This window comes from Phyllostomus hastatus, unplaced genomic scaffold, assembly GCF_019186645.2.
Source record: "Phyllostomus hastatus isolate PE091 unplaced genomic scaffold, TTU_PhHast_1.1 phas_contig_40, whole genome shotgun sequence".
Taxonomy (NCBI): Eukaryota; Metazoa; Chordata; class Mammalia; order Chiroptera; family Phyllostomidae; genus Phyllostomus; species Phyllostomus hastatus.
The window spans coordinates 91,125,602-91,186,549 of NW_025333872.1; the positions used below are offsets into that span (position 1 = coordinate 91,125,602).

Here is a 60,948-nt window from a genome sequence, read left to right on the forward strand (position 1 = left end):
GTACCTGTCATGCAGAACTGGGCCTATTCCTGCGGGTGCACCTGGAGGAAGTCCCCCTGCTCCTCAGAACTTTGGACCATACCAGTGTCAAGGACAAGAATGACTTAGTCCTACCTCGGCTTAGTTCTGACCCTCTTGGTGTTGGGGGAGATGCAGCACACCACACTCCCTACAGTAAGTTCTCCCCAGGTTTCTACTTCCAGAGCTCACCCCAGAACTTCAGGCACTGTGCTTCTCTGCACAGAGCCCAAGATAACTTTCCTGGTATCTAATTGCCTATCGACCCATTGTTGTAGCTTTTATTTTATTTTTTTTTTGCTTTATTTTCAACAACTTGTTTCTCATACAGCTATTTATGAGAGCAAGAAAAATATGTTGATAGTTGGACTTATTTAACCATCTAAAAATGCCATTTGTTTTCTAGAAGTAGGTTTTTGTTATTGCTGTTGTTCTTTTTCTCTACAAAACTTTTCCCATGGCCCTCAGGATTAGATTAATTTTATTGCCCCCGTCCTCTAGATACTGCTTCTCTAAGCACTATGAGTGAGGAGAGTTACTACAATTGCCAGGGCTACCAGTAAATATCTGTGGCTTTTATGGTTTTCTGTACATTAAACAGTGTTAAGTTTTCCAAATCTTGGGAAATTTCTATTTATTTGCTGTGGCAGGCAGAATGGAATTAGAACTAGACTCCCCCTATCTCCTGAATAAAGCACACATACAGGGAGGAAAGATATTTCCCTCTTGCTACAAACACGGCCTTGGCATGGTACCAGCAGACATGCATTCTGAGAGCCTTCTCCCCGTGGCTCCTCCTGAGCATTACACATCGGGGAGCAGCTGGGCCGGCACAGTGAAATCTTTGCTACCACTGCTACACAGTGCCTGCATTCCTCATCCACGTAGATCAGAAACATACCCAAAAGCACATCCATCGTATGTATCAAGAGAAAGGTGCAATATTTGAAGATAACTAAAATGCAAGTTAATATCATGCGGCTTTGTTTCATAGGTAAGGAAATACACATTAGGTCCTGATGTTGCTTGATTCAGCTGCAGGAATAATTCTCATTCTCAGTGTTGATACTGAAAGACAGAATATCTCTCTCTAATTCTATTCCGCCACAGGCAGACGTTCTCAGAGCCCTCCAGGCCTTTCTGTCCAGTGCATGGAAAACTTCCACACGCTCCCTCAGCTGCCCTAGCCATGTCTCGCAGCAGCTGGTGTACAGCCGTGACCTGCTACACCAGCTCCTTACAGGCCCGAGTAACTTCTTGCCAGGCTCTGCCTTGAGTTGAACCCCAGCCTGGGAGCATTTACCAGTCCCATTTCCAAAAGTTCAATTTATTGTACCAGGTAGTTTCTCTAGAGACATAGGGCTGGGAAAATTCTGGCCGCTATCACTGTTACTTGGAAAGGTCGTTCTCATTCCACAGAATGAAATGCAGTATTTGTTCCCTGGAGAAGCTAGCGAAGCTAAAGAGTGTATTTCAATTGTATGCCCATTATCACTCCTAAATGCTTCTACTGCTTATTCCATTAGGCAATTAAATGACTCAAAGTCAGGTGTTTTGAACCCCAATTGCAAAGTCCTCTATTTCCTCTAAAATTATAACAACGCTGCAGTGCATAAAATGCAGAAAATAACATCCTGAAATTAGCCAAAGGGTTTTATTTAACATTCAAACACATAGAGATTTCTGAACTAGCTCCCAGAATATATCTTTTATAAATATATTCTCTGTATCAGTATGTGTTTTATGACATATCACTACTTATTGTTCTGACAAGTAAGATTTTGTTTTCCTATAGCTCTACTTTTTATATAAGTTATGGCTCAAAATTAGATTGTCATAATTTTTATTTTTGGCCCCTGGGGAAGACAAACCTTCTTTCCTTCTTATTTCTTCTTGGGTCCCATCAGTAAGGCACCCCTACTTGTTTCTTCCACAGTGTTGGATGGTTCTATTTATGAAAAAATACAGTAACTAGTCTATTTTTGAAACTTAGATTTCTACTAGCATTTTTTTATTTACCACTGTATGAGTAATTGAATGATTATATTTTAAAAACCAGTGATGCAGGGATAGATATATAGATAGATAGATACACAAATAGATAGGGATATTTAGTCTGTCCAGAAAAAGTTCAGCCATTGTTAATATAGTGAGAACGGTAACCTGGAAGTCAAGCAGAGTGGACAGGAGGACTGGAATGCACATACGTGAATAATGACAACTTCATAGTACTAGTCAATGGGAGTGGTAGACTCTGTTGAATGAGCATGTGTACTGTGTGGCCATCGCATTCAAAATGACTGAATGAGTAGAGCAATGAATCTACATCAAATTTTGCATTAAGCTTAAACATTCCTCCATGGAAACTATGCAGATGATTCAGAAGGCCACAGCTATGGTAACTGGTGACTGGCAGCTTCACCTCGACAATGCACCCACTGATGCATCATGTCTCATGCAGAGTATTTTGGTGAAACATCAAATCACCCAGGTGACTCAGCCCCCTTATAGCTCACATTTGGTGCCCTGTGACTTCTGGCTTTTCCCAAAACTAAAATCACCTTTGAAAGAGAAGAGATCTCAGACCGTCAATGAGATTCAGGAAAATACAATGGGGCAGCTGATGGTGACTGGGAGAACTGTGTGAGGTCCTGAGGTGCCTGCTTTGAAGGGGACTGAGACATCATTGTCTTATGTACAATGTTTCTTGTATCTTGTACCTTCTTCAATAAATGTCTCTATTTTTCTTATTACATGGCTGAATATCTCTTGCTGTATACATATATATTCCTTTGTCTATATACACACACAGAGTTCTCACCTAATGTTGATAGATTATGCAACTTTAAATGAAACAAGCTACAATGAAACCAGTTTTATCATAGGCATAAAATATGTATGAGTTAAGTTCCTACAGCATCTCAGCTATATTATAACAAAGTACCTTTGAACAAAATGATGTTATTTGAGAACCTGCTGTGTGTATGTGTGTGTATCTCCAGGCTTTTTTGGATATCTCTAACCAATGGCATTCAAGATCTTAAAATCTCTCTGTAAGTTTGTGGTTTTTCCTTGATAAATACAGAGTCAACCATTAAAAAATCACCTTTGTTGATGGATGAAAGTGGGTTGGCGAGAATTCTAGAGCAGCAAGGCAGAATAACACACTAATAATAATTCAGAGTTATCCAAACAAGAACCATCCTGAGGCCAGCTGATGGGCTGCAATGACTCTGCAAATGCATAGCAAAAACATCTACATTTCTACCTCCAAAATCAAATGCCGTGAAATAAGTTTTCCATATTGCGTCACGGAAACTTTCACAATGATAGGCATAGGAACTTCCACAGCCTGTCTATATAGACTCTTATAAAGTGTCCTGACCAATATCTCATACAATGGTACCCACCCTGAATCTGTCACCATCGGGTATGGCATTTGAGGCAATTCTCTCAGCTTACAGAAATAAGCTTTATGGAAACACTAATTTAGAACAATTCCAAACAGAACTTTTGCAGAAAATCTCCCTTGCCCGCAGTTTTCTCTGTTCACTGAATTATTCCCATGACCTGGCAAAAGTGGGGCAGCTTCCTTTTCTTAGAAATTCTCTCGCAACTCCATATACCTCCAGCTTTGAACACACTTCTCTGCTACCTTTAGTAGAAAAAAGGAATGGAACCATTGCTGTCCCTATTGCTTCCAATTGTTCATTCCCACTCTCTCTTGACCTCACCTTTTCAGGCTTTCATCTTCACCACTCTGCTGAAACTAATCTTGCTCTCGGTCAACGATGACAATCACGTCACATCCGTGGTCATGGCTGGCCTTCTTCTTACATGATCTCTCAGGAGCATTTGACCCTTCCGCCTATACTTTTTTCTTTCAAATACCTCTTCACTTGGATTTAGGAACATCCTATTTTTCTGATTTCCTCCTCTCTCCCTGGGGTCATTTCCATTTGGCCTCCTTTTTTTTTTTTTTTTTTTTGGATTTACACATCTCCCTGACTTTTAAATATCAGCATAAATACCAGAGCTTCATCCTGGACCATTGCTGTTCTCTAACTAGACTTCATCTCAAGATGACGTCATCTGATACCACAGGTTAGAGTTACCTATGCATAATGATGCCATTATTATCCCTTAGTTTCAACATATCTGCTGGCATCCAACTATTTATATGACATCTCTACTTGACATATGATAGTCATATTAATAGTGATAGCTGATGAAAGATGTGGAACTAAAGTCTCAAGACATTAGACAAATGGTAAAAAAAAATTAAAAAAATTAAAAAAAACAGTGATTCCTTAGAAATGAAAAAGACTTGAGCCCTACAATCATCCCAGCTTACTATCTGGAAAGAATTTCCAGGCCATCATACAGGAAAGAAAACCTAGGCAAAGAGTCCAAGCTTTGATAAGAGATGAGATAAGAGTCTGGCTAAAGTAAGGCAGCTGGAGTTCACCGAGCACACTCGTAATTCCAGAGAGGAGGTAACTGACCCACAGAGAAAGAACCCTGAACGCTGCAGAAGACCCTCTTGAGAATGACGTGGTACTGTTGGGTGCATGTGTGTGAGGAAAGCTCAGAGGCTGGGGAAGAAACCACCCAACAGGCTTAGAGGTAACAGTAACTGGCAGTCACCCAAGACTGGAAACAACGCTCATTCCTACCAGTCAAATGGCACAATGTAACTACCAGCCAAATTGCAAATATATAACATGGGGTATCAGATAGAGTATTATGAAGTTCCTCTTACCTAATGTTCAGAAACCCACAGAGTTACATGGGTTTGGAAGGGGAAAGACTTTCCTGTTTTTTCTTCTCAAAAACCAGCCTTTGTTTTTACTCATTTTTCTCTATTGTTTTTCCTGTTTTCTATTTCAATGATTTTCCCCCCTACATGTATAATTTTCTTTCTTTTGCTTGCTTTGGATTTAATTTACTTTTTCCTAGTATCTTGAAGTGAAAGCTGAAGGTCATTGCTTTGAGGTTCCTTTTTTTCCCTAATGTAGAAACTTAATGCTATAAATTTTTCTCCAAGTACTGCTTTAATCTGTGCAATTTAGTTCGAGGGAATGTTCTATAAATATCAGTCACCTCAAATTGGTCAAGCATATTATTAAAGTTCTCTGCATACTTACTGGTTTCCTGTCTAATTTCTATTAATATTGAGATGTGATGTTGAAATATTCATCTATAATTGTAGATTTTTCTTTGCAGTTCTTTATTTTTTTTGTTTTTGCTTGATATACACTGAGGCTCTATTATTGAATGCATTAATAATTAGAATTGTTGTCTTCTTAAAGAATTGATTCTTGAGCATCATGAAATTGTTTTCTTCATTGCTAGTAATATTTATTCTAAAACCTACATATATTGTATGATATTAATATAGCCACCCCAATTTTTTTCATTAGTATTATCATGGTATATTTTCTTATTATTTTACTTTTAATTTATTTCTACCATTTCTATATATCTTCATGCTTTTTTCTTGTTACCTTATTGTCTGATGGCTTCATTATATAAAAACATAGCATATAATATATATGTATGTGTATGCATATATACATTTATAAAAATACACACACACACACACACACATATATATATATGCTTGAAGTTTTCCCACAACTCTCTAATGTTAACTTCACTTAGTTCATTCTTTTCCCCAATTTTGTTTTGAGTATTTTTATTGATAATCTCTACAAATCCTTGATTTCTTTGTTTGGCAATATCTAATCTATTTTTAATCTCATTTGGTGTATTTATCATATTGGACATTATAATTTTCATCTTGAGAAGTTTGATATGGAGAGATATATATTTTTCAATGTCTTTATATATTCAATCTTTCCCCAGGTTCTTGAACACATGAATTATAATGGCAATAGCTATCTTAACTTCCTGATCCACTAACTGTCACGTGAAGTTGTTTTAGTTGACTCTTAGTTTTATTCCTCATGATGGATCCTAGTACCTGCTCTTTGGTATGCCAGATAATTTTCTACTCTATGCCAACATTATGAATTTCACCTCATTGTATGTTGGACATATTTGTATTTCTATAAGCATTCTTCACCTTTATTCTGGCAGAGATAAGTTACTTGGAAACAATATAATTCTTTTGGGTCTTGCTTTCAAACATTGTTTGACAAGACCAGAGCAATATTTAGTCTATAGTGAATTTCCCCCACTGCTGAGATTAAAGTCTTTCGAGTACTTTTCTTGGTGCTCCATGCATTAAGAGGTATTTCCCTCTAGCTGGTGGGGATAGGACCTATTCTTAACCTTAGTCCAAGTACTATTTTCTCTAATCCTTTCAAGTGGTTCTTCCCGTGGTTTCAGATAGTTCCCTGGCATGAATGTACTGATCAGTATGTTCCTAAAGACTTGAGTGGGAACTCTGCAGCTCTCTCTTCTGATACTCTGCTCTGCCAACTCAAGTTGCCTCAGCCTCCATGGACTCCAAGCCCTCCCTTCTTAGGTGAAGGTGACCACCAAGTGTCATCTGGGTTTTCTCTCCATGCAACCTTGGAAATGTCTCCCGATGGAACTATGTCAAAATGTTGGGGCAACATTCAAGTTCACTTTGTTTGTTTCCCATTTCCCAGGCATCACTGTCCTCTGTTGACTTATGTCCAATATTTTGAAAACCACTTTCATATATTTATAGTTATTTCAGAGGTTAGCTTTAGTTCTTTTTATTGCATCTCTACTGGGAGCAGAAGTCCCAGAATTGGGAATGTCCATTTACAAAATACTGATTACCAACAAGAAAAGGATGCAAGTATGATACATTATGCCCTGGCTCTGCACAAGTATTTAACTATTGGAGAAAGAGTATGGATGGCTATTAAGAATAGTAAGGATTGATATTTTCTTAGTATTTTTTTCATTTCATACATGAAAAAAGGAAAGAAGAAGTATTTCTTCCATTAAAAGTCATCTGAGTCAGTCCCGTCCTTTATTTTCTCAACTGCTATGGTCTACTAATTCTCTGAGCAGCTACCTTCAAGGAAGAACGCTTCACAAAATGGAGTGACTGGATAACTTTCATTTGTTATGGACACATTTTTCTGCAGTGAGAGAAATATTAAGAGTGATTCTCTGATCACTCTGGGAATGATTTAGGGAAGCAGAGACTATAAAGAGTGCTCAGTTGTGTTTCCCTTTTACTGCTGCTTTATGGACTTCATATTGTATGTGGGTTGAAGTTCATAAAGGTTTTAATAAATGTAAACCCAAGAAGCTCATAAATCATACCCCACATTCTATAACTGTAATTGTTTTTTTTATTTTTCTTTGTTCTGAGGAATGCTGGCACACGCTCATATCTCAAAGTAGTTTTCTACTTTATTTAACTTACATAGTTACTTAGGATATATATATTGAGTTAAGGCACTGTGTGAGACACTAAGTTTATAATGCACAAAACAAAAAAATAGTCTCTGTACTAATGAAGTGTATACTCTAGTGAACAAATGCATGCCACACAAACAAATAAATAAATAATTATTTAAATACAAATTTGGCATTTGGTGCTATGTACGGAAAGAACAAGGGGCAGGAGAGGGGAGTGGGTAGGCATGTAACCAACAATCATACTGCCTAAGTGAGACACCTCCTTCCACTCCATGCTAAATCTGTGAGCTTGAGCAATTTCAACAACCCCATCTCAGTTTTCCCACCTATACAATGGGGATAATAATACTGATTTCATAGGACTGTGGTGAGAATTAAATGAGTTTAAAAAGTGCTTGGACCATAGACCTCAGTGATCAACAGCCATTATGATGCAGCCTTCTCTTAAGAAGAATGGGTCTTCTCTACTTGGTAAGGTCACCCTTTTAATTCAGTGTTCCTCGTGACTTTAGTGAGCAAAGATGCTGCACAGTCACATCACTCTAAACCACTTTTGATCTCTATCTGAGCATATAGACCACCAGGATTTTAATTTTAAAAATCCTAACAAAAAATAACCCACGTATTTGGCCCTTCACTGCTTATATATTTGTTTGTTGTTCAAACTTTCTCCACCCACATCCCAGCAAGTTTTTCTCTCCCTGTAAAGAGAAGGATGATGACTAACGCCATCAGCACCAAAGCTGGGAAGGGTTCCCAGTTCACTTGGAGAATGCCCCACGGAGCTTGGGGGAAGTGTGATCTGTCACACTACTGTAAGGTTGCACTGAGTCTGCGTTCCGAAAACTCACTGGGAAAGGGGAAAGCAAACCAGAAGGAGCAGCTGGGCCAGGCAGTGTACAGTAATGACTTTAACCTGCACAAATTGTCCTTTCTCCTGTGAACACGACAAGCCAGTCAGGTAGATGTGGCAGTACTGGGTCACTCTAAGATGATAGCAAGGAGCTCCTGACTTTTATATAATTGCAGCCTTTGTTCTTGTGTCTGTTATATGCAATAAATGTCATTCTATGACAAGAAGTGGCCCTTGATATCCTGTTGAACTCTTTCCCGAATCCTGGCACGTAGAGCTTTCATATCCTCTCACTTTGTGGCGGAAACGCAGCAGCACAAGACGCATCGCTGAAATCGCGTGGTCCAGGAGAGACGGGGTTCGCTCGTTTTATTGTAGCAGTCTTTTTTATTGAATTGTTGAAAAAGCAGGAGTAAGAGCTACTTGACAGTAATCTTTTGAACTTAAGCATTCTGCCCTATTCTTTTGATGAAAGAGCTGAGAGAAGACAGATGAGGGACAGCAAACATAGAGCAATTGACAACTTTGAGAATTAAATGATAAGGCATGTATTGTGTGCAAGTCTGCATTTTTCCATGGTGGCCATGGAATAAATGATATTTATGCCAAAGGATGGTTTTTTAAAAATCATTTTAAAGTACCTATGGTTACTTCTTAACTTTATTATGCATTTGGAAGCTTGCAAAACACACGGAAACCTAGGCCTTCTGGCTACGGGAATTAAATATTTAGAAAAAATCAGCTAAAGGCAAAAGGGAAGAGCTTCAACAGATGAAAAGTTTCACAAAAGTGTTGTTTTTCAATGTAGATATAAACTACTTTATGAGTATATGTTTGTATGTGTGCATGTACATGCATTCATTAACATGTGGTCGCACACAAAAAGTTTAAGGCCAAGAAATTTGAATTTAAATAACACATGTCCCAATCATCTGGATACTATAAGAAAAAGTAGAAAAAAATATTCTGACTGCAAAAACTTTTGTAATTGTTTTAGTTTTCCACTTTAATCATGTGTAGATTATTTGAGAACTTTTTTTCAAAAAAAATATCTTTAGTAACTTTAAGTAAATAGGCTCTGAGAATAATTCAAAGATGAAAAAATGTTCATTCAGAACTAAAATGAGTGATATTTTGACACTCAAGATGAGGCATCCTTCTAAATAACGTAAGCCATATTTCAACTGTTGACAAGATAATTTCAGTGATTGGACTTCCACTTCCAAATGTAAAAACTTGTACATCTGCTTCAATTTTTTTCTGTATGCCATGGAGTCACCTCAAGAACACAGGTGAAGGGGAAAACTAATTGCATATTCAGCACTTACATGATGAGAACAACTCAATAACACCAGTGGAACTATTTACAATGATTACTTCAACAAATGGCTTGATGTGGGTCTAAATAATAAAAATATAACAGGCTAGGATTTTTATAAAGGTAAAGTTTGAATATTTGACAAACCTCTTAAATAGTCTCAAGCAAGTAAAACTGAACAGAAATAAACAATTGTCTACTAATTACTGTCAGGGTGGACAGTTTTTACCACTTATAAATTATTGAATTACACTGCTCAGATGGGAGCTGTGGGTATGTTACCAACCTTTGGTCTGGTTCATCATTAGACACGCCTCTTTCCTTTCTCTGACAGCTGTGGGGCAAACTGAAGCTGCAAATACAAATCTGTGGAGCCCACTGTTGGCACAGCAGTGGCATTTATAATGACGTCCAATCTACAGAGCGCTTCGTAAGCATCATGCTTCCAAGGAGTTGAAGTGGCAAATAATGCCACGTTCTAGCCCCTGGAAATCTAGCCAGGAGTCTCAAAGGCAGAGTTTTGGTCAAGATTGGTCTGTTTTCCATCATACTTCAATAAATTAAAAACATTTATTCTGTCTTTAAATTAATTCATCCTCCACAATGTACACCCTCAACAAAATAAAATAGGCTCTATGAAATATTTCCCCAAAACACATGAAATATGAGTGAATTTGGTTAGTAATATTTATTCCTTGATATTCTTAATCACTTAGGCCTGCAAGTGAGAGGACGAGACTTTCAAGTGGGTATTATCCTTGAGCCCCAAACATTCTGATTCCTGCCCTTTTAAGGCAGCTGATAATCCGGAGAAAACAAGAACAATAAAGAGAGTTTTATATAGAGTATCAACCAGTTTTGACCAGGACACTTCCAAAGAATAACATATGCAATTCTAAGAGGAGTTGAGAAACAGTTATGTGTGTTTAATTCAGATCACCAGTGTAAGTGTGTGAGAGAGAAAAATTAAATAGTTTGAGAAAGTCTATTCACAATATCATTCAAGTGCTTGAAATCATCAATGTATGTTGGCAAATTTTATGAAAATATGTTTTGGGTATATTCATCTAACAACCGTTTTTTGAGAACCTACTTCACGTGAGAAAAAATCCCTGACTTCATGGAATTAATATTGAATAGTAGAAAACAATAAACACACAAGAAAATATATATAATAGATTGGCTAATGATACGTAGTCAAGTTTAGTGCTATGGAGCAAAATAAAGTGTCAAGGGTATGTGTATTAAGTTTTACCTCCAAATGGTGGCATTCGGTGGGGAGTATGAATTGCATGTGTGTCGAATATGCTCATCTCAGCTGGGGGAGGCCAGCTGTGGGATGATCAAGGTGGATCTCCTGAGGTAGCTGGGGCAACTCAGCTCTAAGTCATGTGTTTCTCAGCCTTCAGCGGGCCAGTCCACGCAGGCTCTCAGGGTCTTGGAAAAGATGTGGGAGTACAAATGGAAATAGGCAAGCCTTTTTTCTCCTTAGTCTTTATGGGCACTTTATTCAGATGGCCAGTGATCTGAGAAGATAGTGCGTTCACACCCTAACAGACGTTTTTTTTTTCTGGACCAATGTTTTAAAACAGGGAATGATGTACAAGGTGCTGCAAGGGGGCTTGAAATTCAGGGAGAATCAGGTGAAAGAGACTTCAGCATTCTTGTCCAGGGCAGTTAGCTGTTCCCAGGGACTGGGTCGTCTGTCTCTCCCTGGAACACAATGGCCCGGATGCCTCCACTTGTCCCCAGGTGGTAATCTTTAGCAGCGCCCCAGGAGGTCAGCTGTTCCTCCCAGGAGCCAGGATGGGCCTTATCTGTAGTTTCTGAAAACAAAGTTTTAACATATGCATTGCTTATTAGGCTTATAATTATTTGCCTTAAACTAAAATTTTCCAGCTCTTCAGTCTGCTATCACTCGCCACCGTCAGTTTTAAAATATCTTATATCTATAAGGTCGGCTTCATATGGAAGTACTCATTTTGTTGTTGGGCATGTAACTTAAGTCAAGGCTCTTCAGACCTAGGTTTGGAATTGGCATACTGCCACTTCTAAGTCATTCAACTGGTAAAAAAAAGAGTCATATTACCAAACCTAGACTCAAAGAACATGTAGGTTACCCCACCTGCTGGGAGAGAGAACTGCAGAGGAATCATAAAGAGTGAAAACACAGGGAGGGGTGAAAAATAGGGCCAAGGATCCATCCAGCATGGTATGAAGGCTACTGGAAAAGAGTGGTCAGGAAAGGAGTTATTGATCTACTTGATCCAATTAATCAGACTCCTTGAGGAGAAGGGTTGAGCCATTGGGATATCTGGGAGTAATATTTGAAGTGCAATGATCACGAGACAACACGGAGGGAATAAGGGGAGGTTAGTAGAAAATGAGATGGCAGAGGCGGTGGGGGATGGAATGGGACACAGATCTAACAGGTCCTTGTAGGCCCTTGAAACAATTTCGATTTTATTCTAAGTAAGATGAGAAATCACTTAAGGTTATACAAAAAGACAAAATATATCTTAATGTTTAAGGGATTTACTACAACTAATAAAATGTTGAGTGAACTCATGATTGTCATGAAGAGTGGAAGATTAATTGAAAACCATGGAGAAATATGTACTTACTTACAGTAAATAAGAGGAATTGGTCAATTCTACACATTGGACTAGATATACAAAACAATATGTATAACACCTTAAGGAAAATCTAATAGCTATTCAAGGTGAAGAAGTTTACAACCTGCTTATGCTGAATTTAGAAAACGGTCCAGCTAAGCAAAACGTTACTCTGAGCTATCGCCTTTGATGTATTATAGCTAGGCTCACTGAGCACAGATGTCTCTTCCTTTGTGCCGCATATGCATTTCTGAAGTTTTCTGGAGTTTTGCATTTTAAAGTGAAGCAAGTTTACCATTACAATGATATAAAGTAGGTACCTCCATACAAACATGAATTGAAGGTCCCTAAAATAAAATATTCCATTAAAAATAAGGGAATTGAATAAAATACAGCAAGTTAAAAAAGTTAACATAAAGCAATATCATATGTATATATAAATATAATACAAAAACACCATATTATCAACAGCAAAACATAATAATAACAATAATAAAAATTCCTAGGCTAACCTTTACCAAGAAATATCCCCACCTCCATGGGGAAATCTATAAAACACTCTTAAAAGACACAAGAGTCAGCCTGGCTGGCATAGCTCAGTAGATTGAGCGTGGGCTGCAAACCAAAGTATTGTAGGTTCGATTCCCAGCCAGGGCACATGCCCCCAGTGACCGCACATTGATGTTGCAGGCCACGGCCCCCAGTGACCGCACATTGATGTTTCTCTTTCTCTCTCTTTCTCCCTCCCTTCCCTCTCTAGAAATAAATAAATAAATCTTAAAAAAAGACACAAGAGTCAATGTAAACAAATTAGAGGATGTATCATGCATGCACTTAGGAGGCATCAACATCATAAATGGATCAATAACTTTTGGAGTCTAACCAGAAACATGCTGGCAAAAGGTATGAAAAGCACAGGGCTATTCATTGCACTCATATTTAACAGCAAAAAGTAACTCAAATGTCAATGGAAAAAAGGACTGGTTGAATAAACTCTGGTACAGCCACACAAAGGGTTACTTACAGCTCTAACAATAGAGTGAATAATATCTCTACATTTCATTATGTGCTATCCCCAGTAAAACTTATTAAAGTAACAGATTATAAAATTAATATGCAAAAATATTTTTTAAAAAGAGGAGAAAAATGCATGATGTGGTAATAATTATCTAAGAATGAAAGAGGGGAAGTATTAATATATATATACATAGTTATAATAAAAAATTATGAAGAAAACATAATTTTTTAAATAACCATCTTTAAGTCAAAGAGAAAAAAAAGATGGTGGGTATAAGCAGCTAAGCTTTTTTTGAATGTACTCTGCTTTGTATACTTCACACTAATAATTTAAATTGTTTTTTTACTGGTAAAATATCTAGAATAAGTTTCAGGACTGAATTTGAAAAATTTATACTGAAAGTCATTTTCAAGTCCAGATTCCAATAACATTTGTAACATAACATTAAATTATTTTTTAGTTAGTCAAATGGAACAGATACTTTGGCATGTGTGAATACCCAATATATGTAGACTATATTTTTCACTGTGAAAGGTGCACTGTGATACAGTGGAGAAGACTGAGTCTGGTGGAGAGTTAAGCCATTGGGAATCAGCTTATCAACCAAAAGAAAGTTCTTTGGAAATGAAAACCCCAATAGTTGATAATTACGCAAAGAAAATACGGTTGGGTGTATTCTCTTAATGGCTATGATCTCATTTATATAGTAATCAAATACAAATATCTCAGTATACCTCTTAGTTTGGGTCCTCGTTGGACTATCAACCTTATTTTGACACCAGATTGACTTGTTCTTCTCCTATTACTTTACTGACCACCGTCTGACATTATTTCATAGAATCATTTGTGCGTCCTCTCTTTCTCTTCTACCTTCCCCAACTCCTTCAACTCCTCCCTCTGGAATGTAAGTTCCATTAAAGCAGGATTTGGTCACTCGTTTAACCTAGCACCTGATTCCAGTGCCTAGCAATAGGTGTCACCCAATAAATATCTGTTAAGTAAATGAATATGTTCATATTATTTATTGGCCTAGTGTCTACCCAACATGTGACATGGTCATAGTGTGTTCTGCCATGTGTATAAACCCAGCTGATTACAGCATCACCTCTAGGCTTTTACTGGCATGGGTGCACAGGTGCACATGAGCTCAGTGGCTGGAATGTAGCTGCTTAATAATCTCCAAAGTCACTCGCTGTACCTTCTCTCGGAGCCCAGTTTACTCACCTGCAGAGAAAAATTCATCATAGGGCCTATCTCATAGGGTTATTCTAACTAAAGCACCCAATGCTGTGCCTGGCATACAATGAGCTCCCAGAAAATATCTTATTCATACTCATATGTGATAAGGAGATGAGGAAAGAAGACCAAAGGAATCATAGTGTCTTCCTAACAAACTTCCTCAAGTCGCCATTCTACTATTTTCCATACAGATGACCATGGTTAAGTTGTTGAAATACTTTGAGCTTCGGTTTCTGAATTCCTATTCAACACACCACACCTGAGTTGTTTGGAAAATCAAATCAGACCACTTAAGTGGAAAGCTATGTCATGACACAGCTATGCTGTGTCCTTTGTCATGTATTCACTCACACCATTTAGTCAAATAAGTCAACTGCTCAATCAATCAATCAGTCAATTGAACAGTGCATATTTATGATCACACACCACGTGCAAAGCACTGAAGTAGTCATCATGTGGAATAACTCAGTTATTCATGCCATGACCGAAGGAAACCACAAAAAGACCCAGGTAATTTATTCTGATTTTTGTTTAACATTCAGCTGCTAGCACCCACATGGAAACATAGAAGAGAATTCTTCTCCATCAAGAACACAACCCCAGGTTCAGTGTCCTTTCTCATTTCCTATTGTTCTCCAACAGTTCCCTTTCCCATCTTTTCTGGTCCTTCTCACTGAAAATATGAGAGTTCAAAACCTATTATAATTCTGGTAAATAATAAAAATATATAAGGTCACTGACACTGTCCCAGAAGAAAGCATTACATTTTTCTTCTAAGCACAATATCATTTTCTTATCCAGTCTTCAGGCCCAGTAATGAGTACTTAAGTCCCCAAAAGACTACAATGCCTAAGATAACCCTTCTCTTCATGTTTCATACATCCTTAGGGAAAAAAGACGTTTCTATTTGAGTGCAAGGTCTTCTTCCTTCCTTAGATCCAACATAGAGCTGCTCTTCCCTGCACACCACCTCCACACCATTAGCAGCCCTTTTCTTTCTTTCTGAACACGGAATTTCTCTCCCCCAGTTTTTTTCATTATATCACCACCTATTTGACAATATTACCATATTATCTAGTCCAGTGTATAGCTTCCCTTTCTTTTTATATAGATCTCTATATCCCATCCATGGGGCTTCACTGAGCTCAAATATAAATTCACGCGTGTAGGGGCATAATGGGGAAAGAAGGGGAAGAGTCATCAAGGAACATGTATAAAGGACCCATGAACAAGGACAAAGGTGGGGGTAGGATTGAGAGAGGGAGGTGGGGGTGGGTGGGATGTGGGAGAGTTGTGTGGGGAAAATGGAGACTGAACTTGAACAACAATAAAAACATTAAAATTTAAAAAATAAAAAATAATTAAATAAAAATTCCCCTTTATGCTTTGATCTTGCCTTAAAGTATTTTAATGTATATAAGACAGATATTTTCTAAGTTAGTATGCATGCAATATGGCAGTAAACTAAATGTTTCTTTTTAAAAAATTAAACAATTTAGAACATGATAATATCAATGAAATTCGTTTTTCAAAATGGTAATTTTGTGCGACTATACACTTTTAGAAATACTTGCTTTTTAAGAACTAATCTTTAAATAGCTTCCAAAAATGTATAAACCAATTGTTTTTTAAGATCCCTATCTATACTCTAAAGCTATCTTTTTAAAACTTGAAATAAAATTATATAAGTACTCTTGGTTCTAAATTACTTCTTTTATTTCAGAAAATAAATTTTACCCTCAAATAATGGAGAATGTAACACTTGCAGCTATATCAAAGGATATGTCAATAATTACAAAGAAGCACAGTTTTAGAGAACATTTTGCTAGAAGTATTATGGGCTACCATTAATAATTCTGTGATTTCTAATCAGGAAATGTTTTAAGAAACACATTTCCATTTATATTCATGTTTAGGTAAATTTCCTTAAAATGTATAAAACACTTGATATATCGTACCCTGCTGAGAACTTTCTGGAGGTAGTCATGCATATATTTATATTTAAGAAGAAGATATTTTAACATGTATATGAAGAAGGGTAAATCCTGTTTTTTGCTTTTGAGGTTCTTACATCTGTTTAGGGAAATAAAATAGATAGGCATTATGGAGACCCTGATATATTAGAATTTTTAGGCTCAGAAAAATTTTTAAATTCAAAATAGGACTATCTGGTTCTTTTAAAATTAGTTTTTAATAGCATATTATCAAGAATGAGCTTGGAAGTTGTGGTTTTCTTGAGTCAAAAGTCTTACTATATGCCTAGAGAAATGGAAAGTAAAACTATAAGCCAAAACAAAAAGAAACTAAGTAATGTTAATCAAAGACATGAACTCAGCTTTCCCCCTAACAAATTTGTTTTTAGTAAAGAAAATTCAAGGATATTTTCCCCATAGGATTTGGAAAGTAAAGGGAGGTTGGAGGAACAAGTGGGGTGATAGATATTGCCCTATGTCCAAATGCATTCTATTCACTGAAAAGAGAAAAAAAAATATGAAGATAGGAATGATCCACAGTTAAAAGCAACTTTTAAAATATACATATTGCTTTCATTTTTGTTGCTGGTGTTGTTGTTTTAATATTTTTTCTTTCTTTTTTTTATTGTTCAGGTACAGTTGTCTCCATTTTCCCCCTACTACCCACCCCACCCCACCCATTCCCCACCTCCCACCCTCAATTCTTTTCCCCTTTGGCTTTGTCCATGTGTCCTTTCAACAGTGTCCTTGATGACACTTCCCCTTTTCTCCCCCATCACCCCCTTTCCCTCCCCTCTGGTTACTGTCAGTTTGTTCTTTATTTCAATGTCTCTGGTTATATTTTGCTTGCTTATTTGTTTTGTTGATTATGTTCCACTTATAGGTGAGATCATATGGTACATATTGCTTTTATTGTTCCTATAGACAAAAGAGTCACAGAAAAGAGAAAAATAAGGCAAGGCTATATTAATACATCTTTCTGAAACTGCAAATGGATGCAGTGGAAAGCTGGACTATGTAGTCCAATGTAATGGGTAAAATTTATACCCACACAGAGTCTAAATGTAAGTTACTGGTAAGTTTATCATAAATTTGTTTTAATTTTATGTTAAAATCAATCAGAGAAAAACAGCAAAAACAAAATTAAAGAAAAATACATGGAAGCTTAATCCTATCAAAAATTCTACAAGTAGGAGTTAATGTCTCTATTTTTAAAGATCTTTTTATTGTTATTCTATTACAGTTGTCCCATTTTTCCTCTTTGCCCTCCTCTACCCAGCCCATCCTCCATTCCCACAGTCAATTCCCACACTGTGGTCCATGTCCATGGGTCATTCATAGATGCTCTTTAACTAGTCCCTTCCCCTTCTTTCCACCATTATCCCCCTCTGCCTCCCTCTGGCCATTATCAGTCTCTTCCATGTTTCCATGCCTATATGGTTCTATTTTGTTTGTAAGTTTATTTTGTTCATTAGATTCCTCTTATAGCTGAGATCATATGGTATTTGTCTTTCACTGACTGGCTTGTCTTTAGAGATTTTATTTATTTTTAGACAGAGGAGAAGGGAGGGAGAAAGAGAGAGAAACATCAATGTGTAGTTGCCTCTCGAGTGCCCCCTACTGGGGACCTGGCCCACAATCCAGGCATGTTTCCTGATGGGAATCGAACTGGCAACCCTTTGGTTTGCAGGCTAGGGCTCAATCCACTGAGCCACACCAGCCAGGGCATTGTCTCTTCAATGTTTTGTCAAAAACACAGCTTCTTTTGTTTCCACGAGTCTGACTAACAGCTGTCAGAGGGGAGGGCATTGGGGACTGGGTAGAATGGTGAAGGAATTAAACAAAGGGAAAAAAGAAAGAAAGAATCATGGACACCGACAACAGTATGGCATTTGTCGGAGGAAAGTGGATGTGTGGGAAGGTAGAAGAGGGAGGGTAAAGGGGGAATAGATGGTGATGGAAGGAGACTTGACTTGGAGTAATAAAGACACAATATGATATACAGATGATGTATCGTAGAACTGTACACCTAAACCTACATAATTTTATTATCAACATTACCCCCAACAAATTCAATTTTTAAAAAATTATAAGTAAATAAAATAAAAATACAACCCCTTAATTTTAATATAAAATATTCAGTAAAATTATTTTTATTACTAAAGGTTCTTAAGGAAAACAATCATCTCACACAAGTGCATTAAGTTCTGAGATTCTTTGTTCTATATCTAGAGTGCATCTAACTATTTGGTCTTTGCTGCTTTCCTGGCAATCAGTTGCTACAAAAATGTTTACAAAAGATCTGCTATATTCCATTACTGTGCCAGTACACATTGTCAAACTAGACATTAAAATCAATTACATGATGGGAAACAATGCTAATCTCCTCACTAAATATTTTTCATTTGGGAAAATAAAGGTTATTTTCCCTTAAAAATATTATGTTTACATGCAATAAGTTTAATGTTGTTATTTGAAGTGAATTGATTAAAAATGTTTTTAATTTTTAATTTCTAACGTGATAAACTTATAAATGTAACCCTCATAAATAAAAGATTTTTTAATTCTCAATAATTTTTAAAAGTATTGTCTTAAAACCAAAAAATATGACAGCTCTTTGTCCAAAGAGAAAGTGATGAGACTAGATTAAAGTAATGGCAGTTATCTGAAGCTGAAATGGAAGAGAAAGGCTCGAATAGTAATGAGGTTCCAGATTTTAAGAAAATATTTAGCTCTGCGAATCACTTAAACTAGCCCTTGGATGAATTATTCAAAAAAGTTGAGTCAGAGTCATAAATACTAGCATCCAGCCCTTAAGAGAATCAAGCCCTTTAAGGTCCATTCTATACCAGTATGAAATACAATGTAAAAATTCCAATAATTCTTGTTAATCTCCAGGCCACATACAACAAGATGTACGAAGCTAAAGGCAAAGGATACATTCTTTCATATATAAGTAGTCCTGCCAAACTCCTTTGAAGTTAATTCCCTTATTTTTATTTTACAGAAGAGAAAACCAAGTATCAGGAAGCATTATAGATACATACATACATACATCTATATATCTCACACGGAAGCAAGTAGCAGGGTTTGGATTTTGAGTTGCTTTGTTATTTAAAGTTAAGGGCTTATACCCACTCTATCCCAGATGTCTTTCTTTTAGGTTTATCAGGTTGAGGTAGTTGTAAAATTTCTCTTTTTTTCTTTTTTGTTTTATTTTTACCTTATAAATAAGGGTAGCTGTTCCAATTCTCTGTATGTTTATGTGACAATACAGTGATCGAGGATAATTTTGTATCCTAATTTGTTTATGTTTTCACTAGTTCTATAAATTTAGATGTTAGATAACAGAAAATATTTGCAAACACATAATATATTATTTTAATAAAACATTGGATATCCCATTTTTTCCTGAACTTTGAACCATTGTAATAGTCTCATGCATAGTATTCATGTCGATGTTCTACATTAATACCTGTTAGTAATGTGTTCCATTAACAGGCAGTCTCAAAAACAAAATCAAGACTAAGCTATTGAAATAAGTGTGGGATGATGGCAATTACATGAATAACTAAAGTCAACATATTTTGAAATTCAAGGAAGAAGAGTAACTTTTAGCACTTGCCTAGATCCATGCTAGCTATTACTAAAAGCATTTCTTTGAAGCCAATATTATTTTGAAAAAAAATGTATGACGTGGACTTAATATCAACGTTAAATTTTGACTGACAGATAAGTTTTTCTTTTTCAAATAGAAAAGCTATGTTAAGCAAGGACTCTCTACATAAAGGCTGAAATTTCTATTATACAAATAATACATAAAGGAAATTAAATGTTATTTGATTAGAATCCATGTTACCTAAAATAGCTAGGCTTGTAGTAAACTGACTCAAGTACTTACAGTTAGTTCACCTCCTTTCACAAGAGACCTGAGATTTCACAGCAGACTTGAGATCACTCCAGTAGAAATTGTGCAATTATGGAAATAGAGAACATCCTATATGGCAGCTAAGATATAATGGAAGCTAGAATTTGAGGTCTTGTGTGCTATGTATTGAGTGGTATTAATTGTTTATTCTTTCACAGCTCTTCCCTGGGTTCCCTAAGGCTATCTTAAGATATTTGAAAGAGAAATTAAACTTGTTCTGCATTTTTCCAAATTGTATATTGAATAGATGTGAGATACAGCGATACAGATGTTAGTAAAATTTAATACTTTCAACAATGTCCAGGAAATCCTGCATTTAAAATAGAGAAATAGTTATCCTTAATGAAACTTAAGAAAGAATAATAGAAAAAGAAAATATCAAATTTCACTTAGAAATATACAGTTGAAGCACAAAGGTCAAATGCCTAGTCCAAACAATAATATTTTTTAAAAAAAATAGAATAAAAAAACAAATAATGTTTCCAGAGAAGTACAATAGGAATTGTGTTGCTTGTTGAGTAATTCCAGAAGAAAAGTCACAAGGCCAGTCTATACGTCTATATACATTTAAGTCCTGGCTGATTAGCAGAATATACAAAGTGTTTTTTTTAAGTATTATCATTAAAGTATTCATAGAAGTGTTTTGTTTTTTAAAACCACCCAGATTAATTTAGATGATGTTATTATCTTAGTCAGTCTGTGCTGCTACAACAAAATACCATAAACAGTGATTTATAAGCAACAGAAATGTATTCCTCATGGTCTGGAGGTTGGAAGTCTGACACCCTGGTGCCAGCACAGTGAGGTTCTGGTGAGGGTTCTCTTCTGGCTCGCGGTCTGCTGTCTTCTCATTGCACCTTCGGTGGAACGACAGCTAGGAGTTTTCTGGAGTTTCTTTTATAAGGGCAGTCATCTCACTCATGAAATCTCTACCGTTGTGACCTAACTACACCCCAAAGACCCCATCTCCTAATGCCATCACATTGGACATTAGGATTTCAACACATGTCTTTTGGGGAGACACAAATATTCAGCCCAATAGCTTTTGTGAAAACCACACTACTTATTTTTCAATTCAATTAAAATATTATATATGTGCATACATACAGAAAGCAAAAGGAAGGGAGTCCACATTGTATTAAGTGCTACGTTGTGAGCAGGCCAGCCCTCAAGAACCTCAGGTGATGTAAAGCTGGGCGGGTAGGACATATGAAGTAGGAAGCATGCCCATAAAAGAGGACACTCACTATGCCAAGAGATTTCTAGATTTGAACCAGGAACTGCATCTAACAAGATATAATATTAAAATTAAAAACCTATACTATTGTACTGAGATCCTTTTAAAACAACCATATGTTCATAGGACAAGAAAAATGTGACTCATCAGGCATAAGAAGCAAGCTCCTTTGTTCAAAAACAATTGCAGCTATGGTTTTTAACTCCACACCTGGTGCAGAGTAGATCTTTAATGAGTATTTGCCAAGCTGACTTGAGTCACGTTTAGGGGATTTTGTCAATACTAAGTCTAAAGAAGAGTCAAGAGACCAATGTAACTTTAAAGTGTGGGTGGGGGTTGGGGGTGATGCGACCTTCCAATAGCTATATTGGTAGAAAGAAGAAGTTTATAGTCTTGCTCAGTTTTTATGGGTCAGACCAAACAGCTATTTTTACCTCTGGAGTCATACTTTAGGAGCAGATAGACAAACTATAAAGTGAACAGATAAAAGACAAAAATATTAGAACAAAAACCCAAAACTATATCGTATAATAAACAACCAAAGGGCTCTGGTTGGTGTAGCTCAGTGGACTGAGTGAGGGCCTGTGAACCAAAGGGTCGCTGGTTCAATTCCTAGTCAGGGCACATGCCTGGGTTGCAGGCCAGGTCCCCAGTATGGGGTGTGCAAGAGGCAACCATACATTGGTGTTTCTCTCCCCCTCTTTTTCCTTCCCTTCCCCTCTCTCTAAAAATAAATAAATAAAATCTTAAAAAAAAAGAAACAGCCAAAGGAAGTAATGTTTAACTTGTAGAAGAAACTACTACATTATTTTCAAAGACATAAAATGTAACAATAATATTTATCATTTATTAAACAACTACTATTACATTATCTCATTTAATCCTAACAGACATGTGAGGTATTATAATTTTTTTTTTACTGTAAGAAAACTGTCACTCAGTGAGGTAATGTAACATATCCAAACTCATACACCTAAAAAGTTTCAAATCTAAGGTTCACAAAATGATTCAACTCCAAGGCCAGGTTTTGTTACATTGTACACATTTGTTGTGCACATGATGTAAATTCAGACTGCTGCTACATGCCCTCAAGAAACTGAACAATGGCAGACAGATTGCATGCAGCTCAGTGTGAGTGAACTGATACATTATTTCATAGGACAAAATATGGTAAGGTATTTTTACTTATGAGTTACCTGTTTTCAAGAAGATGATAAAAAATAATATTAGGATTAAATATTCCTTCCAAACTTCCTAACCCACCCCACTCTCTGCTCCCCAAGAGTATAACTTTCTACAACCAATTGGGGGTATTTAGTGCTTATTGTTAAAAAGTATATACATACACAAATGTACACATGTATAAAAATGAAAACTACCTCAGAATTAGTATTAATTTTACTTCCCCCACCCAAAAATAACCTAATTGGATTGATTTACACATTTATTTCTAAAATAGAAGTATTTATGTACCTGGAAATTAGGTATCATGTCTTAAAATATACAATATTCTTTAAATTTGTGTGGGCCACTACAGTTAAGATATCTAGGAGCTTCCTCCTGAAATTTCCGCACAAGAAAACAGCCTGAGTTAATGCAAACGCTGTTTGGTTTTCGACACCATTTTCCTGAGACTCACACTTGCACATGAGAAGTCTGCAGATAAAACGGGTCATCAATCACTTCAAATGAATCCATGAGATTTAAGATGTGGAGGTTACGCATCACTGTTGGCTGACTTCCCTGGATGCCACCACCAACCCCTGATTTCTGCAACTCGTTCCTGGTGCCTCTGGCCCACAGGACAGAAACCAGAGGCAGCGGGAGCGTCTACGCTAGGAGAAAGCTAGGGACTGGAGGGTAAAATTAATAGGTTCCACCCACGAAAGTTGATACGTTTCTCATTTCTTTTTCGGAGAAAAGGCCACTGTCATTTCAGGCAGGTTTGGAGGGTTGTAAATTCCCATTTGTGACATGCAAAACACAGTTCCCTTTTCCTGGATGTGCAGGGAGGAAAGCTAACGAACAGGGATTGATTGCCCTCTGCCTCAAGTGACTGCGGAAGGCAATAGGGACGGAAGTGGGTTGGGTTGCAGGGGTCGCTCGAGTTGCTTGAGGCCAATGCTCTATCACAGTATATACGGACAAATCTGCGCTGCAAACACAGAGTGATGTCAGCCGCCTTTCTCACGCGTTACTGCTGTCAAAAACTAACTCTCTGGTCGTCTCAGTCCCCACCCTTTCCTCCCAACTCCCTTCTCCATGCTGCTCCTCCTGAGAGGTGTTTGCACAGATGAGTGCCGAGGGCGGGGGAACAACTGGTTGGATCGCGTTGCGCAAAATCCACCCCTTCCCTCCCGTCCCTCCCCTCCAGCCTCCGCGTCCTGCACTGCCCTCCCTCCCCACCCCCTAGCGGTGTGGGTTTGGGGACCAGTCTCTGTCCTACTAGGGTGGGAGGGGGCTGCAAGCGGAGGATAACGTCAGATGCTCCGTGCTCCCCCTCTGCCTGGCGCTCCCATCTGGATCCGCCAGGGGTGGGCTCTGTCAGAGCCGCGGGAGCCCTGGCAGCCGCGGGAGGAAGCGGCTGAGGCGCGCGGAGCCCGAAAAGTCGGTGCGCTCGCGGCTACCTCCCAGCCCGGTCCGGACCGGCCGTCAGCACCATGGACAGCGGCCCCGGCCCCGGGAACGCCGGCAACTGCACGGATCCTTTCGTGCGCTCCGCCAGTTGCGCGGCCGCAGCCCCGAGCCCCGGCTCCTGGGTCAACTTGTCCCACTCGGAGGGTAACCTGTCCGACCCGTGCGGCCCAAACCGCACCGAGCTGGGCGGGGGCGACAGCCTGTGCCCTTCCAGCGGCAGCCCTTCGGTGATCACGGCCGTCACCATCATGGCCCTCTACTCCGTGGTGTGCGTTGTGGGTCTCTTCGGAAACTTCCTGGTCATGTACGTGATTGTCAGGTAAGAAAGGCGCCAGGGCTCCCCAGCGGAGGCTTCGGGGGCTAATAGCGGCGCAAAGGGGTACCTGAGCCTCCAGGCAGAGTGTTGGGCGAAATCCTACTTTTCTATTCCCTCCTTCCTCCCCCCGGTGAAGTAGAACCCAAAATTTCAGAGACGGAGAAGTTGCTCTGGTAAAAGCTCTGAAGCTCTGGCAAAAAAAAAAATGTTCTTAGAGCTCCCTTATACTGCTCCGAAATGGCCCCTGGGCACAATCCCACAGCCCTTTTAGCAGAAGCTGTGGAAACAGTAATTTGCGAATAAGGGGAAAATAGTTGATTTCCTCTACCTGGGGGACGAGGCCGAGTCTCCTTCTCAGTCCTTTTCGGAGATGAACCTTAACAACTTTTTGTGTTCCTGCTGGTTTCCATGCACTTTGCTGTCCGAGGTCGCCACCCTCCTCTTCCCTGGCCAAACCCCACTCCCACCGTCCTGTGGCCACACTCTAAAGGACGTGTGCCTGTGTGTCTCTCCACGGTGTTGCTTTGTTGTAACCAGTATGACGGTTGTGTTGCCTGGGCCGGTTTTCAGGGAGCAGCTGTGGATCAGCCAGGGGCGTCACACACTGAAATGGGTTCAGGGGAGGTGCAGGGTACACTGTTTCACCGCCTCCAAAGGGGGAACCAGGTAGACGCGTCTCTAAGCAGCATCAAACTATTATATAGGAAGTTGTAATGATTGTTCTTAAAAAAATAAAAAGTGTCTTTATCCTGGGAAATTCTTTCAAAGGAGTTTGTGGCCCATTTTCTGTTTCCCAGATGCCCCAGGTTTACTTGGCAAAGAGTGTGCCAGCTCTCAATATGAGTTGAGATGGCTGTAGATTGTGTTAGTATTAGTGTTACTGTTGATGGGTGTACTCAAAATCCACAGGTTAATATGGACGACCATACCATCAATCTTGTTAAAGTAAATAAAGAATTTAACACTTTCAAATGGTCCCTGAATTAAGATGTTCTTCCTACAAAGAGAGGTTCTATTTGTTCTATGTATGTAGTGAACATGGAATTTTCATGTTTAGCTCCAATATTTGCTTCATCTATTCAGCAAATATTGCAGATTTTAGGGGGCATTTTTAATCATTTAACAATTTCTTTTCTTCATTATGCTTTCATTATCTATGTACTGCATGTAGCTTGTGATCAATTCTTTATACTTATATATCTCATTTCTTTAATTATGATTATTAAACAGTAATACTAATATCCCTGATCTTTTGATGAAGAGTAAGATAAGTAGTGTCTCTGACAAAACAGCACCATCTATTGAGAAGAAAGCTAACAACAGAAGATAAGGCAGGAAGGCAATCAATGGAAGAATTCATTTTTACAAACATTTACTTTTTAAAAATTTGTTATAATAAACATTTTATTTACTTACATAGTCTAATACAAAGACTTGTGCCAAAGATAAAAACTGTGTCTCACTTTGAATTTATGATAATCAAATCATAATTAAAGGTCTGCCTTATGAAGAGAAAATATGTTTCTCATTTTCCTAAGAAAATTCATGGAATCAAAAGCTTATAGGACTGGAAGGGGCCCTAGAGATTATCTAGGCTGGGTGAGTCAACTGAGGCACAGAAAACATAAATGATTTCTCCAAGGACAGATAGTTTATTACTTCAATACCACTGAATCTCTCTGGCCAGTATAATTTTCTGTTCGTTAGAGCAGCAAAGCATGATTTTGGTTAATTATATAAAAGATTGACAGAGTAGGTTAAGTTACCAGTAATAATGTGGAAATAATAAATTTCTCCATATATATCTCTGGAATTCTGGAGAATAAAGGACAAAGAGAGATTACCAAGACCTCTAGAAATTCTGCCATCTAAAATATTATATTTATTCTCTCTTTTTTGGTGTTTTCCTCATCATTTTTCTTGCCCCCAGTTCATGCTTTTCAATAAATAGACAGCCAACAAAGCATCAGCTGGCTGTGAAATAAGCAAATTGGTCTTATTCTGGAGTTTAATAGATTTCTGATTTGGTGAGTTTATCTTAAAAGGATTACCTCTGACCTCTTAATGACTTGGAAAATGATGGTGACATTTTAGCTTACTGAGAACAAGATATTATGCTTTACTTCTCTGTACTGAAAGTTCTACCAAAAAATGCCAGTAGGATTTCAAAGGTCACCACAAACACCAACCTGTGGCAAGTCAAGTGTTTAATCCAAGGTTGGGTAGCCCCCTGAGAATATTACTGTGAAACAGAAAAGACATTTCAGAGACCGATGAAGTGATGAGGGAAGTAACTGGGAATTGCAGAAAGTATGTCTTGTTTAGCTGAGAATATTTAACTGGACTGTTTCCAGGCTGTGTTTTTTTCTCTACAAAATGATTAGTTCAGGGATAGTATTATGTCTTTTAAAAGGAAGATGAGGCTAAGGGACATCAACTATATGGTGATAGAAGACTAGACTTTCTGTGGTCCAATGAGCACGCAATGCAATACATAGATAATGTATTGTAGAATTGTACACTTGACACATAATCTTATTAACCAATGTCATTCCAATAAATTTAATGAAATTTTTTGAAAAATATAAGTATAATGCTGCATCTTTTAAAGTTGACATAAAATGCTCAGTTCCTGTTATTATTTAAAATTTAATAGGTACTTTTAAATGGTCAAGTAGTTACAGTTTTCTAACCCAATTAAGGAAATATTTATTAGAATATTTAGTACAAAAATAGCCCTGGCTGGCATAGCTCAGTGGATTGAGCGCGGGCTGCAAACCAAAGCATTGCAGGTTCGATTCCCAGTCAGGGCACATGCCTGAGTTGCAGGCCACATCCCCAGTGGGGGCCATGTGAGAGGCAACCACACATTGATGTTTCTTTCTCTCTCTTTCTCCCTCCCTTCCCCTTTCTAAAAATAAATAAAATCTTTAAAAAAAGAAAAAATAGCTGGAAATTCAGGTGCCATAATTAATGCTTTTCTGCTCTGTGTCTCAACTTCACCATCGTCATTTCATCAATACCTCAAAACAGTATAACAAGCAGGATTCTTAGTTGGTGCTCATCTAAGAAACATAAGGGAGGAAAAAAGATAGAAGCCAAAGAACATACATGGACAACCCATGGACAGGAACTAAAGGGAGGGTTGCGGGTGGGAGGGGGTGTGCAGGGAGGAGGGGAATAAAGGGGGGGGAATAGGAAAGCTGTAATAGCATAATCGATAATATACATTAAAAAATAAAAAAATGAAAAGAAAAAAAAAAGATAGTGTTATCTGACCTACAGATTTCAAATCAAAATGTTAAATGATGGAATACTATAACTGTTCATCACCTGAAGGCTTTTTGGTTTTTTTTTTGTTTGTTTTAAAGAAAAATTTTGCAGGATAATATTATAAAACTACCACAAAGATTCTGGGAAACATGGTGATAAAATATTATTAAATGTAGCAATCATTTACAATGGGATGATAGTATATTATTGTCGGGAATATTTAAAGAAAACAATCCAAATAATGCACAAAGTTATAGTTACGAGGAGTGTTTCACTTATTGAAAACATCTAATTAAAATGTAGAATTAACCATAACTGTAAAACTTATGTAGTCCTAAGTGTGCTTATTTTGTGAGACTTTTTTTCCAAAACGATTTGATCATGTAGTCATGGCCATGGTATGCAGACACTGTTGGGAAAAAAAGTAGGAGCTAGAAAGTCTTGTATCTCTCTGGAAGCTCTAATAAAGAGCACCACCTGAAATTGCCTTCATTTTTAAGATTGCTTCTCAATTTGACTAGATAAACTCTTAATATGACTAGTTATCAGAGAAGAGTACTTAAATGTATGCATGATGTTATTGTAATTTTTCTTTCACTAAAAGTATTTTTTACTTTAAATCAAGTTTTATGAGCTTACACTGGCTCTACATACTAAATCTTCTATTCAGGGTCAAGCTACAAAATGATCAGTCACACTTGATAGAAACAGAAGTACAAATTTTTCACTCAATTCAGATATAAGTAGCTTAGAAAATAAGAAATAATAATTTTATTTAGTTTAAGGATATATATGTATGTATTTATATATATACATATGAATTAATTTGAATGCATATGTCACTGAATATGGTCACTAGTGATTTTTATAAAATAAAAAAGGTTAATAGTTCATTTAGAGCCCTGGCTGGCATAGCTCAGTGGATTGAGTGCAGGCTGGGAACCAAAATGTCCCAGGTTTGATTCCCAGCCAGGGCACGTGCCTGGGTTGCAGGCCATAACCCCCAGCAACCGCACATTGATGTTTCTCTCTCTTTCTATCTCCCTCTCTTCCCTCTCTAAAAATAAATAAATAAAATCTTTTAAAAAAGTAGTTCATTTAGAAACTGAAATACTTATAAAACCCATTTTCTTTTTTTTAACAATAAAATATCCAAGTTAGGGTATTTCTAACTAAATGAAAAATAACTTCTAAATAAAATTCTGTTCTTAACATAATAGCTTACCATCAAAACATAAAAATTCAATGGGATGCCTACTACTTCTCAATAGAGAGCTTCTAGTATCAACTATTACAATTTAAACTTTAACCGCTCACTCCAACACAGTTGCTAATGCTGTTGGGAACAACTGTTCCTCAGCATGTCCTGAGAACACTAAATTGCTTTTAACTTTTTATATTGAAAAAAGTGTCTTTGTCATTTATATAGAGTTATCATTGAGTTTCTTTTCCTTCTCTCCTTTCTTTTCTGAAAGAATGAGGTATCTTAGATTTTATGAAGTATTCCCAACATAAAGGAATGTATAGAGAATAATAGAAGATTCTTCATCTTTAAAAATTGATATTTATAATTAGATATAATTATATCCTAATTTGTATATGTACACACAGACATGTCCTTTAGTAATATACAATATATTGGGTTGGCCAAAACATTTATTTAGTTTTTTCCATAAAATAAAGGACACATTTTTCATTTTCACCAATAACTTCATTGATTTGGATATTTTGAGTATGTTGGCTGTCTCCTGCATGGTAGAACATGGGTTGTTCCCAGCATCTCCGTTTGATCACTGTCAGTTTGACCAGTTTGATCGCTAGTCTACCAGACCACAGAGCGTCATCCACTGAGAAATCTCCAGCATGACGTCTCACAAACTACGTTTTTTAACTTATGTTTTATTGTTTTTTCTATTATAGTCATCCCAATTATTTCTCTTTTGTCTTCCTCTACCCAGTCCACTCCACTTGCCCACAGTCACGCCCCTCTCCATTGTGTGTGTCCATGAGTCATTTCGACATGTTCGACAAGACACAGCACCTTCTCCATACACTGCATAAATTGGTTTTTATTTTTCACTTCAGTTGCATTTTCACCCTGCTTGAAATAATAAAGCATAATATGCTGAATATGTTGTGTATTTTCTTCCATCTTCAACATTAAAATGGCTACACAAAATTCACCAGTTTTGATAAGTTTTTCTTTAAACGCATGCTGATATGACAGCTGTCACAATACAATCTAACAAAATTGTTTCAAATGAAGTTAAAGACATCTAAGTTCTACTAGAGCCACCTAACGAAAATATTTTTCTAAAAAAACAAACTTTTCTGCTAAAGCAATATATCGCATATTATACATAACAATATACAAGGTATGTCCTAAAAAAATCCAGCCGTTATTAATCTAATGAGAATGGTTTACATGTCATCGATGTAACCTGGCAGCCAAAGAGAGTGGACTGGAATGTACATGCATGAACAATGATGACTTCATTATACTAGTTGGTGGGGGTGGTAGATGCCATAGAGTGAGCATGTATACTGTGTGGCCAATGACTGAGCAAGGACAGCAATAAATCTGCATCAAATTTTGCATTAAGCTTGAACATTCCTCTGAGGACACTATTTGGATAATTCAGAAGGCCACGGCTATGAGCAACTGGTGACTGTCAGCTTCATCACAATGCACCTGCCCGTGCGCGACATCTTGTGCAGAGGTTTTTGGCAAAACTTCAAATCGTCCAGGTGACAGCCATCCTACAGCCCAGATCTGGTTTCCTGGAACTTCTGGCCTTTCCAAAACTGAAATCACCTTTGAAAGGAAAGAGATTTCAGGCTGTCAATGAGATTCAGAAAAATATGATAGGGCAGCTGATGGTGATTGGAAGAACTGTGTGAGGTCCCAAGGTGCCTACTTTGAAGAGGACTAAGGCATCATTGTCCTATGCATAATGTTTCTTGAATCTTATATCTTTGATAAGTGTCTCTATTTTTTATATTACATGGTTGGACACTTTCTAGAGAGACTTTGTATAATATTGTTTATATACACATATATAATATGTAACAGATAATTACATAATAATATATAAAATATATGATGCATAATATATAAGAAGCATTCTTTTTAATTATATTTTATTGATTATTCTATTAAGGTTTTCCCAATTTCCCTTCTATACCACTCTTGACCTGATAGCCCACCTTCCTCCAGCAATCTCCCCTTAGTTCATGTCCATGGGTTGTACATATAAGTTCTTTGGTTTCTCCATTTCTTATACTATTCTTAACATCTTCCTGTCTATTTTGTACCTACCAATCATGTTTCTTAATCCCTGCATTTTTCCCCCATTCTCCCTCTTCCCCCATCCAGCTAGTAATACTCCAAATGATCTATGATTCTGTTCTTGTTCTAGTTATTTGCTTAGTTTGTTCTTTTAGATTCAGTTGTTGATAGTTATGAATTTGTTGCCATTTTAATATTCATAGTTTTAATCTTATTTTCCTTAAGTAAGTCTCCCTAACATTTCATGTAATAGTGGCTTGGTGATGATGAGCTTCTTTAGCTTTACCTTGTCTGGAAAGCACTTTATCTGCCTTTCCGTTCTAAATGATAAATTTGCTGGATAGAGTAATCTAGGTTGTAGGTCCTTGCTTTTCATCACTTTGAATACTTCTTGCCTGCAAAATTTCTTTTGAGAAATCAGCTGATAGTCTTAAGGGAACTCCTTTATAGGTAACTCTCTGCTTTTCTCTTGCTGCTTTTAAGATTCTCTCTTTATCTTTAACCTTTAGCATATTAATTAAGATGTATCTTAGTGTGGTCCTCTTTGGGTCCAACTTGTTTGGGACTGTCTGTGCTTCCTGTACTTGTATGTCTGTTTTCTTCAGCAAATTAAGGAAGTTCTTTCATTATTTTTTTTCAAATAGGTTTTCAGTTTCTTGCTCTTCCTCTTCTCCTTCTGGCATCCTTATGATTCAGATGTTGGTATATTTGGAGATGTCCCAGGGGCTTCATCTACTATCCTTTTTTTTTCTGAATTCTTGTTTCTTCTTGCTGTTTTGGTTGAATGCTTATTTCTTCCTTGCGTTCCAAATCATTGCTTTGAATGCCACTTCCTCCCCTTCACTGTTGGGTCCTATAGATTTTTCTTTATTTCACTTAATGGAGTCTTCATTTCTTCCTTTATGTTGTTGCCATACTCGATGAGTTCTTTAAGCATCCTGATCACCAGTGTTTTGAACTCTGCATCTGTAAAGGTTGGTTATCTTTATTTTGTTTAGTTCTTTTTCTGGGATTTTGTTCTGCTCTTTCATTTGGGCCATATTTCTCTGTCTCTCCAATATGGCAGCCTCCTTCTGTTTGTGTCTGTGTACTAGGTAGAGTTGCTTTGACTCCCTGTCTTAGTAACATGGCCTATGTAGAAAACATACCTGTAAATTGTGTGGGGCAGAGCCTTAGGTAATCGCCAGGGCAGAACAACCTGTTTCACCACTTGTGGCTCTGTGTGGGAGGAGGGCTCAGAGAGGGGACAGTGTCACTACCTGGCTTTAGGAGGTTTTCCCAGCACTTGTCCCATTTCAGTCACTTTACCCACTTCTCATATGAGATGGGTGCCCCTCCAGCTGTTTCCCTGGTATTGAATCCCAGAGTGGGTGGGTTCGCATATGTTTTAAGACTGTTCTGGACCTCAAGTGGAGTCTCCTGAAAATTCAGCAGTTTTTTTTCCACTACCCCAACCCCCACTGGATTTTACAGGCAGCAGTTATGGGGATTTATTTGCCCAGAGCTGGAAAACTGGCCTGTGCAGTATGGCCTGGGGCTGGGATCACTCACTCTCAACATATCCTCCCTGATTTTTATCCACCACACGTGACTGTGGGACCACCTGTTCTGCCACTGCTGCTGCTCCACGCCATACCACGTCTGTTTCCTCGCCTCTCCACATGTCTCCACATCTCTGCCCCTCCTACACACCTGGGTGAATGAGGCTTCTTGAAATCCATGGCTGTTGGACTTCTACACAGTTCGATTTTCTGAAAATTCTGGGTGTTATTTGTTTTGACTATTTAGTTGTAATTCTCTCTGTGGTTGCACAAAGAGGTGAAGTGTGTCTACCTCTGCCTCCATCTTGACCAGCAGTCAAATAGAAGCCTTCTCTACTCTCACTTCATATTGCCTGCCCAAATACTGTCACTATTGTAAATGTGACAGTCATTATTCACATGCATTTTTTTGAACCTTTATTTCATATGTGTTTCCACAAACCAAATATAATCTTTGCCCTGACTGGCGTGGCTCAGTTGATTAGAGCACCATCACATAAACTGAAAGGTCACAGTTCTAGTTCCTGGTCCAGGCACATGCCTAGGTTGTGGGTGCAGCCCCCAGTTGACAGGCAACTGATCAATGAATGTTTCTCACATTGAGGTTTCTCTCCCTCTCTTTCTCCTTTCCTACTCCCCTCTCTAACATCAGTAAGCCTCAGGGGAGGACACACACACACACACACACACACACACACATACACACACACACACATACACATATATTCTTTAAACATATTCTCCAAAGTAAATATATTAAATATTTATACCTTACATCAGTATTAATACACTTAGTTTTACTATTTGCCCAGAGTCGTTCTACTTCCAGCAGATCAATCAGGGACAGAAACAAGATGTCAAACAAAACAACAAAAAGACAAAACAGACAGAACTGAAGCCATTAACTTTCCTGAATACTTTTCACTTATCTCCAAATATGTGTTAAAAATTATTATTATTATAAGTATTTCTCTGTGTTTTCCCAAACTAATTAATATTTTATTAATATGTAAATATAATATTCAGGAAAAAAATTTTGCTGGAGCAAGCATTATGCTCATAAATATAACCAAGAAATAATTTTTCTACTTCTATAATGGGACATAAAAAATTATTGGTTTCTACTTCACAATGTCATTCATATGACAAATGCTGATGATGTTCACTTTGGGATTTTGATCCTCTTAGAGGACCTTCCACATGAAAGCAGAAAATGTTATATCTTCTAGTATTCCACTTTAGGTTGAATTGAAATCGAATTGTTTTAGTCATCAAGAAAAGATAAACTCATTACAATGAGTAATGTACAACAATAAGGCATTTTTGAAGCCTTCATATTTGCTAATATTGTTTTAAAAATCTGTCATTTTCCCATGGTTTTACAAAATATCACTTGGTAATCCTTGAAGCCTTGATCTACAACTATCTTTCTGTGGCAGCTAAGAACTTCAGACTTTCAAAGTGGAGCACCGGGACTGTATATTTGTCTAATATTGTGTGATTTGGAGTGTTCAGAGAGTCTTCAAATGTAAATTCTGAGTCAGACAATCCCTTCAGTTCACTCTGGTGTTCATGTATATTTAGCCTTTACGACTTCAGACATGAACAGTGAGTTGTGCCAGTGGACTGACATCAGCAAATGATAAACTCAAACACACACACACACACACATGCTCTCTCTCTCTCTCTCTCTCTCTCTCTCTCTCTCTCATATATATATATATATATATATATGTGTGTGTGTGTGTGTGTGTGTGTATATATATATATACACATGTATGCAAACTTTGAACAGGGAATAGACTGTTACTCTTATAATTTAAATATAGAGAGTAATATTTTAAAAAGTGAAAACCCAAAAGGTTAATAGGTTGAGTCTCATCCTTCATAGTAGTTATGGTCTATAAAGTCACCATGACTTCTTCAAATTTATTGTCACAATTGTTCTACCAGGATGCTGGCGTTATGAAGATGTAAAGGGCAGACACGTGAAAACTCAGGTCCTAAAATAGTTCTCATTAATGGTAATGACAAGGTAATTGATTTTCTAACTAGTAAACTAGTATTTTTTTTCTAATTTTGCCTAATTTCTTAGTTGATTTTTAGAAAAATCTATGCACTTAATTATCAAAAACATAATCATTATTAACTTATTCTACAAGAATGATATGATACTTCACTCAGTACAAAAATGCTAATCTTCACTTCAGTGTGCTTGCTTATATAATGCGTATTATTCCACAGTATATTTTATTAAATTATTTCTGTTTTATGGCTTGGGATTAAAAAACAACCAAGCTCCATATACATAATTATATGATTGGGATTATTATATATGACTATATATAATATTAAAATTGGTTTTATATATATGTAGGAAACCACTTTTAGCTGATACGCTATTAACAGCAGTAGTTGGCCAAATCTGGCCCATAAGCTATCATCTGCCAAACTCTGGTACAGAATAGATAAATAACAGTTATGTCTTTATGGTGGTCATGCAGTGAGAACGTATTGCCTTCTTTGGCAAATTTGATTGCATGCTGTTGTTTAACAGAGACAACGCATTTGTAAAAATAGCCTATTGCCACATTACAGTATTTCTCAATATGACAATATTGCAATACAAATGTCAAGTTTAACACAAACAAGGAGAGTCATTTTAGATTATTGTGACAGAGGATACCGCTTTTCTGAAACTGATGTTGAAGTTGGGTTGAATTAGTAATCACACAGGATTGTCTCTGTTTCACCCCAGGTCCCGACCTTCAATTCCCAGTACTTTGTTTGACCCAGATGAGTCACAATTTTCATTACCACCCTTAGCCAGTGATGAGGGTCGGTGCTTACAAAGGAGCATCTCTGAAAATTTTTCTTTATTGGATATGATTTGTGGTTATCTTATATCAGTGCAATTTTCTAGGCTTTCTCACAGTATTTTCATCTTCAATCATTTAAAGCTTTCAGGAAAAATTGTAAGCGTCATCTGCAAATTCATATTAACTTCTTAGCAAATGTAAAATCTGATTTCAAAAACACCTTGCACACCAGCCGCCCTGCACCCATCCCTTGTACCCAGGTGGTGACTGGCAGCTTCATCTCACTCAACCTCTCTTTATGCCCTTCCAAGCACAAAAAGCTTGATTTTTTTCCTCTTCTTTACAACTTACATAAGCGTCTCGTTTGTGAAAAAAATTGTTTTCTGCAGTTTTCAAAAGTTGCTTTAAAATGCTATTTCTTGTGTTTTACAACTGGGACTGTCCAGCTGGATAAAGAACACCTGGGCAGGCCAAGGTGTCCCACGGTGTTTAAGACCCTCCGGCTTCTTATCCATGTTTTTGCTCGATGACTTCCTCAACACTCACTGAAGTCTCTTTCCTGCCTGACTTCGCACCTTTTGTTCACTCTGTCCGTCTCCAAAGGACTGCTATTTGATGAGTGGTACTCAGGAAAAACCTTCTGGCGTGTACAAGAATTCTTTAAAGTAGCCAGATCTCCACCAGGTTTGAGTTTGCAAGGAGAGCCTCGTTAAGGAGAGTGTTAATTGGATGATAGGTAGTCCGGCTAAAGAATGCTGCAGTTTCCAAAATCTCTGCAGTGAGAACTGGATCTAAATTCTAGCCAGGAACCAATAAAGGGTAAAATGAGTAACAGAATGGGACTTGCCCTCCAAAGAGCTCATGAAACATCAAGCTATTGCTTAAATCCTTGCAACACACTGATGCATAGAAGAAGACCTCCCAAATCTTCCATTTCAGTGTTTCTCAGTCTTGGCTGCTCCTTAGAATCACCTGGGAAGCCTTAAAGAAAAATAATAAAAACTCACCTGGGCCCAAGGCTGATTGAATCAGAATCTCTGGAGGTAGCGTCTGGGCATCAGTAGGTCTAAAACCTCCCCAGGTAATTTTAATGTGAAGCCAAGATTGAGAAGCACAGATACGAACAAGCCTATCCATTTTGTGGGTAAGAAAACTGAATTCTGTTTGGCAAGGAGTTTTAGGAGGTTTATCCCCATGTTTTGCTCCTCTAAACTTTAGGAAGCTGTTCATAGAATAAGTAGTCAATTAAACTATCTCTCACAAAAAAAAAACCTAAAGCTCAAGGAGTTCTAAAAGTTCCCTGGAGCCCTGGCTGGCGTAGCTCAGTGGATTGAGCATGGGCTGCAAACCAAAGCATTGCAGGTTCGATTCCCAGTCAGGGCACATGCCTGGGTTGTAGGCCATAGCCCCCAGCAACCACAGATTGATGTTTCTCTCTCTCTCTCCCTCCCTTCCCTCTCTAAAAATAAATAAATAAAATCTTTTAAAAATCATTTTTAAAAACATTTCCTTGAAACCAGCCAGCTGGCCAATAAGCCCTCTGCATAGCAGGCACAAGGGAGGGGACAGCGTGCTACACCTGGAACGAGAAGACTCACGTCTGCATCTCTGCCCCTTCCTAGTTACCATCATCACATCACCTTCCTAAATCTCACGTTCATTTGCACTGAAGGAGTAATCATCATGTTTAAGCTCACAGGGATTTTAGGCCCCAATTAGATATGATACATGGAAGTGGGTGGTTCACTCTGAAAGGGCTACATCATACCGGGACTTCCGCTGGCTTCTCTCCCACTGAGAATTATCTTCCCTCCAACTGGGCTCACACCATCCGCAAGCTGGATCTCGTCCTCCGCCCAGTGCTTTGGCCTTCCCATGGGTCCGATACACTATCTGTCCTCGTATTTGGAAACACAGTTTATCCTTTTGGAATCACAATTTTGCAGAAGCAAAGCAAAGCTTTGCCTGGGTGTCACTGCTGTTATTCTCCACTCCAGTCCACTCCCTCCCTCCCAGTACACTGGGTCATCCCCCAGGCATCTTGCTGGCAGCCAGTGTGGCGTGAAAAGAATTCGAAGGGTGGAAAACTGCAACTTACTGGGTTCCCTATCCACAAGTTCTTTTTGTATTGTTCAATGAATTCGGTGAAGAAAAAAGACAAACCAATTATTTGGGGGCGGGGGGGAATTGCTATTTTCGTTACTTAAGTGTTTCTCATTTAAATTGGTATTAAAGTGAAAGCATCTCAAACAGACTCTAAATCTAAAATTCAAAGCATCTAAAACAGAATCTAAGTTAACTAATGACCTCATGTGATAAAACTCTTTTTTTTTTTTCTCAGCAGAGTAGTTGATTTGAATTAGAAGAAATAACTCATAGTAATGATGTTCTCTGAGCACTAACTTTGGAAACTTAGGTTTGAAAAACACCACCCCCGTGACAAGCCGTGGGTTCTATTGTCACAGTACCACTGATCACAGTAAAGTTGGTGACAAAGATAGAGCATGAATTAATGGTGATACACTGAGTCTGGGTGCGTGTGTATGACTAACACTTTCATTATGGATTTTTCCAGGACTTGCAAAGCAATGTTTGTCAACTTCCTAAACCAGAGTAGTAACCTCTAAAATAAAGCAAATGCAGGATACAAAATAACATCCTTGAGGCGTGCAGTGTTCCTGAAAACCAGGCGTATCCCCAGGATAGAAGGTGTGCAGAACAAGGACAATGAAGGAGGCCTTTTATCCTTCTGAGCATTTTTTCACTGAACACTGAGTTCAGTGTCAGGGAAAGGTTAAGTATTGTTAAGGTTAAGGGGGTGTATTAACTATGAATTGGAAAATGCTACTGGGAGTGTAACCTGAACATCAGAACCCGACTGTGCCTGCCAAGAGAACAAGGGAAATTATTACCGACATTAAAATTTCGTACTTACTCAGCCCCCATTGTCTCTGAAAAGGAAAGCACATGGGTTGAATGAAATTAAATCTGAGCGTGCCTCTGGTGGTGCTGGCAATCTAAGGCCCCTGAAGTCCGGGGTGCTACTGAAAGCAGACACAATAATTGAGATCCTTCCAAAAGCCTTTCCTCCTGACAACAAAAGGAGGCTTATTTTACTCATTTGTAAAATATACAAAACATGTATCTAAAGGAATAAAGATCATGCCTTTAAGTTTATTATGAGTTTAGTTGTTCATTACAGAAAGTAATTTGATTTTCATAAAATGTTTTTGAGTGTAGACAGGGAAAAATGTTAATCAAACTGATATTAACGAAGATAAGCCCGAGACTCATTTATTTTTTTTGCTGTGTTTGCTGAACACTAACTAGATACAAAGCACTTTCCTAGAAGCTCCAGCTGTACAGTCCCACCTCTCCCCAGAAGTACAGTCTGGTGGAGAGGAAAATTAAATGGCGCCACCAGTTGGTAAGGGTCAAGGATTGCACTATAATAAGTAGCCTGGTGTTCTGGAACTGCACGGTTGGAGAAACATCGTCCCCATGGCTTATCACAATTACTGTCATTCATCTCCCTCCATCCCCAAGCCCAGAAATGGGGGAACTTATGATTTGTCTCCATCCAATTTTCCAAATTTTGCTAACGGTGTTATTTACGTCTCAGAGACAAGAGAGAGAAAACGTGGGAGGAGAGGGCCTGGGTTAATTTTCATAAAAATAACAAAAGAGAATTTTATTGACCATAATTTACAAGTGTTTCTCAAAGCAGATATAATAAACGTTTTACAAAGTGTAAGTATAATGCAATGAAATGGTGGAGTATTCAGTACAAGGGATTCTGAGGGAAAAAATCCCAAGAATCACTGATTGACGAGGCCGAAATGACAGCCAGTCTGTCTCTGGACACCCTGTCACAGGCAGCAGAGGGCGCAAGCTGAGGGCAAGACCTGAAAGTCTGTTCTTTAAAATCACCATCCTTTTGTGGAATTTGAAGTATAAGTGTCAAAGGAGGAATCCATGCTGTCTTTTGAAAAAGAACCACCGCTCTAAACAGAGCTTCCTGCCTGCTAACAAATATGTCACATTTCCACAAAAGACATTGGTACATTGGGACTTGAGGCAATGACACAAAGCTTCCATTAAAACATAGAAACGAACAAAATAAACAGGCAAACAGAAACAGACTTACAGCTAGAGAACAAACTGATGGTTGCCAGATGGGACAGGGTATGGGGGACTGGGGGTAAAAGGGGCAGGAATTAAGAAGTACAAATGGGTAGTTACAGAGGAGTCATGAAACTCTATAGTACAGCATAGGGAATACAGTCAGTAATATTGTAAGAATTGTGTACGGTGTTAGGTGAGTCCTAGACTTCTCACAGAATGACTTCACAAATTATACGGAGGTCTAACCACTATGCATATGCCTGAAACTAACATTGAATTTCAACTGTAATTGAAAACTTAAAAAGAAATAAAACATATAAATGACAATTCCCACAAAAGTATTATTTTTTCAACAATGTAGAAGCTCACATTAAAAACGAACATGCTCATCTACATACCCTTGCTTTAATTGCCTTTTAAAACATACGTTACATAAAATATACATGTCCTCTAATCTGTCAAAACAATTATTCTAACTCGAGTACAAAAATAGAAGTCATGCTGTGGTATAGCTGAGACATTTTGTACTCCGTTTTTGAAGTTCAGTTGATGTTAGAAACGTAATAGATGGCTCAACATTGTAGTTAAACTGGATGAAGTTGTGGAATTTAACAATCAAAATATTCTGGTGGGGATAATTGATCAAGTAAAATAGTTGCATTTTCGGAACAGTTACAGGTAAGGACTCATAGGTTATCTTGAGCACATAACAGAAAACATGCTAGAAACAATGTTAGCACAGGCAAAACAAAGGTAACACTTTTATGAATATAAACATATAACCTGTTTCTTCTCAGAGAGTCATGCTTGCCTCCTTAAATCCAAAACCTAATTGGAATCATAACCATCCTCCTCCTCCTCATCATCATCATCATTACCTTAACTAACATTTATTGAAAGTTACTACTCATCAGCTAAAATGTTGCTGATACTTCATCCCTAACAGCAAAAACTATATGCTGTGATGTGTGTATGCTAATAATTTGTATCAACAAAATGAATGAGAAATAGCCAGTGTGACAGATCTGGTGTTAAGTGGTACAAATTGAGCTAGGCTTTCCAGATTATTTAGCTAAGTACCATTTTCATATTTCCATTTACATCAGTGATCCCTTTTACTTTTTCAAAAAAAGGAAATTTCCAATTTGGGGGATGTAAGCTTCTTGCAGGTAAGCACAAAGTAACAAATGGTCCTAGGGCATACTGTACCTGGAGTGCTGTGGTGTGCTGACGTGGTTATACTATTATGTTAAAGCCAGATTCATTTCAGCCCTCGGTGTCTCCGTGTCTGGTTTTCAGTTTGAGAAAATAACTTTCAGGTCCTTGTTCTTCTGAGAGTGAATGGTTGAAAGAAAGTTGGAATTCCAAACAGGAAAGTTCCTATGAAAGGGAGAGCTCTTGTAAACGTGAGAGCAAAGATATTTTACATGATTATTTAAAATATTCAAGCTGAGAAGAGAAGCCGGGTTCACCAAGTGTCTGCTGCATCCTTCATCCGCTTCATTGTACCAAGGAGTCGATGGGAGAGGGGCTTTGAGGTGATGAGTGATGAAAGAAAAATAAAGAATCTGGAAGAATTAATTCTAGAAGAATCTGAGAAGCATCAATCTGAAAGGAAAAAAAATACACCTTCACTCAAGGATTTTGCTGAAGATCCACCTATTTAAACTCAAAGAAAGTCACCCTACTTCTTACCCTTTTTTCCCTAGTGAGCAGAACACGAGATGGTCAGAGTAGGGGCAGCCTGGAATTACGGGCAAATGAAAGTGACCAGGCAGGCAGTGCTACTCCAGAGCCCAAATAAAGGCACCTGATGCCAGAAGCACTGAAATCCTTCCTTCACACTCTCAGCTCCTGCCTGTAACGCTTTCTTTGCTTTTCAAATGGCTAATGGAGTCATTTTTGACCATTTTTTCCCAGTTCTTTCCACTCCTATGCCTCAGAGGCAGATTAGAGCACATGAGGTTTCCAGGGAGATTACCAATAAATGGAAACTATTCTTGAATCATGAGAGACTGCAAAACTAATATGCACTGGAAGTGAGATTTTTTTCCCCTGAAAAACCACTGGACTTATGTCTCCCCAAGAGAAGAAAGATGAGGTGATAATAGCCATCCCATCAGGGCCACAATACAAGTGAGGGGCCTTCCCCCAGGAAACAGGAAGGAAGAAATCACAAGACGAGTGTCGAAGGAGCCCAGACTCATCCTGGTGACATATCGCCCAGGAAGTTACCCTGGGTGGCCCCAGGAGCTTCGTTGGCCTCTGCCACATCCGGCCACTCAATAGACGTTGAAAAGTACAAAGTTTATGTCAGAAAAAAAAGTTCAGCCCTGGCTGGCATAGGTCAGTGGATTGAGTGCAGGCTGCGAACCCCCATGGCCTGGTTGCAGGCCATGACCCCCAGCACATTGATGTTTCTCTCTCTCTCTCTATCTCCCTTCCTTCCCTCTCTAAAAAATAAATAAAATCTAAAAAAAAAATTACTGGACTTTAAAAAAAAAGAAAGAGAAAAGAAGTTCAACTTCACAAAGCAAAAAATAAACTGGCAATAAAATTTGGTAATCACTATCAATGAAATGGGTAGTAAAATTTAACTATTTAAATGGACTTCACAGAGATTTATATTTGTCTCTGGAAAATAGATACAGTACAATGTAGACTAATTGGAGAAACTGTATTTATATTTATTTCTAGAAAACAGAATAGATAGACTTATTTGGGGTCAACCCTCATACTAAGTCCCTCCTGCCACCACCAGAAACAAAACCCTCAGCAGCATGAACCAGTCGTGTGACCCCACAACAAGTTTCATATTCTCATGGGCACGTTCCATGTAACGAAACTGAATTTGAATAATTGCCACTGACACTTAAATGCAGGTTACTTGTTCCTTTCACCATTGTCATAGCACCCCACCTTGTCAGAACAGCTAACATTCTGTTCTGTAAACACGTGGTTGTGTTCTCTCACGAGACCTAGGTCCACCCACGGCAGGAGGGACATAAAGCAGTTGAGATCAATTGCCTAGCATGGTCCTCTAGTTGGCAAAAACTAAAATTAAAAAGGTGTCACATGAACGTATGTTTGACTCAGGGTTGACACTCAGAGAGTTTTATGGTGGGAAAAAAAGCAATTATAAGAGTATAAATGTGTTCTATGAAAATTAAGAACATGCCTACAATTCTTTAGATGTTCTATTTCATATATAAAGTTCAGTAAAAGTCTTACCTTTGGCTGGGAGAAATGTGAAATGTCTAACTTTGATCACGAAGTTAGTGTGTTAGACGTAAAATGTTATCACTTTGTCTCTACATGTTAAGGTTATGGTAATTTGTATTTTACTTTTTATAATTATATTCTTTGGGGTTTTTTAAGTGGATATACAACGATATAGTGAAGAAAAATGCAAGCATATGACAATAAAACAGGTGAAAGTTTCCAAAGTAATAGATGCTCCTGAAAGGCAATAAAATATTGTGTTAGAGGCTTTTTCAGTAAAATATAAATCAGGGTCATCAGTGACTAAAAATATTGTTAGTGCCAAGTGAGTCCATTCCAAGTTGGAAGACAATTTTAATTGATTTAATAACCCTTATTGCACCATAAGACTACAATTTCAGATTTTAAAAACTAATGGGACTTATTTGCTTTGCCAAATTACTGGTTTATTCATGAATCATATTGTCTACTAACAAGTGCTATTGAAATCTCCACAGGGGAAGAGAAATACTTTCCAAAAATCTCTCTGCCTAAAATTACTTAGAAAAAAATCTTAATAAACTGCTTTCTGTTTCCTAGAAAAATCCCAGGTCAGCATGGTACTTACATTATAAAGATTTGTATAATTCTTAGATGGAAAACAGCCATCATAAATATATAATTTTACATAAGCAAAGATCTACATGAACTAACTGTACAATCTTTATTTTTCCTTCAATTGGTCTTAATGTTTCGGGGTAGCTACTGCTGCAGGAATTAATCGAATGCCAAAATATTCCATATCAGAAGGTTCTATGACACATTAAAAGGATAATCAAGGAATGCTCATCCACAGTTTTGACAAATAAAATTCAAAAGTAGGTCTTCATGGACATTAATTAAAAATGTCTGTCGCAAAACTGAAAAGCAGTGAGAACATTTTTATTTCAACTCTTTACACAGCACCCTGATACATGATTCCCCCCAACACGTCCTAGTAGTATTAAACATTGCTAATGGTTACATCCACAGGACACACACACACACAGACCACCTTCCCCCAGATTAAATCACCTACATATTTTGTCTGCATAGTAACAAACACTCAAGTATTCAAATTTACGATGCTAAACAATTTTGTCCTTCACAAGTGTCCTAATGCTCAGGTCTCTTTAAAACAGGGACACAACCACAGCTGTGGCTACTAAGAGAATTTTTGTGAGCAGTATTTTACACAAATAGATGCAGGAGTGGTTGCTGCACTTTGTAAAGTTATAAGTTCTTCCATGCTATTATTTTGTTTATTTATGAATTGTTTTTGTTGTTGTTCTATTACAGTTGCCCCAATTTTTCCCCCTTTGCCCTCCTCCTCCCACCCCACCCTCACTCCCACAGTCACTTCCCACAATGTTGTCCCCAGGAACTGGAGAGCATTACGCTAAGTGAAATAAGCCAGTCAGTGAAAGACAAATACCATCTGATCTCACCTGTAAAAGGAAACTAATGAACAAAATATAAACTAACGAACAAAATAGGAACACGGGCATGGAAATGTGGAACCGACTGGCAGTGAGCAGAGGGGCCAGGGGAGGGAGGTAATGGTGGTATAAAGTTATAATTTATCACACAGATAGCTTATATCATGTGGTGCGTATTGTCACAGTGCGGTGCAGTAGTGGAGAACAAAAACTATAACCAGAAAGTGTGGATTTAAATTCTGCCTCTGCCACTGTCATTTTTGAGCAAGCTCTTTAACTTCCATGAACCTCGGTTTATTCATCTACGAAAGAAGGGATAACACACAATTCAGAAGTCTGTAATGGAGATTAAGCCAGAAAACCCAAGTAAACTGCTTACAGCAATGCTTGGCATAAAGTACACATTTAGTAAAGGTTGGCTAGGGTTATAACACTCCAAAAATAGCATCTATCACCATCATCATTTAATTTGTTCTAATGATAATTTTTAGGGGTAATATCATCACTTCTTTAGAATTATGAAAATTGAAGTTCAGTCACTTGGTCATGGTCATGGTCACGGTCACGAAACCTTGCTCTGACCTATGTGTTTTAATTCCAAACCCAGTGTTTTCTCTGCTAGACCATGCAGGGGGAAGCCAACAAAATCAAGGTAGTTTTAGTTGCTCACTGCTCTGTCGGTTCATAGCACTCAATGGAACTGGCCTTGCTCTTAAAATCAAGTAAACTGTCTGTATTATTCGAGAATTGCCATGAATGTTCCTACATTGAGAGGTGGGATTTTTGTCCCTGAATCTCCTAACACTTATTGTTAAAAAGCAAAATATCTATAGAAGGTATTGAAAATAAGCACTGTAAATAGAAAGCATCTCACTACAATTGAGCAAGCAGCTCTCTGCTTCAATGATTTCTAAGACTAAAGGCCACTTTATTTTTTTTAATTATTTTATTGTTCAAGTACACTTGTCTGCATTTACCACCCCCCACCCCAGCCATCCCCACCTCCCTCCCCTGACTGTACCCCCCCTTGGTTTTACCCATATGTCTTTTATAGCAGTTCCTCAAAACCCTTCCCCCCTTCCGCCATTATGCCCTCCCATCTCCCCTCTGGTTACTGCCAGATTATTCTTAATTTCAATGTCTCTGGTTATATTTTGCTTGCTCCTTTGTTTTGTTGATTAGGTTCCACTTAAAGGTGAGATCATATGGTATTTGTCTTTCAGCGCCTGGCTTATTTCACTTAGCATAATGTTCGACTGGAGAGCATTATGCTAAGACCACTTTAAATGACTAATTGAAGGAACTGAATGCAAATGAGGTACAGAGAGTTAACCTAGGGTGTGGTGAGGCTCCAACTACAGCTGCAGTGTATGGTATGGGCTCTGAAAGTGGTGAACAGCTGACCCCACAATAAGATGGTATCCGGTACAAGCTTTGATAGCCCCCAGTTCCATCTGGAATAGGTCATGCCTGCTACAGACAGACATCGGTGAATATATTTGCCAAAAGTCCAGTAGTGCAGGCAGCTGTTGTAGCTACTGTGCCCTCCAAGTGGTCTATACCCATCGGTGGACATCACTGGAAAATTCCTAATGCTTCTGTCCAATTGCTGATTGCTGTTGGCCAGCTGCTGCTGGGATAACCTTCTGATCCAAGTACACTCTGCTTTCAGTGCTGACCAGCCAAAAACCAGTAGACTGGACTTGGAACCGAAAAATAGTAAGCTTATTAAGCTTGCTGCAGGAGGGATGAGAGAACACCATGGAGATTTTAGTCTATGTTTAGAGAAGATTCAAGGAAGAAGTCTCAAGGAAGCAGAGGTCTGTCTGGATAGAGTGTTGTGTCAAAGCAAAAAAAAAAACATGGGCATTGGTCATTTCTTATCTAGGAGGCAGAACTAACCAAGTAGGGCTAAAGCTGTCATTGAATAAGAAGCACTGGTCACTTAATGTCATCCAGGAGAGGGAAATGTTTGGCATTTTTATGGTTCAGGTAATTCGATTGGATCTCTGTTCAGGACTGGCTATAGAAATGTCTTTTTTTTGTCGTGTTGCATTGTAGTCTGCATCTAAGGTCGGCACTGTAAAGAATTATGTTCCAAAATGAATACCACGGTCTGGTGGTTCTGGATGCAACTAGCTCCCTGAGAGCTCTCCGGGGATTTCCTCTTTCCCACCAGTGCTCCGCCTCACCGCTGTCTGCACGCTACCTTTTCTTCTCTTCAGGCAATAGGGAGAGATAAAAATGGGGATCGGTGTGGGGCAGTAGTAAGATGACTGACAGGAGATGGAAAAGCAGAATTTACTTCTATGGCAGCAGGGAGAGGGGTATGCCTTAAGGGTATGAGATGCACAGGAATGTCTTATTTAAAGAGATAAACAGATGTAGGCTTAGGGTCAAGAGAATTCATCATGTTGGGCAGCCACGCAGGCAGAACAGTACAGTACAGACTGACCAAGGTCTCTATACTCCAGAAGCTTACAGATGAAAAAAACAACATAATTTCAATATTATTATCACATTAATTACAAAGACTAAGATTTCATGTGCAACATGCAAAAGGTTGAAGGTTTTTCTCAAATTCAGTAATAGCACAATATCTGCTTTTATTCAATGCTCAGATAAAAAACATGTGTGAAGTAATTGCTGTGCAATCTATCATTTTCAGGATGGCGGATGCAGAATAAGCACAGGACTCCATCCCTAGCCTGCCAAACTCTAGAGCGACTTTTAGAAAAATTGAAGCAATAAATCAAGGAAAAGCCACACACAAATTTGTGAACATCACAGTGAAATTCTTGGTAGGCAATGTGGATGTTTAAAGGGCCTGACTGAATGTCACTGCTTATTTCCTTGATGATGTTCAGACCACCTGAGAGATCAAACAGAATTAATGGGCCGATGGAGAAGAAAAATCATCTTTATTATTGGTAAATACTTTGCTGGTGGTTGTGACTTCGCTGTGCAGTAATAATGGCTTCCTGATTCTAATTGTAGAATGAAATGCACGAACACACCCAGTCACACACCTGGTTCACTGGTGACCTTTTTACATGGGGACCAGATCCTTTAGAATTTAGCACCTGGAGTGGTTGGATATAATCTGTGTTTCCCTTGAGCAGCTGAATCTCGGAAAGAGACAAGGGAAGGTATGGAGCTGTGCCAATCCTTTACCCTAAACATACAAACAAGTAAGTCACTTCTCCTCCTTTTGAAAAGAATGAATGAGCCAACAGACAGAGAGATCAAGAGTGTTAGAGACGGTGATGACTTCGTTCCTGAAATATGAATTCAGGAAAAGGGGTTTCCTCAATGGGGTAGATTTCTGCAGTCACCACAGCCATGTTAGCTGGCCCTGGGTGTGTTTCCCAGTCCACAGGCTAGACAGAGCCAACAATGTCCATTTAAAGACTGATGCTTGGGGCAGAGATACTGGCTGTCCCTGGGAGACCAGCAATGCTCTGGAGGATTAGAAGGTAGCCACCAGGATACTGTGTCTCCCTCAAGCCTACACCATCCTCCATTCTTACTGAAAACTGTACGCAAGTACAGTGCACAAGACTCGGGAGCTAATTCCAGCCCCTGGCCCCAGTGGGGCTACACCACAGAGGCAGTGAACAATCTGCCAAGGAATATTGACCTCAAGGGTCAACCCAAAAGAAATATGATCATATTTTCAATGAATGACCATACCATGAAAGGCTTGAGGGGAGGACACAACAAACAAAAGAATTTACACACGAGGAAATAATGAAAAGGCAATCACACAAAGACTTTAAAATGACTCCCATTTAATGTCTTCAGAGGAATGAAAGAGAGTATTCCATGAAACAAGAAAAAGCAATCAGGAAGAATAGGAGATGGTTATTAACTAGCAAAGCATTGCAGCTAAGGACGCAAATAACCTGAGCTCAAATCCTAGCTCCAACAATTGCGACTGATTATTTTGCTGTTACTGATTGTGGTGATGGCAGTGGTGGTGGTGAACGACAAAGAACAGCCACACTTTGGGAAGTACTGCATTTGAGAAGCCAATAGCAGGTGCAGATGTTCAAAAGAAAGTTGGCAAGGTAGCACTGGCTGATGTGGCTCAGTGGATTGAGCACCGGCCTGCAAACCAAAGGGTTGCCAGTTTGATTCCCGGTCACAGCACATGCCTGGTTTGCAAGCCAAGTCCCTAGTTGGGGGCATGCTCAAGAGAGCAAATCGATGTTTTGCTCACACATCAGTGTTTCTCTCCCTTTCCTTTTCCTTCCCTTCCCCTCTCTCTAAAAATAAATAAATAAAATCTTTTTTAAAAAAGGAAGTTGGAAAGGTAGTCAAAGAACTTAATAGACTGATTGTGAGTTAACTACCTAGAACTGATAGGTTTAAACAATGGATTGTTAAAGAGCAAAAGAAATAGAATAAACTCAGCTCTCTTATTAACAAATATGATTCTGTTACAATGTTCAATATAAAAAAAAAGTCTCAGTATTTCTAGTAGCCCCAGGATTGCCGTTTTTGAAAAGAAGATGAAAAAGTTTTGCATGCTTATCTTTTTTGAGCTGAGAGTAGGCCAGATATTTCTGGGGGGGAATCTCAGATGTGTGTGCATCACTCTGTCCCTGAGGTCCTCTGTCTCTGAAGCAGGGGGATCAAACAGCGTGGTCTTGAAAGCATCTTTCAGACCTGACTTCTAATCGTTCATGACCTGTGGCCAGAGTTCTTTTTAACAACAAACTGACCAGGCAAAAAGAATATTCCCTGATCGCTTTTACTTCAAGAGCTTGTGATTTCCCTTCAAAAAGTTTATTTCATCTTACCACAAAAATATAAAATCACCCAAACCCTACCTCCAGTCTTAAATTCCCTTCAACAAGCATTTGCTTGAGTTCATCTTGTGCTGGGTTCTATGCTGAATGGATTATTTATTCTTATTTTTATTTCTTTTAACTTTTATGCTCATGCTATCTTTTATATTTTACTTATGGTGGGTGATTATATGGACAATATCATCACCAAAAATACTGATGAAGCTTTATATTTATTGTACTATGTATAATAGATTATAATTTTACTGTGCCCTCTAAAAATTTATAATCTAAATTTTAAGCTTCTCCAGAAAGCAATTTTGTAATATTAGTATTGATAAAATTATTTTATCATATTTTGAAGTCATCTCTTTTATTCTTTCAATATTTAAGAAATACCTAATGATATACTTTTATTTGAGGTTAGTGGCAATACGTACTTGATTTTTTACATAGAAAACTACAGATTTTAAAATAGAAGGAATTTTATTTTCTCTTAGAACTCTCAAACTTGAAAACAAATAATTTCTAAGCTCTAAAAACCAGTTCTTCATAAGAAAAACAAAACATTTTTTCTAGAAAACAAAATGCAGTAGCTCCTGAGATAGATACTCTGGTGCTGTTTTGGAAGTCATTTGGTCTAAAGAGATGAATAATCTCTAACATCTGCAAACAAAAATCTAAAGTCACAAATAAGACTATTTCATCCTACAATAATGGCTTAAATACATTAGAGGGTTTAGCATAGTAATTAATATATTTCATGGTCTCTACATAAATATTAGTTATCACAGAACACAGGAATCAAGAAAGCAAAACATGATTTTTCATATAAACTTCTGATAGGATAAATGCTATTCATGTCCTGAAATAAAATGATCAGAAGTAAAATTAAGCAGGAAATTAGCACTTCCAAAAGGTATAATTTAAAAATGCTTAAGCAAAGCCTCTTGGCCTTGTAGAAACCTTTCTTTTCACATCCTGTTCTCCATGTGCCCAGAGAAATGGCACACATGGAGGGACATAAAGCCATATTCTTCTCCCATCCTCCACCTCAGTTCCCAATTCCCAAAAGAAAGTTGGAAGAGCCTTACAAAAAGGCACAAAATAAAATATAAAAAATAGAAAGGAAAATAGGGAAATAGGAAACCAAAAGAGAAATAACATGGTTAACAGAGAAGTTAGTACTACAGGAATGCATTAGATTCTGATGGTGTTAGGATTCTGCATAATTATTAGGAGGAGACACACATTTTACTCTAAGTTTTTGTAGCACCAAATGCAAAAATAAAAATATGATCAGTTATTCACTTCACATTTTCTATTGATAAAGTTTATCTGTAGCTTCAAGAAGGCAGCTTTTTTCCTCACTCTATCTGAAAGATGCCTCTCTCATGAGTTGTCATTAATGGGACAGGGAGGAAGAAGAAAGTGAGAATATGAAGAGAACAAAAAATGAAGTGGGAGTGGATAAAGAGAGAGAAACCCCCAACCAAAAAGACTCTGCTGGTCATTACAGCTGGTGTCACAGAGACAGAAGGAGCCAATTGGCCTCTGGAAGGAGGTACATCTTTGTCTAATTTTCCATAAGCCTCTTTGCCCTCTCTTGTGAGAAAATCTAGTAAACAATCATTACTTTTCTCTCTGCAGGGCTCAGAGGTCTGAGTTGCTACTCTTGCCTTTTGCTAGTATAAGCTCATTGTAAATTTGTTCATTGACCACACAAAACCACTTTGAAATAAATGTAAATAAAATGTTTTAGAACATTTTATAGAAAAGTGAGAAATCCCATGCCCTCCTTCACTGAGCTAGTGAAGAACATACCAGAGAATAAACTAATATACAGTTCTTTGTTAATACCTAATAAGAATATATCAATGATTTTGATTTTTGTTTTGATTGCTTTTGAGCTCTCTCTTTCTCTCCTACACACACACACACATTTGCCTGGGATATGAAAATAGAACTGATAACTAACAAAGGAGAAATTCAGGTAGTTACTCACATGATCACTTTTGTAATCTAAATAAAACCTGAAGTGTAGAACAAGTGCCTTTACTTCCTTGGATTTATCCAATTGATCATGGGTATTAAAAGATGATATTCCAGATTTCTGTTTCTGCTATTTCATTCTTGGCATACAAAAAATGCCTTTGATTTCTGACTATTGACTGTATCCTGCTGTTTTGCCAAAATTCATTTATTAGGTTGAGTAGTTTTTTTGTTGGAGTCTACAGGATTTTCTATGTACACTATTATGTCATCTGCAAACAATGACGGTTTTGTCTCCTCCTTTCCAATTTGTATGCCTTTTATTTCTTTTTCTTGTCTGATTGCTGTGGCTAGGACAAAAATGGAACTGCCTTTTGACCCAGCAATTCCACTACTGGTATTATATCCTAAGAATCCTGAAACACCAACCCCCAAAAACTTATACACCCCAATGTTCATAGCAGCACAATTTACAATAGCCAAGTGCTGGAAGCAGCCTAAGGGTCCATCAGTAAATTAATACAACAAAAAACTGTGGTACATTTACACAATGGAATTTTATGCAGCAGAGAAAAAGGAGCTCCTACCCTTTGCAACGGCATGGATGGAACTGGAGAACATTATGCTAAGTGAAATATGCCAGGTGGTAAGGGACAAATAACATATGATCTCACCTTTAAGAAGAACCTAATCAACAAAATAAAGAAACAAGCAAAATGTAACCAGAGACATTGAAATTAAGAACAATCTGATGGTAACCAGAGGGGAGATGGGAGGGGATAATAGGGGGGAAGGAGAGAAGAGTTTTCAGGAACAACTATAAAGGACATGTGGTAAAATCAAGGGGGGTGAAGCAGGGGAGGGAGGTGGGGATGGCTGGGGTAGAATGGTGGGGGGTAAATGCAGACAACTGTACTTGAACAATAAAATAATTTTTAAAAAAAATCCCTTTTACTTAAAAAAAAGATGATATTCTAGGGAATGTTTTCCTCCATAAAAAATGTAAATTTCTTTACATGAGTGTAAGTGGGCATGAAAGTTGTAGCAGATATAAGACAGGTATCTTCCTAAACACAGTGCTGAATGAATCCTTACTGAATTACGTAGCTTTCATCTTCTGCTATATTAGCAAAAGGAAGAAAAACGCCATTTGGTAAAAACATTCAAGAGCAGAAAATCAGCCCAAAAGGAGGTGAAGGTCTTCTGTGCATTCCAATTGTCTCTTTTGTGAACTCCCAGAAAAGGTAGCTGACCCATGCAAAGGGCTTGACTTGATACAAAACTGGCAAACTGGATTCTAGAATTTGCTCTTCCTCTTTTTTAAGCTCCATTGGTCGGTTTTATTTCTACACTGAGATAGGGTCATCGCAATTCTAGAATTAACTTAAAAATAAAATAACAAAATATTTGCAAAACCCATCAACATACACAAGTAATTTATTCAGTGTGTCTTCATTTAGCACAAATGGGTCATAATCAATGATGTCTTTTCTTAAGTAGTAATTATTGGAGAAATGGCATGAAGAATTAAGGCCCCAAACAAATGAGTCTGTAATACCATCTTTTCCAACCAAGAGCTATCTCAGGCTGAATGGGTTAGACTCTTAATTTTATGTGAAAAACAATAAATACAAACTAGAGATTACATAGAACTCATTTCACCTTGAAATAAAAAGTCCAAGGAAATCTGGCATCAGCTGTGGGTTTCTCTCTCTGTCAATTCTGCATGCTCTGAGTTGGCTCCATTTTCAGACAGGCCCTTCCAGAACTGCATACTTTCCATCATTTAAGGTTTGGGTCCTGTGGGAAAAATAATACACTCTTTCACCAGAAGTACTCAAATAACCTCATTGACTCTGTTTGAAACATGAGACATTGAAGCATCACTAAATGTCCCCCATTGTCCCAATCAGTTTACATCTTTATATCCTGAACTAGTATTAGAGCCCATTGCAATGCATGTGGACTGAGAGTGGAAAATGAGGGTAAACAGATGTGGAATGTCAAATATATCTGACAATATATTTGTAAGGTGTTCTTCTACCATTGGGTAAAATGTCTTAGTATTGTCAGCATTCCTTCCATGTGGTAGTTCTAATTTCTGCAGCTGTAAACACATATAACACTCCTAGATACTTATCCCAGAGAAAGGAAACTTTTTTTCAAGAAAATATTTGTACATGAATGTTCACAACAGCTAATTTATATATCTAAAAATAGGACCCAACTCAATTCCAATTGTTAAATGAATGTATGAACAAGTTATGGCATGTTCTTACAGTGAAATACCACTCTGTGATTAAAAATGAATTATTAATACATGCAACAATGTGGATGAATCTCAAAATTATTATGTTGAATGAAAGAAAGTAGACCAAAAAAACCACAAAGATATACTCAATGATTCTATTTACATAAAATTCTAGAAAATGCAAACTAATCAATGACAGAAGACAAATCAAGATCAGTGATTGCCTAAGGATCATTGGGAGTGGGATTTAAGGCAGGGATGGGTAGGATGGAAAGTTTAAAGACCTTCACAAAGAAACTTTTGAGGATAATTGATATGCTCATGATCTTGATAAAGAGTTTACTTTTTACTGTAAAAAGCAAGATAATAAATATTTTAGGCATTGCAGGTCATAGAGTCTTGTTTGCAAGTACTCAATTCTGCAGTTGTATCACTGAAACAGCTATAGATTGGAAGTAATTAAGTGGTAGGAGTGTGTTCCAATAAAACTATTTACAAGAACAGGCAGCAATCCAACTGAGTCTGTAGGCCATAGTTTGCCAATCCCTGATCTTGATTATGGTAATAGTTTCACAAATGTGTGCATGTGTCAAAACTTATCAAATTGTACACTTTAATTATACAATAACTAAAGCTATTAAAAAATAAAAACAAAACAAACAACCTTACTTCCCCAATACAGATTGGATAAAGCCTAATCCTTTTACCATGGTGTACAAGTCCCTCCATGAACTGGCCTCTGTATTCCTCTTCTATCAAGTTCATTGTCATTCCCTGCTGGGATTTCACCTTTTAGCTGTGCCAAACAGACATCATGCCATTTCAATTTTGTGCCTTTGTTTAGATACTCTCTGCCTAGCAACTGTAAGAGCAGACTTGTGCATTTGCATTCCCAGGATGCATTCCTTCTTTCCTTGTCTTAACCTGTCTAGTCTCTTTGCCTCATCTCTATGCCCCCATAATAGCTGGTGTGTGTAAGTGCATGTGCATGCACATATGTGTGTGTGCATATATATTCTATATATATGGTCTTTCCAAAAGGTATCTAGCCATATAGCATGAAAAAGAGATATTTATTGAAGAAGATAAAAAGAATATTACACATAAGACAATGACACCTCAGTCCCCTTCAAAGTAGGTACCTCAGGACCTCACACAGTTCTTCCAGTCACCATGAGCTGCCCCATCTTATTTTCCTGAGTCTCATCAATGGTCTGAAATCTCTTTCCTTTCAAAGGTGATTTTAGTTTTGGAAAAAGTCAGAAGTCACAAGGTGCCAAATCTGGGCTATAGGGGGGCTGAGTCACCCAGGTGATTTTATGTTTCACAAAAAAAGTCTGCATGAGATATGATGCATGAACAGGGTCATTATCGTAATGAAGCTGCCAGTCACCAGTTGCCCATAGCTGCAGGCTTCTGAATCATCCTAATAGTTCCCACAGAGGAATGTTCAAGCTTAATGCAAAATTTGATACAGATGCATCAAACAGTATTTTGAATGCAATGGCCTCACAGTACACATGCTCACTAAACGGCATCTATGGCCCTCACTGACTACTACAGTGAAGTTGTCATTGTTCACACATGCTCATTCCAGTCCACTGGCCTTGGCTGCCAGGTTACATCAATGTTGTGCAAACCATTCTCATTACATTAACAATGGCTGGACGTCTTCCAGACATTCTTTTATAGTTACATTGCTCCACAATTTTAAGCATATATGGATATATATGAATTTTATGTACTTAGGATCAAAATGAATTATTATTCAGTGTCTGGATACTTGACTGAGAGCTTCCTGTGGCTGGCACATGATAAATGAATCAGTATGGCACCTATTGCCATACCCATTTTGCAGGTAAGAAAACTGATCGGTAGGGAAATTATATATGTAGCCTATATGCAAATGGCTATAAATAGCCAATCTAGTATTAGAAACGAGTTTATCCATGACAAATCTCAAATGCTTTCTGCTAATCCTGAGATTTTTAAAATAAGTATTGGAAGCTTATGTGTATTTCACACTGCTGTCTTTTTCTGACGTGGCCTCTTCCTTCACTTCCTAGATACACCAAAATGAAGACTGCCACCAACATCTACATCTTTAACCTTGCCCTGGCAGATGCCTTGGCGACCAGTACCCTGCCATTCCAAAGTGTCAATTACCTCATGGGAACATGGCCGTTCGGAACCATCCTCTGTAAGATAGTGATCTCCATAGATTACTACAACATGTTCACCAGCATTTTTACCCTCTGTACCATGAGCGTTGATCGCTACATTGCAGTCTGCCATCCCGTCAAGGCTCTGGATTTCCGTACTCCCCGCAATGCCAAAATCATCAACGTCTGCAACTGGATCCTCTCTTCAGCCATTGGCCTGCCCGTTATGTTCATGGCAACGACAAAATACAGGCATGGTGAGTCATGTTGCAGACTTGAGGACTGGAGAATTTAAGAGATCGATTATGTCAGTGAACTCATGAACTAAGTAGAATTCGTGGAGATATCCAAAGTCTTAGTCAAATTGTAACTTTAATGATTGTTTTTCTAGCAAAATGCCCTTGAATACTTCTAAATTAAAATTTCCCTTTTAAGCCCAGTAAACATTGCAAGAGAATATAATCAACTGGCTCCTGATTTCTCTGCATTTCATCAAGATGATGAGAAAATAAAAATACAGCTCTTTCAAGAGTAATTAGAGCTTAAACCTAAAAGCATTAAGTGGAGACCTATTTTACAATTTCAAGTGGTTGCCTACATAGCAAATTTATCTTTCTAGACCTCTTATCAGAATGACAAACCACCCAACGAAAGTGAAGTGAAAACATCCATTATCTGGGAAGTCCTAAAGACTTTGGGCAGTGATTATATAGCTTATGATGGGAGGCCCTTAATTGTTGACTTGAATGCAACCTTAATGTGGTCAAAGTGGACAGCAGAATGAGATATTTAGAAAAAAAAATAAAAATAACTCTCCCTGAAGATCACCAAAGAGCTGAGTTTCTCCCAGAGTTTCTTTAAATACTTTGGCTTGTGTATTAATAGCCTTAAGTTAGCTCAAGTCAAGGTGATAAATTAGTAAGCAAAATGGCAATGCTAATATCTAATGACATAACTAAATGTTGCTGCTAATTCTTCCTTATAATTCTTTTCACCTAGGTTCCATAGATTGTACACTAGCATTCTCTCACCCTACCTGGTACTGGGAAAACCTACTGAAAATCTGCGTTTTCATCTTTGCCTTCGTCATGCCCGTCCTCATCATCACGGTGTGCTATGGACTGATGATATTACGCCTCAAGAGCGTCCGTATGCTCTCTGGCTCCAAAGAAAAAGACAGGAATCTTCGAAGAATCACCAGGATGGTGCTGGTGGTCGTAGCTGTGTTCATCGTCTGCTGGACTCCCATTCACATTTACGTCATCATTAAAGCCTTGATAACCATCCCAGAAACTACTTTTCAGACTGTTTCCTGGCACTTCTGTATTGCCCTAGGTTACACAAACAGCTGCCTGAATCCAGTCCTTTATGCGTTTCTGGATGAAAACTTCAAACGATGCTTCCGAGAGTTCTGTATCCCAACTTCCTCCACCATTGAGCAGCAAAACTCCGCTCGAAATCGTCAGAACACTAGAGATCATCCCTCCACAGCCAACACGGTGGATAGGACGAACCATCAGGTATGTAGCTTCTAGAATTAATTATACCTACTGGTGATGACATGAAATTAAAGAGCTTTGTATGAATCCAAGATTTTAATCCATCAGAAAAAAAAACCAGGAAGGAGGGGATTGAGGTTCAGCATGAGGACTGAGGGAGGAAGGGCACAGATTCTGATCATTGTGTTGGAAAGCCACTTTATTTATAAACTGAGCTCTATATAACTGTATGTAGACATTCAGAGGTAGAGATATGCCAACTAGAAATCTGTACAGCCTCTAAAAATCATTATCTTCATAGCTTTTTCTTCTTTGCAAAATTAATGACATTTAGCATACTTTGGAAGAGATCCTGATCTAGAAGTCTTCTCGTTTTCCCCCTCAATGTCATGTACTTTATGCACATCGCTCTAATATGACAGGGGTCACTTCTCAAGTGCCAGTCCTGCTCCAAATCTATGGTTAAAGAGAAAGAATCAGCACACTGCTGACTGTGGTGATGGGTACAAGCTGTTCCCAGAGATTGGTGTTACAGCAAAAGAGAAAAGAAGAAAAAAATGAGGAGTGATGATTTGTTGCAAGGTGTATTTCTGTGTGCAGGGGAGTGAAGAGCATGGCCTGTATGAAAGATTATTCAAGATTTACCCACAATATGGTAACTATATGAGAAATCAGAGAAAAAAAATCTGTCTCTAAGCTAATATTGGCTTATTAAGCGCATTTGCAAAATTTGGAGTCTGACCTTTAAAGCAAATCAAACGTATCGCTTAAATATTGATATTAATTTAAGTAAGTACATTTTCAAATAATGGTGCTAGCATCCAAAAATCACAGCTTGTGTAATTTCATAACCCAGAACTCAAATTTAAACTTCCTGTGCAGTGAAATCTTGAGTCAGAAGCTTAGATGAAGTTCCTAGCGTCAGGGGTAAGTCTGTGGGGACAGACGTTTCCATAAAAATCACAGGAAGGCAAAATCCAGGAGGCAAAGGGAGAGTCGGCTGGTGCTTTCTCTCTGCTGTCCCTCCACCACGCCCCACCTGGCCGTCCGCCATTATGCCCACTACAGCCACCCAGCCTGAGCCCAGAGTCACTCTCTAATTGGACTAATGCAATGTGGGTCATCGGGGTCAGGAATCCTCATACCCCTCACATTAAATAATGCTGAAACGAACACGGGAACTGGCTTCTCCTAGAAAGTCTGAGATAATGATGGCAGGCCCACTTCCAACCAAAGGGAGATTAGCTTATTATGTCTCACTTCTAAATCCATCGCAGAAATAAAAGCCAGAAAGAAATGTGTTTCTACCCTGCTTCTTTTCTCTATTTTTTTCCACATCAAGACTTTCAAACCTTCCCCGGTTACTAAGCCGCTCTCCTTCTCAGCGGCTATCAAAAGCTTATGAGTAACCTAAAGAGGGCAGGGATTTAAGTAGATTTTGTTCAACCTGAGGGCACTATATTAAAGAATCCAATTTTAAAGTCTCACTTCCAAACTAAAGTTACAATTTGTTGCATTGCAGCAAAATACTTCCATCGGAGCACAGAATGGCCAGTATAAAATACTGGTTCTTTCTCCTCCAGTGCTCCCCAGACCTTCCCCCTGCTTTCTGGCACTTGAGGGTGTGGCTGTAGGTAGTGTACCCTGGACCATGACCGGGGCCTCTGGTCACTTCTGATCCTCCCAGCATCCTTCACTCGCCTTGCTCTCCCGGCAATTCAGCGCCCCCAGCCCCGCGGCTAGCAATTCTCCTGACTTCAGCCTGGCGGCCCTTCAGACGCCCCGGGCCCTTGACTCCCTTCCAAATGCAGCTCTTCCACATTGGTGTGGTTCCTGCATAGCCAGAGAGACGAGCAAGGAAGCTAATTGGGGAAGCTCTGTTCTAAGTAACTAAAAGGTTTGCTTTAAAAATACATCCAATTAGCGCTTATCTTCATCGCTGCCTCCGTGAAGCAGCATCAGTGTCAGATCACAGCAGAAACGCATTAGCCCGGGAACTGGCAGCCTTCCCAAAACGCCCAGCTGGGAGAGCCGGACAAAGAGGAGTGGCTGCCAGGAAAGGAGGAAAAGACACTCTGACATATTTGAAAATGAAGATAAATCAAAGATCCTTTCGCTAATCTCCACTAATGTGATCATTAGAATCAAGCCAGTTACACTGACATCTGGGACGATACATCAGCCTTTGGTGGTGGTTTCAATAATACATCAAAATAATACAATTATTTGAAGGAAAAATCGGAGACTTTATGTCTGTGTCTGCAGGACCTAATTGATTCATTGTACGAATTCGGCATCTGACAAAAAGGTTGTTTTTGTTGTGTTTCTTGAACAGCATGAGCCATCATGCTGGGAAAACAAAGCTAATTGGATTCGCATTAACTTTTGAAATGCTTGTTTGAATTTTGTATTTTCCTAGATGTTTATGTCCGCTTGCGTATTTGTGTTTTCTCCGAGAAATGTATTATCCTATATATGTCACACCTCAAGCACATTAGTCCACTTCATATTCTGCAGATCAGAGGCCCAATATCAAACCTTCCCAGGGTGTCTGTATTCTGACAGCTGTACACTGAGACCCAGCCCACACAGCGCAAAGTGAAGTGGAGAGTTGGCACTTATCAAGGTAATTTGATAAGCCATATGACAAACGTCTGTGCCCGAAATTAACTCTTGAGTCATACTCACGTAGTGAAGAGCTACTCAGTTAGCTTTTGCTGCATAACAAGTCATTCCAAAATTTAGTGGCTCAAAGGTGCCAATTTTGAGTTGGAGATTCTATAAATCAGTAACTGGGACCGGAGTGGGCCAGGCAGTTTTTCCAGCCTTAGCAGGACTCACTCTGTGGTCAGCAGCCGTAGCCAGGCCTGCTGTCAACTGGCTGATCTAGGATGACCGCAGCAAGAATGGCTGCCTCTATCATGTTTGCGTGGGGGTCCCAGGTTCGGGATTCAAGGGGTGGAACACAGACTCGGCCTGTTGGTGGTAGAAGCTGCTGTCACATTGCAAAGGGGTGTGGGGATAGGGAGAGAAGTAGCTGCAGCCGCTTTTGCTAACCTTCTAAAGGAGGTGCGTGCCGCAAGGGACAGGCAAGCCGTTGCTTCCCGAGGTCACGAGCCGCATCTGCCGTCCTGTGCCTCCAGTATCTACCGAGCACAGTGTCCGGCACATTACAGATCAGCCCAGAAAGGTCTGTTGACCAAATGAATAACCCGAGGGCTCGTGATATTTCAGGAGATATGAAGGGTTCTGGCAATGTCAGGCTCACCCTTCAGAAGGGCCTAGACAATACTCATGGGAGTGGTTCTTCATTTTCTATTGGCTAATCCTCTGATCAGAAGTTATACTGTTCAAAAACGTGTTTATTCGCACTTGTGCTGTCTCAGTTTTATTTTTAACAAGTGCTGTTGATGAGGAGGCCAAGAACTGCTTTCAGTGTCCAAGGAGATCTTGCCTTGGCTAAGTATGGAAAAAAAATGGTGCCATGTTCTTGGAGTATTTTGGGGCTCAGCCACTGCTCCAGCTGTAGCACTCCATGCCTGGTGTATTTATGTCCGGCTTATGGTCTTCACAGCTACTGGCTCTTTGCTGAGCAGACTCCCACGTGAGCACTCACTGTCCATGTGCTCACCATGCAGTCTGACTTCTCTGTGCAGGCGCCACCCTGCTGTTGTCCTTATTGGACTCCACATTGCGGAGAACACTTCTATCTGAGATGCCGGCCGCTGCATGGAACCTGTCTTCACTGCTGGTCTTCCACCCCGATCACGTTCCGTAATGCGTGTTCTGTTTCGACACCTAGATTATGACTTAAAGTGTTTAATGTTACATGGGAAAACAACTTTATTAGATCAGTTGGATTATTAGTTAGAGTGCGTGTTAACTATAACAGTAACAATCATGCCACCTTACATCTGTATCACTGGACACAAAATAAAACTTCTTCGCGTGCACCACCGCCTTGGCCTCCTGTAACCACCCTGATTGGTAAACAGGGAAAAC

The 60,948-nt window shown here is 38.4% G+C and overlaps 1 protein-coding gene across 1 annotated transcript; it reads left to right on the forward strand.

Moving 5' to 3' along the window:
- The first annotated feature begins 24,215 nt into the window (after positions 1-24,215).
- Positions 24,216-59,508, forward strand: OPRM1 (opioid receptor mu 1). The gene is made up of 4 exons (XM_045843426.1): positions 24,216-24,526; positions 55,352-55,704; positions 56,447-56,967; positions 59,464-59,508. Exons 1-4 carry the CDS (start codon positions 24,231-24,233, stop codon positions 59,506-59,508), a joined length of 1,215 nt encoding a protein of 404 aa, XP_045699382.1. The 5' UTR covers positions 24,216-24,230.
- Positions 59,509-60,948: the final 1,440 nt, after the last annotated feature.

What these genes read in the sequence shown, in the direction of transcription:
- OPRM1 (XM_045843426.1), top strand. Translation starts at nt 24,231, where the DNA reads ATGGACAGCGGCCCCGGCCCCGGGAACGCCGGCAACTGCACGGATCCT. An exon ending in GTCATGTACGTGATTGTCAG is followed by an intron (nt 24,527 to 55,351) that starts GTAAGAAAGGCG and finishes TTCACTTCCTAG; the next exon opens with ATACACCAAAATGAAGACTG. An exon ending in AACGACAAAATACAGGCATG is followed by an intron (nt 55,705 to 56,446) that starts GTGAGTCATGTT and finishes CTTTTCACCTAG; the next exon opens with GTTCCATAGATTGTACACTA.